At 36.0% G+C, this 72,089-nt stretch overlaps 1 protein-coding gene and 1 pseudogene across 1 annotated transcript; one reads left to right on the top strand and one right to left on the bottom strand.

Moving 5' to 3' along the window:
• Positions 1 to 1,208: 1,208 nt before the first annotated feature.
• On the bottom strand, positions 1,209 to 1,988 carry LOC122054881 (annotated as a pseudogene).
• A 43,350-nt stretch (positions 1,989 to 45,338) lies between these two features.
• On the top strand, positions 45,339 to 64,143 carry LOC122054879 (helicase-like transcription factor CHR28). The gene is made up of 9 exons (XM_042616303.1): positions 45,339 to 47,283; positions 47,365 to 47,863; positions 47,941 to 48,113; positions 54,509 to 54,580; positions 54,659 to 54,733; positions 54,837 to 55,737; positions 57,888 to 58,018; positions 58,164 to 58,251; positions 64,025 to 64,143. The coding sequence occupies exons 2-9, from the start codon at positions 47,452 to 47,454 to the stop codon at positions 64,141 to 64,143; spliced, it is 1,971 nt and encodes a 656-aa protein (XP_042472237.1). The 5' UTR covers positions 45,339 to 47,283; positions 47,365 to 47,451.
• Positions 64,144 to 72,089: the final 7,946 nt, after the last annotated feature.

Raw genomic sequence — 72,089 nt, 5'->3', positions numbered from 1 at the left:
GTTTCTGGAAACAAAATAAAACCATTAGTGTGTTTAAGAAAACAAAGATTTCTAATCTATTTATCTGTCAAGCACCCAAGAGGTATGAGCTTCATCAAGACTAATAATCTGTGAATAAAGTCAATAGGAGATGAAGGACTAAGATTAAGGGCACTTTCAAAGAGAAACAATTATAATGTCAAGCAAAGGGAAAAATATAGAATTAAGTATTCAAATTATACAGTAGCCCAGCACAAGTGACACAATTGACTTCTTCCGAGACAATTAAGATATTAACAGACTTATTTTTCACTCATTTCTATCTCAATAATGTTCCATTAAGAGGGAAAAAGCTAAACTAGATGCAAACTAACCTTTCCATTCGGCATTGCAAGTATTTCTTCAATCCGCTCGATCTCTACGACCAGAAAAATGAGAAGGCAATTAGAAATAATCATAAGAAATCTGATACATAAAGGAGTATAAAGGAATCTGACAATGTTTACTCGCATTGGAAGAATAAATTATATTATTGAATTATAGCACCAGAAAAACATGCTAATTACATCAATTTTCAATCTCTAAAGTCAACACAAGGATGTGCTTACCAACCTGGAACCACAAGTATCAATTCAAAATTAAATTATGAAAAATAAAATAAATGGGGAAAAATTGATATATGCCAAATATGATCCAATTGATTTAAATTATGTTCTCGGTATCAATTAACTGGATGAGTAAATTGATTATAATCCATTGATATATCATAAGTAGTGATATTTTTTTTATATGTGATGTTTTAATGACTGATATTAAATTCCTACTATCCAAATAAGTAAAACATAAGTTTTTAAACTAAAGTGTAGTAGGAAAAAAAACATATTGTAAAAGCTCTAGGAAAGTGTCTACTTTAGAACTTGTATATGAATAGAGAGGCATGCGATCACAAATGAAAGGACAGCAGTCAGTTCTATCTCATTTACTTGTGTAGTGCCTGGCCATAATTGAATTATCATGAAAACCTCCAGATCATTCAAAAAGCACACAAGATAAACAAGTCTTACCAACCACATCATTACAGAAAATGGAGCTTTTGCCATAAAATGGTGCATGCAAAGTCAATTTACATCATGAAGTGAGATAAACAACATTAATTAGCATCCTTTAAATCCACTACTAAAAGGAGATGTTTGATATTTTTCCCATGAGTGGGACAAGTGAAATAGGAGAACAACAAAGAAAGCACATAGCATATGGTAAGGAACAAAGAACCTGAACATCACTTCCTACCACCACCTCTTAACAAGACACTCAGCAAGTAAAACTACCACATCATGGGGATTGATCCACCAGCAGCCACAATCTGCTGCTCCAGCTACCATACAAAATTTTAGTATAAGATTCATGGCATTACCAAGAATACCTCCAACCAAAGCTACATGATCATTACCTTAAATAAAGTTTCCAACTTGTTCTTCACCAGAAAATACTCCTGCTTAAGTTGTTGGAGACATGTGAGGCATCTACACAAACAAATTTTTTGACAGCAAGTCACTAGATGATTCAAATTGAGTGACCATGAAGACAAACTAACCCTTCGTGGTCCATTTCCTCACAGTAATTGCGGAAGGCCATGCAGACATTTTTAACCCTTTAGGCAACAATGCTGCAAGGCGAAGGAAAAAAAGGGATTTTGAATCAGTTGCAAGTATCATCTTGTTACTAGCTAGTTTCTATGAGCAAAAGCCAAATCTTGAGGATCTAAAGAATATCTGCTTTAAAAATGAACAAGGAGGAAGAAAACAAAGAACAAAAACCTGGCACTGCTGCCTTTGAACTGGTGAACAAGGGCATCCACTTTCTTAAAGTCCACAACCTGCTAATCTCTTGAAAAAGTATGCAAAATCCAGAAGGGTAAATCCAAAGATCAAGCCATATGTAATGAATGGAACAGGAGTAGGGTTTCGAAGGAGAGCACTCACAGGGTCTTGGTCTTCTTCATACCTCATGGAAGAGCGGAGATGTGAAGTCAAGATATCACCTTTGCAGGTTAGTCTGCCTGTTATTTAGCCGTCCTGGGGGGGGTCGTCTGCTTGCGTCCTGGCCTCCGTCGCGCACGCTCCCATGATCCAGATCCTCGCTGTCACCCTGCGATCACTCTTCCTGGCTGCTGCTGCTTCTGCGCGGCTCCGGTGAGCGAGAGATTGTGAGAAAAGAGGGACGGAAATGCTTAGGGATAGAGAAGGTAAAGGGGGGAATGCGGCGGCAAAAAACTTTCGGGGAGAGGGAAAGAAAAAAAGCGGCGGCAAAAATTGGTGAAGGGGAAAAAATGGCGAAGGAAAAAAACACCGGTATTTAATATCACTTAATAGACAACGGTTTTCAAAAACCGTTGTCGTAATTCTAAAAAAGCGCACAAAGACAACAATTTTCAAAAACTGTTGTCGTAGCCTTTAAAAACCATTACCGTAGCTCCAAAAAAATATAAATAGACAACGATTTTTAGAAACCGTTGTCGTAGGTCAAAAAAAACTGCTAAAAGACAACGGTTTTTGTTAAAACCATTGTTAAAAGGCAAAACAACAACGATTTGGCATAAAATCGTTGTCGTTTCAGTGTTGTTAAATGAGGATTTTGTTGTAGTGAGAATGTTCTTACCTATATCAATCGGTTAGTTGAATCGATAGTGAGATGATATAGGGAACACTACTCTTAATCATTCTTAGTCAAGTATTATCATTCAGGGACAATGTTAATGCGACGAGACTAGCATGTAGGTCAACTCGATGACTTGATCTCACAAGTCATGGATATAGAGATATCAAGTTGACACATGGGTATGCATTGGAGAATGTATACTGAATGACCCGCCATGAGAAAGTATCATGGATCGTTATATGAGTGTCATATACTTTCTTATGTGGCTATTAGTATGACTATTAGTCCTTAGACCTGAAGTCACCATGGTTCCCTACATAAGGAGTTACATACTTTGGCTTCGTCAAACATCACCCGTAGCTGGGTGGACTATAAAGGTGATTACTGGGTATGTAACAAATTATGCGGAGGGATGTGAGTGATGTAGATGGGATCTATCCCTCCATATGACGGGAGAGACATCGATATTATTGATAGAGTGAGACCACTAAGTGCATGGTCATGCCCAAATGAGTCAATATGAGATGTTGAGCTCATTTGATTGAGTGAGTCTACTTGGGATTCAAGATTTAGATTGATTAGAGGATGACACGGTTTATGCCTCACATTGATCAATCTAGATGTCAAGGATAGAAGGACACTTGTCATATATTGTGAAGAGTCACAATTAGTAGTCACAAGGTGATGTTGGATCTCAACATTCTTATAACTTGGGTAGTAATGATGTGTTGCTAGATATCGCTCATTACTTATGCTTCTAAATGGGTTTAGGAGCATTGCCAATGTTATAAGAACCTATAGGGTCACACACAAAGGGCAATTAGATGGAGATTAGGTTCATTTGATGAACCAAGAGGGTTAGGTTCATATGATGAATCGAATTGGATTAAGAGTAATCCAAATTAAACTAATTGAGTTGGACTCGATTTGATTCATGTGTTCAATGGATCTAATTTAGATTATGTTTCATTGAATCAATTTAATCAATGCATAGAGATTCATTATATTAAATTGTCTTGAATCAATGGTTAGATTTGATCAACTAATGGGAGAATTTAAGTCAAGTTTGACTTGACTTGAGAGGAAGATGAAGGGTCAAGTTTGACTTGACCATGTGCCACCTCATGAAGGAGATCAAGAGTTGTGACTCTTGATATCCCATGGAGGTTTAAAATGTAACACCCACGAAATTATAAGATAGTTATATGAGTATTATTTTTCCTTAGAACATGGAAATGAAAAGAATAAGAGAAAAGGGAAAATAAGAACAAAAATATAGAATAAGAAGAGGTGAGGTCAAGGATTGAACCTTGAACCTCCCACATATGATGGAGATAAATTGATGCATGATAACCACTAGGATAAGGAAATAATTGGATAGAAAGGAATGAAAAATTTAGTTAAAGAAGAAAAGAAAACAAAGAAAAAAAAGAGCAAGAGAAAACCAAGTTGCTTACCTTCCTTTCCCTCTTGGTTAAGAAAAGGAGCAAGCAAAAGAGGGATTGTCTACTTCCCTCCCTCTCTCTATTTTCATGGGAATTAAAGGAGTGGGGGAAAAGAGGAGTTGAGGGAATGAACGAAAACATGTTTCATTTGGCAAAGGGATAAATAGGTTAGAGAAGAAAAACAAGGGATTAAATTCTTTTTCTTCCTTCTCCTTCTCCCTTCTTCATTCTTCACCGAACCAAGAAAACTTCCCTCTCCTCATTCCAATAGCTAAGTTAAGTTCTTATCCAAGAAAGCTAATTCCCGAGAAGAAACCTTCAAGTTCTAGCCTTACAAGCAAAGGAAACAAAAGGAGGTACAAGAAGAAGAAGCTTCCTCCTTCCTTGACACCTAGAACACTTTTCTCTCTAAGGAAAAACCACAAGAGAAAGGATGTAAGTTCCCCTCACCTGTGGTACAATAGCTCTTGTTGTTCTATGAAGATTCGGTTACATAAAAATTTAAGAAAACATCATGAAGAATTCCAACCAAGATAAAACCAAAGGAAGGACCTAAGGAATGAAAAGATCTAAATTTGATATGCTCGATATTTTTCTTGTAACATGTATTTTATGATAAGGATTTATATCATGTCTCTATGTTAAAATGTTTGGTAGAACTTAGATTCATGAGTATTCGGCCATGGTAGAACTAAGGGCCTAGGAGAGCTTTAATTTAAAACTAAGCATGCCATGATCTCCCTAAGATAAGATATGAAACTATTATGATATGCCCATGATTGTATGTTAAGTTGAACTCTATTTCATGTCCATGAAGGTTCGGCCATGTTTAGTTTTGAAGCCTAGGAGAATTTAAAACAAGTCTAAGATGCTCATGACCTCCTTGATGAAATGTTATGAAACTAACTTAATGTTCTTATGTTTGTTGTTGCATGGAAATTAAATTATATGCTTTATAACATTCGGCCACTTCATGATTTAGGGTTTAGAAAACTTAGAACCTAACTCAACTATGCTCATGTTATTCCTTGATATGTTTGCTGTGAAAGTCGTTTAAGGTTCTCATGCTTTTAGGATACTTGAACCCTAGTTTTAAGCCCTACAAGTTTCGGCCACTTCATGATTTAGGGCTTAGAAAACTTAGAACTTAACTCAACTATGCTCATGTTATTCCTTGATATGTTTGCTATGAAAGTTGTTTAAGGTTCTCATGCTTTTAGGATACTTGAACCCTAGTTTTAAGCCCTACTAGTTTCGACCACTTCATGATTTAGGGCTTAGAAAACTTAGAACCTAACTCAACTATGCTCATGTTATTCCTTGATATATTTGCTATGAAAGTTATTTAAGGTTCTCATGCTTTTAGGATACTTGAACCCTAGTTTTAAGTCCTACAAGTTTCGGCCACTTCATGATTAAGGGCTTAGAAAACTTAGAACCTAACTCAACTATGCTCATGTTATTCCTTGATATGTTTGCTATGAAAGTTGTTTAAGGTTCTCATGCTTTTAGGATACTTGAACCCTAGTTTTAAGCCCTACAAGTTTCGGCCACTTCATGATTAAGGGCTTAGGAAACTTAGAACCTAACTCAACTATGCTCATGTTATTCCTTGAAATATTTGCTATGAAAGTTGTTTAAGGTTCTCATGCTTTTAGGACACTTGAACCTTAGTTTTAAGTCCTATAACATTCGGCCACATCATGTTTAAGGGCCTAGGAAACTTAGAACCTAACTCAATTATGCTTATGTTATTCCTTGATATGTTTTCTATGGAAGTTGTTTTGGGTTCACAAGCTTGAATGATAGTTTTTAACCCAATGTATGCTTGACAAGTTTCGGCCATGATAAGTTGTAAGCTTAAGAATCCTAGAACTCTACCTAAACTTGCTCATGGTGTTTCTTATGGTGTAAGAAATGATGCTTACTTAGGGTTCACATGTTGGTATGGAGTTTTTACCAAAAACTCAATCTATATGGTTCGGCCACTATAAGACATTAGGGTTAGAAACCTAATTATGTTTTCCATGTATATTATATGCCATGATTATAAGATTTCTATGCTTCTATGTTTAATTATGCACACTTATGATCTATACATGATGAAAACCCTTATGCTATGGTGTATATTATTTATGATGAGTTATGTGCCAATTTATGCATGATATATGTGATGAGCTGTGTGCCCAAATTTATGCATAAAATATATGATGTGTTGTGTGCCCAAATCTTTACATACCATTATGATGAGTTGTGTGCCCAAAATTCTATATAGTATGATATGATAAGAGATACGATGTGCAAGAAATGATAAGAACCATGATATGTAAGACATGCTATTTTACTTTATGTATGGCTTGTACCAAGGGTGGGCTCCATAAGCGCCCCGTGGTCGATGGACTAAGAAACGAGCCTCGTTAGGGATGGGCTCCTAAGTGCCCCTAGGTCGATGGACTAAGAAACGGGCCTAGTATGTATGCCTTGTAGGGTTCAAGACTTGCTACCTTGGATCTACATAAGACGTGCACATTTATGTAAGTGGTACAAGCCGGGGCCCTAACCATGTTATGATTATGTTTAAGTACGTATGAAATAAGTTTTCAAAGGACATGTTGCATAGATATATTATTGCATGAATCATGTTTTTAAAAGTCATCTTGCATAACACATTATGATTATGTTACGATATACCATGATGTCTATGATTATGTTATGTTATGATAGGATGAACCTTATGATTATGTCTTGATATGTTATGATCATGATCATGTTATGTTAGAATGTACTTTATGACTTTATGAGGATATGCCATGATACTATATGATTGTTGTTATGATATGATGCTTCTATACATGATATGATGAGTTGTCTTTATGCTCTGTGCATTGAAGTTTTATTTATGCTATACGGATTTTTGTGAATAGGAAAGGATCTTACTGAGCCTTGAGTGCTCACAGCTTACTTTCCTTGTACCACAGATAAGGGCAAAGAATGGATGTACTAAGGGAGCAGCAGGAGGGGGCAAGAAGGACGTGTGTAGTAGTGACTTGGCTAAAGACCTGCTTTTGTTTAATAAGAACTATGCCTAGTTTATGTTACTATTTTATGACTCCATGACATTTAATTATGTGTTTGGGTATTATGATTTAAAAATCATGTTAAGTATGCTATGTGGTTTTATATGTCCAGGTGATTAGTCATGGTGATTTTAAAGGAAAGAAAAGTTTTTAACTTCTATAAATAAGACTTCCGCTATAGGTATGTATGTTAAAGTAACCCCCGTCGCCTTAGTAGGAGGGGCGGGGCGTTACATAAAAGCCTTTCTTGGAAGTGGCTGACCACTTAAGTGCTTGTGTGAGTTTCATTTTATTTTGATAACTCCCATCTTCTTCCTCCTCTCATCTTCTTCTCCCTCTCTTCCTCCTTGCCGAGACCTTCAAAGGTGCTAGCACACCTTTTGTTTGGTTTCTCCATCTCTTGCTTGTGTGGATACACATAGAGGAGTATCTACTTTGATACTCTCGAGATCCGGCGAACCTTGGACGAGCGGGATTAGCGAAGGGCATCGCATCAAGGATAAAGCTCTTCTCCTTTGTAGATCTAGTTTAGATCTAGGCTAGAAACTCGTACTCGAAGTTTTACGTAAATTCTATTTCTTTGCACGGATCTGGTGGCTGGGTTTCGGGGTTTTCGCAACGCAAAAAGCGGTTTTTGCGGCCCGAAAAACCCAACACAACAATCTCCCCCTTTTTGATGTTTGACAATACTTCTAAGTTAGGCTAAATCCCAAAGCCTTAACCTCTTCTTTATACCAAGGCTAAATTCCACAGCCTTAACTTCTTCTTTATCACAAGACTAAATCTCATAGCCTTAACATCTTCTTTATACCAAGGCTAAATCCCATAGTCTTAACCTCTTCTTTAACATAAGGCTAAATCTCATAGCCTTAACCTCTTCTTTAACATAAGGCTAAATCTCATAGCCTTAACCTCTTCATGACAAGGTATGAATGAAGGTTTCCTTCATTCTCTCCATTTCCTAGAGGGCAAACTCCCCCTTCTTGGGATGAAGACCTAACTTAACCTTCCATTCTCTCCCTTTGTCACACATCAAACCAATAAGATAAATTCTTCTCCGTAAGAGTAAACTCTCCGTTGTTTACAACTCATATGTTGTTAACAACCCCACAATGAAGATCTCATATTCTTCATTGTCTCCAAAACTCCCCCTTGAGCTCTACTTCACAATGCTCATCCTAGAGCATTCATCAACTTCTCAATGAAACTCTCATCCATTGTATTCAATGCTCCCCCTTGAGCAATAATCTTCTTCTCAATGCTCATCCGAGAGCATTTTCCACTTTACCAATGAAGGTCTGATCCCCTTCATTAATCCAATGCTCCCCCTTGAGCAGTAATCTACTCCACAATGCCCATCTGAGAGCATTTATCATCCTAGCAATGAAGATAACCAATCTTCCATTGCTCCCCAATACTCGACCCTGAGTATTAATTCATCACGAAGGTTTAACCCCCTTCCAAGGTCTTTGAAAAGAGTTTTATATTTTTCAAAGAGTAACTCCCCCTAAAAATATGGTCAAATTTCTATCATTGCATCAACAATGACTTGGAGTTCCTAAACATTTAGGAAAATCAAAACTTGAAGTTTTGAGGTTCAAAATTCAATAATGAAACTAAACCCCAACCTAAACTTCACATAAATCTACCTTAACCAATCCATACTTGCTTTCAACATGAAAACTTCCCCTAAATGGATACAAGTGTATGTCAAAGGGTTAGGAATGGTTAATGACCCTTGAAAACCAAAAGTTGAAGTTTTAAGGTTTCAAAATTCAGAATTGAAACTGAACCTTATCCTAAACTTCAATTTAGTTTCTCTTAACCAGTCCATACTTGTTTTCATCATGAAAAACTCCCCCCAAACATATACAAATGTATTCCAAGGGGTTTGGAGTGGTTAACAGGACTCGAAGTGACTTGACGTGCTGAAATCAGGCTTTTCAGGCCAAAATCAGACTTCCCAATCGATTGAAGTTGAGACTCAATCAATAGAAATCACTTCAATCGATCCATTGATCGATTCCGCAAGCTACTGCTCGCAGAAAGTCCCTCTGAATCAATCGACTGATTGATCCAACTTGGGTCAATCGATCGGCTGATCGATTCACTACCCTTCTGTTCATGGGAATTGGCTTCCCAATCGATCGACTGATCGATCGAACCCATCCCAATCGATCAGCTGATCAATTGGGTTCTTGATTTCCTGAAATTCAATTTCAGCGAAATTCAGAAACTCTCCAAAAATTCTACAAAATTCTAAAAATCATGAAAAATCATGTAGATATTATTTAGGGTATACTTTATCAAGAAAAAATAGTTTTCTATAAAAATACTTCATATTTTCAAATATTGACATAAATTTGAAAACTCGTAAAAACTTTAGTGTTTTCTTTAAGTTTGTGTCTAACTATTCAATGATGAGCACTATCAAAAGATAGTCTTCATCAAGATTTTCCAAAAGCATTTTAAAATCATTTTCAATACCAATATCCAACCATGTTCTTTGGGCTCAATGCACATGACTTGTACATTAGCTTTCCTAATAATTAGAAGTCACATGACTATGTGCTTTGATGAACCTAAAACTCAACAAGATGTACTAAATCAACATCTTGAGTTTTGTTCACCATCCTAACATCTCACTTGTATCTAATGTGTGTTAAAACACATACAAGTCACCTTATGATTCTTTATGAGATGTATATTTGGTTTTGCCCTAAACTAAGGGATCATGCATATCTATCTAGGCATTAAGAGACTTATGATCATCCACCTAGGATGTCATTTGATATAATCCCACTTGTTGGGATATTTACCATTCTTAATAAATGTCTTTTGTCCTTAATTACAAGGAAATTAACATAGTACATGATGATTAATGGCATACATCAAAATAAGTAATTTTTAAAAGAAAAGCATGCTATAGCTACATGATGTATGTATGACATGACATGGTATTTTTGTATTTTTCATAATAAAAATGAATGTAACACATGATGTCATGACATATGATAGACAATCAATCATGACAATTTACCATAGATAAAATATAGCTAGATAGACTATCTAAGTATCCTTACTCCCTTAGCTAAGCCCTTTAAAAATTAAGTCTAGATTGCTTATCTCTTGAAGGAATGCCAAAACTCAACTTGGCATTTCCTTTTACCCCTTTTCTATTTGTTCCAATTGAAATTAAGAATTTAATCCTCAAATATTTGTTTGACACATATTACTCTCTTTAAGGATCAAACATTTAGATTGAGACTTGATTTTACTCTTAATCCCTTAAGAACATACTAATATCTCAACTAGATATTTCTTATCCTTTCTCCAAGTGAGCCAACTTACCTTTGATGTGATTCCTCAAGATTTGGCACAACTTACTCTTCCAAAGAGTAATTAATTTGATTAAGGTTTAAATTTTTCCTTAACCCCTCAATAGAATACCAAATTTCTAGCTTGGTATTTCCTTTTACATTTGTGCCAATTTAAATTTAAGTCCAATTTCTCAAGACTTGGCACATTTTACTCCTCTAAATAGCAACACTTTAGATTGACACTTAGATTTCCCTTAAATCACTAAGAAGATACCAAAATCCCAACTTGGTATTTCTTATGATTCTCCAAATTGTGCCAATTTAATTCAAACATAATTCCTTAAGATTTGGCACATGCTACTCTTTCCAAGAGTGACAATTTGGATTAAGGTTTACTTTTCCCTTAATTCCATAAGAAAATGTCGAATTCAAAATTTGGCATTACTTTTGCTTCTCTCAAGTGTGTCAATTTAACTTAGTTCAACTTTTCAAATTTTGACACATTTTTTGCTCTTCAAGGTTTAATCACATTTGATTAAAGCATGAGTTTTCTCTTAATTCCTTAAGAAAGTATCAAAATTTTAACTTGATTTTTCTTATACTTTTCTTAAGTGTGCCAATTTAGATTAAATTTAACTCTTCAAATTTTGGCACATATATTACTCTTTCAAAGAGTAACCCTTTTCATTTTCAAAGGTTAACAATAACCTTGAAAATGCTCTCAAGTGTCAATTTTAACAAGGTTGGGTTAACTACCCTTCCAATTGGAGTTGACACTCTCTAAACCCATCTAGGGTGTAGAGAATATGTTCCTAGGAACCCAATACCTATTGGTGCTCCTTGGATACTCTAGGAACTCACTAGGGATGACTTCCCTAGATACCTTCCTAAGGACCTTTCTTAGCTTCTTAGAAGCCTTGGTCACTTCTACTAGGTAACTCCTAGGGATAACTTCCCTTGTAACCTTCTTTGTGACTTTGTTAGACTTCTTAGAAGTCTTAGTCACATTGGTCTTACCAAAAGAACCTTTAGGGATTCCTTTCCTAGCATCTTTGACTTGATCTCTAAACTTAGGGTTGGTCCCATAGTTATATGGAACTCTATGAAAGGAAGTCACATTCTTCTTGACTTTAGGTTTGTATCCCAAACCTCAATAGTCATTGGATGACTCTTGTCTAGACTTTCCTAGGTTAAGCTCATTTTGACCCTTAAGCATATTTTCCATTTTTGCTAGGGTTCTTTCTAAGTTATCAAGTCTTAATCTCAAGACTTGGTTCTCCGTCATTAAATCCATAGATTTGGATTTTCCTTGACCCCCATGAGCATTTCTATATTTAGACATATATCTATAATCCTTAGAGTTATTGCCTAAATTATTGTCTACCTTCCTAACCTTAGGTGTGGTAGTTCTAGCATGAGGAGGAATATATTTTCCCTTAACACTATCATGCTTCCTACTTTCATGATAATTTGCATTAAAATGATAAGTGTTATTTCTAACATGCATTTTATCATGACTAAAAGGAATTGCACTCTTAAAGGTTACCTTGGGGTTGCTCTTAGAAGCTCCCCTAGATTTGTTCTTCCTCTAATCCACCTTGGTTGGCTTCTTCCCTTTAGGACATTGACTTCGGTAATATCCTCTCTGATTGCAAGAGAAGCACACAATGTGCTCCTTGCTTCTCTTTATTGTAGGGTTGGTCTCTTTGAGCTTTTCTTTGCCCTTTGTTGCTACTTGGCCCTTCTTCTTGGCCAATTTGGGGCATTTGCTCTTGTAGTGCCCATGCTCCCTACACTCAAAATAAATGATATGATTTTTATCTTTAATAATTGAAATCTTTATACCTTTGCTTATAGGATTGATGCTTAATCCTCCATTTGATTTGTCTTGAAATGTAGAGATGACATCATCTTCTATTTCTTCCTCTTCACTTGAGGATGTGGACTCTTCCACTTCTTCATCTCTTGAGGATGTGGAAGATCTCTCCTCTTCCACCTCTTCCTTTTCCTCCTCGAATGTTGACCTCTCATCAGCATCGGATTGCATCTTTTCTTCCTCCTCTTCTTCGGATGTTGACCTCGTGTCAACATCGGATTGGTCCTTCTCTTCTTGGACCAATGAGCCCTTCTCCTTGGGCTTTTCCACTCCTTGGGCTCGTGTAGGGTCTTCATGATAGGCAATGATCTTTTTCCAAAGATCACTTGCATTTGTGGTTTCACCTACACTCAACAAAATATTAGAAGGTAGCAAAATTCTCGTTACCTCCTTGTCCGCCTCCGATTGCTCTTGTTGCTCTTCGATCCAATGTCGAGGTCGAAGGCGTTTACCCTTCTTGTCTGTAGGAGCTTCGAATGGGTCACTCAAGACAACCCATTGGTTCCACTCCATTTGGAACCATGTCTCCAGCCGATTCCTCCAAAAGGCGAAGTCTTCCTTGTCGTATGGTGGAGGAATCCGGATGTCCCATCCAAGTGGACCTCTCAAGTCCATCTTCTTCTTCCTCTAGCTTCTTACTATTTTGGCGGTTAGTCCGTAGAAGAGCAACCTCACTCTGATACCAATTGTTGGGACCTTTGTGTCCGCTAGAGAGGGGGTGAATAGCGGTTCGTCGCGCGCTTGCGTCGTTTGCTTAGTCTTGATGGTTAGCAGTGGAATATAACTCGAAGACAAACTATACAATGCTAACAAGTAGATTTACTTGGTATCCACCTCAAGATGAGATGACTAATCTAAGGATCCACACACGACACGCTATCTCCACTATGAAAACCTCCTTCTCGGTCGCAGCCGGAGGCGGAGAAGCCTCGTACAAACTCACACTACAACACAACACTCACACAAGAATGAGAAATACAAATACAGATGAATACACTCTCTTCTTGCTTACTTATGCTTGTAGTTGCCTCTTGAACCTTGAGAGAATACTCTCAAGAGCCTTCAAGAACTGGCGGTGAAGATCGAAGAAAGTCGTTGAAGATCGCAACAAAATCGCAGGAATAAAGCTCGCAAAGAACTGCGGAGAAAACGCTCCGCCAAGGCTTTAAACAGTGCTCCCAATCGATCCAATCCATCCCCAATCGATTGTCATGTCAGCACCGCTCCATCGCAGCCATCCGTCGCTCGTTTCCTGCCCAATGGTCACTTCCTAATCAATCGACCGATTGATTGGGACTGCCTGAATCGATTGCCCGATCGATTCAGAGCCTTTCTGTGCTCTCGCGATAGCGCGAGAGCTTCTGCTGCCTAATCAATCGACTGATCGATTGGCAGCTCCCAATCGATTGCCCGATCGATTGGGAAAGCTTCTGTGCTCATGATTTCACATTCCAATCGATCGACTGATCGATTGGGACTTCCCACAATCACAGCACACTCCAATCGATCCACTGATCGATTGGATCCTAGTTCAATCGATTGACCAACCTGGACTTGACTCAAACTCAATCCAAAGCTTCTAACCCAACTCCTGGTCAACCGTGACCTGTTGGGTCTTCGTGCCTAGTATTTGGCCACACCTGACCAACCTCGAACTAGCCTTCTAGCCTCCTCCATCAGCCTTGCGTCCCTCGGATATCTCCCATCCTTCATGTCTTGCCTTCAGGAGCTTCCTTCGGCCTCATCCTAGTTGTCGGATTATACCACCACACTCGACTAACCTCGAACTAGCCTTCTAGCCTCCTCCATCAGCCTTGCGTCCCTCAGATATCTCCCCATTCTTCACGCCTTGCCTTCAAGAGCTTCCTTCAGCCTCATCCTAGTTATCGAGTTCTCCTTGCCAAGTCACACTAGGACTTACCTCGCCAAGACCACATGCTTGGATTTATAACCTGTGCCAAGATCACACTTGGACTTTCCAATTGCCTGGCTCCTCACCAGGTCTTTCTCACTTGCCAAGATCACACTTGAACTTTCCACCCTTTGCCAAGATCACACTTAGACTTTCCAATTGTCTGGCTTCTCACCAGGTCTTTCCCTTGCCTAGCTCCTCACTAGGGTTTTCCCGTTACCTAGCTTCTCAGCAGGACTTTCTCCTGCCTAGCTCCTCACTAGGACTTTCCCATTACTTGGCTCCTCACCAGGACTTTCTCCTGCCTAGCTCCTCACTAGGACTTTCTCGTTGTCTGGCTCCTTACTAGGACTTTCTCTTGCCTAGCTCCTCACTAGGACTTTTCCAATGCCTAACATCTAGTTAGGACTTTCCCAGTCAAGTCTCCTGTCAACCTTGACCTACTTGACTTGTATTCTCATCAACCTGGTCAACCCTTTGACCATCTCCATAATCGGACGATTGCTCCAGCAATCTCCTTATATTGTCAAACTCCTTCTATTGTCAAACATCAAAACTCAAATCCTGACTCGACTCAAACTTGACTCAACTCAAGCTTAGTCAAACTGGTCAAACTTGACCAAAAGAAATTGCCCCAACAGTTACTGTTTTGATTCATGTTGAATTGCTTAGTTGTTAGTTTACCTTCATGTTAATTGTTTAAGGTTAATGTAGTTTACTTTCTTGCTTAATTAGGTCGTTATGTTTTTATTGCTTATTAGATTGATAGATTGCACTGTGTTTAGTTTATTAATGCATGTTAGTTTCATTTATGTGTGATTGTTGATCTTGTATCATAGGGTGATAATGTGGTACAAGTTCAGCTTTTATGCATAATTAGATTTTGTTTAATTACTGTTAAGTTTGTTTAGTCAATTGCTTTTGTTTAGTTGTTACTTTCTTTATGCATGTTTCTTCTGTGGAAAGGATCCTCACAGCATAGAGTGACACTGCATTTTGAGTTTATATTTGATGGTTAGTTAGGATTTCCTTATTTGCATTAGGTGTAGAAATTCCAAAACAAAACCCCCCTGATTTGATTTCGTCTGAAAGCAAATGTCCTATCACTGGTTCCACGTGAGAGACGACCCGGTCCTCTACTATACTACCTTAGTGTAAGTTAAGGGGTTCGGTAGATTAGAAATGAATTAATTTGATCCTGCGCAAGTGATAGTTGCGACCACAATCAAATTTTGGCGCCATTGCCGGGGAAACTAGTGATGTTCATTTGTTTTTAGACTGTACATAGTTTTATCTTTATTTTATTCTTGCTTTTCTGCTTTGTTATTTTATTTTTCTTTCGATGTCACTGTTAGTATCTCTATTTTGCCCTAGAACTTTGCAGGTTGAAGGAAAGGGGTGAGGGGAGAATACTAACAGCTACACTGTGAATAAAGACCCATTTTGGTCAATTTCATCATTTAGACAACCGTTTCAGTTTTTCTATATTTTGCATTTCATTCTTTTCGATTTTATTCTCTTTTATTTTTATATCTTTGGTGGTGGCAAAAATTTAAAAAAAAACATTGTTAGGGCTTAATTATTTTATCTCTTGTATGCACGCATTCTGTCTTGTATATTCTCTTGTATCTTTTAATGATATTTACATGAGTGTTTCAGGTTAGACCAGGGAATCTCTTTTGTGTCATAAGTTCCAGAGTTTCAGTGTGATCAAGACCTCACCTTTGATAAGCAAAATCAAGAACAACACTGAAAAGGCTCTTAAAGAACTTTGGGCACCAAACTTGTCAGATGATTCCTTTTGCATCAAATATTCTGATTTAGTTGCAAACTTCGAGTTATGGACTATTGTACATCTTTTACCAAAGTTTCATGGACTATATGGTGAAGATCCCAACAAATATCTGTATGATTTGAAGATGGTTTGTTCTTCATGAAATCCACATGGCGTATCAGATGAAGATGTCAGACTTAGAGCATTTCCATTTTCATTGGCGGATTCAACAAAAGATTGGTTATACTGTCTCCCACCCAATTCAATTTCTAGTTGGATTGAGATGAAGAAATTATTTCTGGTGAGGTTCTTTCCTGCTTCTAGGATCGTAGCTATTTGGAGGAGTATTTGTGGAATCCAACAATTCACAGGAGAACTATTGCAAAATTATTGGGATAGATTTAAAAGACTTGTTGCTAGTTGCCCTCAACTCTAGATAAGTGATCAACTTCTGATTATATACTTCTATGAGAGATTGTGTCCCATGGACATGAGTATGGTTGATGCAGCTAGTGGAGGGGCTCTACTTAACAAGACATCTGCTCAAGCTAAAGAACTTATCGAGATTATGACTATAAATTATCAGCAATATGTGACTAGACTGACGATTATCGAGGATGTTCATTCCTTTGCCAGTGTACTCTCTACCAAAATCCAGTATTTTCAGCCTGATCCTCAATCTTATCAGATCTATCAGTAGGATAGGTATAATTTCATTGCAGAATTCGGGTATGGGAACACTCAACAAGGGAATTTTGATTGGTCCCAACATTATCAGTCATATCTTCAGCATCAGCCTGAGCAGCATTTTTGGGAGCAGTCACAACAACTTGTACAACATCAAGAAACACAATTTCAGCCAAGGACATATTCATTGACACAGTTACAATTGCTATCAGATCAACCTACTGCATCAATTTTCGAGAAGATGGATTATAGAGTTTGTGATATTCCTGATCTTGTTTCAGCTACTCTACTTGACTCTTCTAGTTTTTTACATCGTAATTTTATTGTTGATCCTGATAATATTTTTGTTGATGATATTATTGTTCTAGATAGTCTTGATGTTGTAGGTGTTGTTTTTTATGATGAAAGTGTAGGGGAGACCCAAGAATCACTTCCTTTGATTATACGACTAGCTAAGCCAGTTGAGCCTTTTATTGTACATATTGATGAAGGAAGTGTAGGGGAGACTCATGAATCACTTCCTTTGAGTGCACGACTTCTTGATCCAGAGCTAGTTCTTTTATCGGTCCAAGAAAATGCCACATTTACTATTTTAGAGCCTCCATGTACCTTTGAATATGGTAAGGATAATATTTCTCTAGAATCTTTAGCAAATTCCATGGAGGTAATTCAATTTGATTATAGTGGATGTGATACATGTTGGAGCAATCCCAATGGTCCGCGGGACCATGTGTTTTGGTGTTTGGGCAAAGGGTTTAAGTTAGGTTTACCCTTGTTATTTGATATGTGTATTTGAGTTGTGCAGGACTGCAGGTGACACATGTGACTCAGGTTGACGGCTTCGGGTCCGGTGAAGGATGGAGCATCCGAGGGACCATGGACAAGGCAGCGAGGACAAGGACCGAGGGAAGCGACTTCGAGGCATACGCGAAGGATGACATTGGGGACGAGCCGCGGGCTTGGATGCATCCGAGGGACGAGAGCCAAAGGAAGTAGGTTTGAAGGCAAGAGGTCAAGGCTGCAAAGAAGAGTCAAATGAGTCGTGAGGGTGCGAGTGCATGAGAGATTGTACTCGGAGTAAAATCCTAGTTTTAGGGTTTCACTGTAGCGTACTGTAGCAGTTACTGTAGCGCACTGTAGCAGTCGACTGGTGTATGGACTAGTCGACTGATGCACTGTAGCAGATAGCCGTTGAGAGAGCCGTTGGGCTGGCATCAGTCGACTGGTGCAAGGACCAGTCGACTGGTAACGGGCAAATTAGGTTCTGATTTGTTCCAAGCTCTATAAGAAGAAGCTTGGTATGGCCGGCCAAGGTGACAAAATTAGACTTGGTTAAAGCCTAATTAGTAGTCACCAAAGTGCTCAAAGGTTCCCTTGTGTCCAAGTATTTTTGGTGAGTGTTGTGGTGAGGTTTCTCCACCCACAAGGAGTTGCTTGAGTAGCCGGAGTTTGCCGGGGGCTAATCCACCGAAGGATCGGGATCGTCCACCTTACGGACAGCCGTGGAGTAGGAGCATCATCTCCAAACCACGTTAAACGAACGTGTTAGCGATTTGCTTTCTCTTTCTTGTAGTGTTTAGCTTTCTATTTGTGTTCGTTTGTATTCCGCTGCGCTAACATCGTAGGAAGCAAGAATTTGGGGGTGCCGTCTATCCAACCCCCCTTCAAGCCGGCCACCGATCCTCCAACAAGTGGTATTAGAGCCAGGTTGCACTTCACCGGACTAATCGCCGAGAAGAGCAAATACAAGAAGATGACCGGCTTGATTGAACCTCCAAAGTTTGAAGGAGGAAGCCTTGGGGACATCACCTATTGGATGATGAAGATGGAGATCTTCTTCGACACGGATTGGGACACCATGATGATTGTAAATGAACCGTTTGAAGTCCCGAAGGATAAGAAAGGGAAGAAACTCCGACCACGACATTGGACGGAAGAGCAAACCACACGATCGAAGACAAATGATAAGGTAATATCAATGTTAATAGATATGTTGCCTTCTAATGTGATGAGTTGTGTAGGCGAATATAAGAACGCCCACGATTTGTGGAGCAAGGTGAAGATGGTTCTACGGGAAGAACCTAAACCTACACAAGAAGAAGAAGAACCCAAGGAGTTGGGCTTAGTAGCTCAAGTAGAGGAGGAGCAACCGGAAGTTGAGCAATGCTCAACAACCGAGGAGGAGAAGGAAGATGAAGCATCATCTACATTCTCAAGGGTTGAAGAAGAGTCCAAGACAAATGAAGAAGAAATCTTGGAAGTGGTCAATCTAGCAAGCACCTCCACCGAAGCAAAGTCAAAGGACCACATCATTTGCTTCAGTTGCAATGAGAAGGGACACTACAAGAGTAGGTGTCCTTTGGGTAAGAAAGAGGTAAATCCTAAACCCAATCAAGTTATTTTAAATACTAACATGGGTTGTAGGAAGGAAGAAGTCCAAAAGAAGAAGATGTGCATTGTGTGCTTCACGTGTGGGGAGAAGGGTCATTACCACACCAAATGCCCAAAGAAGAAAGAAATCAAGAAGTTGGCGCATTTAAAGAAATGGGAGAAGAAGAAGAGGAGCTCAAGTCAAGGGGGAGCTTCAAGGGTAAGGGAGGTATACCCTAATTTGAAGTGTAATTCAAATTCAAATTCTTATGTTCCCATGCATGCTAGGAGAAATAATGATTATCATTATGTAGCAATGAAAAATATTGAATTTATATATCATGATAGGAGTAGGGTAAATGTGGATCATAACCCTAGGAAATCTATGCATGATAAATTTAGAAATGGTAGACCTAAGGAGACCCAAGGCATTAATCCCAAGAAGGGGAGACATATGCCTAGAAAGGGTAGGTCTAGGAATGTCCAAGGTGGACATGTTGACTCTAGGGTTAGGAACCTAGAAAGGGAGAATCAAGCTTTGAAGGCAAAGCTTGATGGTTTAGAGAAATTCCTTAAGAGATTCACTATTGGATCTAAGGGATTAAGTATGGTGTTGGGGAGTCAAAAACCCAACAATGATAGATCGGGTTTGGGATACCAATCTAGTCCCTCCAAGACCAAAAGGAGACCATGTGCTAGGGTGGCACATGATAAGGGAAAGGGAGACTCATCTAAAGCCAATGAGAAGAAATATGCTAGGGTTGCATATGATTATGGCAAGGATGATGTGTCCAAGGTGCACCACTGCGGTTTAGCCATAATGGAGAAAGCATCTAAGAAGATGGCTAAGGTTAAGAACTCTAGGGGGAACTCAAAGAGTCAAATTGGGACCCATGGCCAATGGATCTCAGGTGAGTACTACTTGGGAGTCTAGAGGAGCCATGGAGTGCGCCAAATGGTTTGGAGACGGACTTGAGTCTTAAACCTAGGGATTTGGCACACATGGTTTGTGTTTCATGCAAGAAATATGACATTTTGGGTCATATAGCATGATAATTGATTTTGGATGTATAGATGTCATATAAACCAATGCTAGGGATGCATTATGGGTTGGTATGGGCAAATACATCAAGAGGAAGTCAAAACTAGGACTTTAGGTCAAGGTTCAATTGAACCATTTAGCTAGTTTTGGATTTTGTGTCAATCTTGGGATTGGTGATAGATACATTTTGTAATGTATTTTTCCCAAGTAGACAAGGGTACAATAGACCTCTCCACAAAATTTGAGGATTTTTGGAGGTCTAGGGAATTTCTGGTGCATTTCTGAAGTTGGCACGAAAAGACCGATTTTGCGAATTAAGTACCAATGATGCGTATATCACCGACCGGTAATAATGTTTTGAGCACGTAATGGTTCGTAAGCTCATTTTGATGAGGGCGATCGGTACCGACACCACCGACCGGTAATGATATTTCGACTACGAATGTTTCGTAAGGTTCTCGAAGGGGCGATCGGCACTTAGGCGATCGATACCAGTCTGAAAGTGTTTTTCAGCGCTGATCTTGATCATGTCAACTTGTTTAGATGTATGAGATCCATGAGGGATAAATACATGAGTTTAGGGTCAGTTTGGATGATAAGTTTTCAACAATTGGGATATTGTTGGAGAACTTTTTGGATGTTAGGCAAAGGGGGAGAAGTAAGGTTTAGTTGGGAAAACCTTAGTCCTTTTGCGTAGGGGGAGCCTTGTGATAGGTTCTTAAATATCCCTGTGGTAAAATCCTAGCTCATTGGGGAGCTTAGGTGTAGGGGGAGCCTTGTGATAGGTTCCAATGCTTGGTGCATTGTTACGCCGGTTGCCAAGTGTGTAGCCTTGGCAATGTAAGTCCATTCGGCGTTGTAAGTCCAAGTGTGTAGCCTTGGCATCGTAAGTCCATTCGGCGGAATAAGTCCAAGTGTGTAGCCTTGACATCGTAAGTCCATTGTTTTTAGCATGTTTATTTGCTATATGTTTTCCCTAACTTAAACGTATTGTCAAACACCAAAAAGGGGGAGATTGTTGGAGCAATCCCAATGGTCCGCGGGACCATGTGTTTTGGTGTTTGGGCAAAGGGTTTAAGTTAGGTTTACCCTTGTTATTTGATATGTGTACTTGAGTTGTGCAGGACTGCAGGTGACACATGTGACTCAGGTTGACGGCTTCGGGTCCGGTGAAGGATGGAGCATCCGAGGGACCGTGGACAAGGCAGCGAGGACAAGGGACGAGGGAAGCGACTTCGAAGCATACGCGAAGGATGGCATTGGGGGCGAGCCGCGGGCTTGGATGCATCCGAGGGACGAGAGCCAAAGGAAGTAGGCTTGAAGGCAAGAGGTCAAGGCTGCAAAGAAGAGTCAAATGAGTCGTGAGGGTACGAGTGCATGAGAGATTGTATTCGGAGTAAAATCCTAGTTTTAGGGTTTTACTGTAGCGCACTGTAGCAGTTACTGTAGCGTACTGTAGCAGTCGACTGGTGTATGGACCTGGCATCAGTCGACTGGTGCAAGGACCAGTCGACTGGTAACGGGCAAATCAGGTTCTGATTTGTTCCAAGCTCTATAAGAAGGAGCTTGGTATGGTCGGCCAAGGTGACGAAATTAGACTTGGTTAAAGCCTAATTAGTAGTCACCAAAGTGCTCAAAGGTTCCCTTGTGTCCAAGTATTTTTGGTGAGTGTTGTGGTGAGGTTTCTCCACCCACAAGGAGTTGCTTGAGTAGCCGGAGTTTGCCGGGGGCTAATCCACCGAAGGATCGGGATCGTCCACCTTACGGACAGCTGTGGAGTAGGAGCATCATCTCCGAACCACGTTAAACGAACGTGTTAGCGGTTTGCTTGCTCTTTCTTGTAGTGTTTAGCTTTCTATTTGTGTTCGTTTGTATTCTGCTGCGCTAACATCGTAGGAAGCAAGAATTTGGGTGTGCCGTCTATCCAACCCCCCTTCAAGCCGGCCACCGGTCCTCCAACAATACATCTTGTGATTCATGCTCTGTTGATTTTGTTATTATTTCTAGTCCATTTTACTCAGCATGTGTGCAGGAAATGCATCCTTTTCTTTTTAGTGCGCAGGATTTCTACAGATATTTCATTTATAGTCAATCATGTAAGGATGCATTCTACCACTTGAAGAAGACCCTAACTTTATATGCAATAAGCAAGCTTCTGGAGTGGCCACTCCAACTGAACCGTCTTCAGCCACCAGAGAAAATTTTTTAGTCGATGGTGAAGGGAGAGAGCCTCACTTCACCTACATTCATTCCATTTCCAGATTGGCTTCTGGAACTGAATCGACTCCGACCACCAGAATTTCAGGGGAGTATATTCCATCTCATTTTTTTCTTTTTTCTTTCAGCTTGTATATATTGCTTTGCTTGATTTGCTTTTGTTTAGAAGTTCATTTTTAGTTTGTCTTGTCGGTTTTCATAATAAATTCCCTATGCATTCTTTTTATCATCTTGGAAACTGTGAAAGTTAGTTAAATTTGATTGTCGAATTTGATGATTTATTGTCATGATTGGATTCTTAGATTGCATGTGATTATAACTTGATGATAGATTTCATGTTGATAGATTGAGATGATAATGTTGATATACTTAGTGAGGATTTTTAAGCCTATTATTTCTATTGATGTGTGATGCACTTGTGGTTAATGCTACTCTAGAACTTGCTTAATTCTTTTGAGACCACATTATTATAGGTTTGCATGATTTTTATAAAAACTATCTCACTTTCTTTTATTCATTTCTTTTGTTATCATACGTTTCTTGAATAAAATACATATCATTCATCATATCATTCTTTTCTCTCTTCCATTCATTTTCATTTATTTCACTCTCTTATTCTCTTGGGATGTGAATATTTTTGGATGTTGCATGATGAGTACTTTGCCTGAGACGGACAAAAGCTTAAGTGTGGGGGAGAGGAATAGTTTAGTGTAATTTAAGAGAAGTATAGGTGAACCATGTTTGATCACCATAGGTGAGTCATGCTGGTTACCTTTTTATTTGAGCTATTGCCTATTGATGATATTGTATAGTGATGCATAACATGTTTGGAAAAAAAAATCAAAACAGAAAAGAAAAAAGAGAAAAAAAATCAGAAATGGAAAAAATAAAAAGAAGAAGAAAAGAAAATATTTTGACATGTTGTGCCATTTTTATTCATTTGTGGTAGAATTTTTTTGAGTGACAATTTTTACTCTAGAGATATTGAAGTATTATCGTATATCATGTGTAGACTTTTAGTGTGAAATGCTAGAGTTGGAGTTGTTCACATTTTTATTGTATTGGTAAAATGTGGTAGAACTTTTTGTTAGTGACAATCTTTATTGAAGCAAAATTTAGATTTCATTATATATCATGAGTGTATTTTTATTGAAAAGCTATAATAGCGATTGTTCACCTTTTTATTGAGTTTAGAGCTAGCGTGGAAGTTGGATGAGATATCTTTTTGGGCATTGTTTTCTTGTAATTATCTATGTAGCATTTCAATATATCCATATCTTCCACCAACACTTTGCTTTATCTTTTTTCTTAGACAATCATTTGCTTGATTCGTATTTCCCTTACATTTCAATAATACCTTCATTATTTATTGTGTACCCTTATGTATATAGTGGTGGAGATTAGAAGAAAAGCAAGCATATGGTAGTGCATAATTCATGAGTAGCTTTAGTGAGCTCCACTATTACATGTATATGAGAGGAAAGCCACTATCACTTTCCTTGTGAGGTTTATTTTAATATCATTCTCAATTTATTGATGATGGATTGAAGTTATCGTATTTGTTAATTAATGTATTAATTGAATCCATGATTGCTTTGATTATTTGAATTGGACAATCATAGATAACCCTCTTTCACTATTTTCTAGTCTTGATTGAGAGTTGCTAGGGGAATGTATTTTAGTTATTTTCTTCTTTTGTTTACTTGCTCGAGACGAGCAAGAATAAGTGTGGGGGAGTTGATAATTAGCATTTTGATGCACTATTTTGGCTCTTATACTTATCATTTTTATCATCTCGCATGCTTAATCCTGTATTTATATTGTGTTTTACGAGTTGATATTTACTTAGAGTCTTGATATAATTTTTCCTGTATTTTCTAGGATTTTATCTAAAAGGTGCATCTTGTTTTGTAGGGAAGTAATCTGGGTCGTTGATCGGGATCAAATAATCCAAGGGCTCATGTTATTCTAAGTTGAATCAAGAAGAGCCAAATCCAAACACAGCACATTCTTCAAACCCAATTCTAAAAGTCCAACTCCACTTCTCTTATTGGATCCGGATATTTTCATTAACCCAAACTTGAAACCCGAAATCCATTAAGAAAGTTACGGATGGACATCGCCGAATCTTCTCCTCTCTGTTCGCGTCTTCTTCCTCGCGCGGTTAGGGTAAGCGATTTTCCCCATCACCTCTGGCCAGCGACATTTTCCTTCACCGCCGCTGGTCGGCTCTCACAGTCCCCTCTTCTCTGCTTCTTTCTACCAGGGCTAGGGCTCGGTATTTTTCTACTGCTCGTGTTTTCTTCTCCTGACGCCCGACGCCCCCAAGCTTCCTCTTCTCCGATCTGCTCAAGACGGCGACGAATGACAACTCCGGCGGCTCCTGTGAGCGGCGACGACTTCTACTAGCGTTCTTCTTCTCCGGCGGAGCATTCTACGTCAGTGCAGTGAGTCTCTTTGCTACAGATTCATGACAAAAGAGCGGCATCACCTAATCAGGGCTTCTTGACGGTGGGGTATTCTTCTCCGACAAGCACTCCTCTCATCCCTTCCTCAGTGGAGATTTACCTGCGGACGACGTTCCAAAAGCATAGGGTTCCACAGAGGAAGCCGGTTGTTCCTTCTTCTCCGGCGAGTTTCATCTCTTTAAATTCATCACTGTGCTGTGGTGGAGCATTCACCTGTAGACGACATTCCAGAAGCAGTGACCATCCATCTCAGAGCAATGACCATTCAATTCCGGCAGAAGCAAATTTGTGTGTCAATTTCTAGCCAATCAGAGGTCAATCGTTGAGTTGTTTCCACCAGTGAAGGCGTTCTAGATCCAAGCCCTTCGTGTGACAGCGAAGGGTAGTTGACTTGGTGTATGATCGAGAAAAGTGGTTTGGATAGTGTAGTTTCCTTTATATTTGATTTGTTTTGTCTTTGTTCCTATGCATTTTGGATATTGTAGTTACTGTTTTGATTCATTTTGAATTGCTTAGTTGTTAGTTTACCTTCATGTTAATTGTTTAAGGTTAATGCAGTTTACTTTCTTGCTTAATTAGGTTGTTATGTTTTTATTGCTTCTTAGATTGATAGATTGCACTGTGTTTAGTATATTAATGCATGTTAGTTTCATTTATGTGTGATTGTTGATCTTATATCATAGGGTGACAATGTGGTACAAGTTCAGCTTTTATGCATAATTAGGTTTTGTTTAATTACTGTTAAGTTTGTTTAGTCAATTGCTTTTGTTTAGTTGTTACTTTCTTTATGCATGTTTCTTCTGTGGAAAGGATCTTCACAGCGTAGAGTGACACTGCATTGTGAGTTTATATTTGCTGGTTAGTTAGGATTTCCTTATTTGCATTAGGTGTAGAAATTCCAAAACAAAACCCCCCTAATTTGATTTCGTCCGAAAGCAAACGTCCTATCACTGATTCCATGTGAGAGACGACCCGGTCCTCGACTATACTGCCTTAGTGTAGGTTAAGGGGTTCAGTAGATTAGAAATAAATTAATTTGATCCTGCGCAAGTGACAGTTGCGCGCACATCAAATTTTGCGATCACTGACACCACGCCCGCTCCTCGCACTCTAGGCGATCGAGTTGCCGGACTTGAGCTACTATGACGAGTCTCCGTCAGGAGGTTTCCGATTTTCATCGAGGTATGCGGCAGGAGGTCACCGATCTACGACGGGAGATGTGGTAGGAGGTCTCCGACTTGTGATGGGGCGTGCGACAGGAGATCTCTGGCCTTCGACATGACCTATCGAGCTCTCAAAAGGATGACCGAACCCGATATACTGAGCTGATAGAGTTATTACGCTCCTTGGGGACCGCACCACCCTCCTCATCCCCATAGACTAGATTACTACTATATGTACTTGATTGTGACTTGACTTAGTTATATTTTGTCTCAGATAGTAACTTATCGTGTTCTGATTTACCTCGACTTAGTTATATCTCGACTCAGATTTTGACTTATCTTGATCTGATTAATAGACTAAGATTCTCAAAATTGTTTTCAAAAATAGTTATTTTTAACTTCTAGGATAAATTTTTTTATATTTTCAAAATTTCCTATTTTTAGAATTTCAAAATCAATTTTAGCCTTAGAATTAGGTCAATCCCTTAAAAAGCATGTTCCTATAGGGCTAGAATTTGAGCATCTCACCAACACACTATGACTACTTTGTTTGTGATTGTTAAACATAGAAAGGGGTGAGATGCATAGACAGATTACCTGAACTTCAGATGCTTATTTCAGTGCATCGATATAAGTCTAGGCGTTAAATACAAAACAAACATCAATCATGTTAAGTAATTCAGCTTAGTCAAACATTAACTAATTACAATTGACTTAACCTGACTAACCAAGTGAAAGTTGTTATTCTCTAGCAGTTAGTAAGTAACTAATTGATTAGATAATTTTTGTTATGTCAGGTTCAAGAAGGGGATTACCTGTTTTCATACTTATTTTGAAAAATATTTCGTTAAAAATATTTTAAATCTGAAAATTAGGATTTACGAACTTAGTTTTGAAAAATAAATTTTTACTTAGTTTTGAAATCTAAATTTTATAAACTTAATTTTGGAAATTAACTTTATTCACTAAGTAGAAATTTGGATTGTACAACCTCAGTTTTGAAAAATAGATCTTACTTAGTTTTGAAAATTAAATTTTATAAACTTAATTTTGGAAATTAACTTTATTCACTAAGTAGAAATTTGGATTGTACAACCTCAGTTTTGAAAAATAGATTTTACTTAGTTTTGAAAATTAAATTCTATAAAATTAATTTTGAAAATTAATTTATTCACTAATTGAAATTTGGATGGTACAACCTCAGTTTTGAAAAATAAATTTTACTTAGTTTTGAAAATTAAATTCTATAAAATTAATTTTGGAAATTAACTTTATTCACTAAGTTGAAATTTGGATTGTACAACTTTAGTTTTTAAAAATAAATTTTACTTAGTTTTGAAAATTAAATTCTATAAAATTAATTTTGGGAATTAACTTTATTCACTAAGTTGAAATTTGGATTGTACAACTTTAGTTTTTAAAAATAAATTTTACTTAGTTTTGAAATTGAATGTTACAAAATTAGTTTTAAAAAATTTTACTTAGTTTTGAAAATTTGTTCTGAAAATTTGACCCACTTTTGTAAAAATAGTGTTTAAAAGATGCAAAGTTTACTTTGAAAATTAGGTTAATTTTATAAAGTTTATCTTTCTAAACTTAGCTATTTTGAAAGAGAAATTTTGTTTAAAACAAAAGTTTCAAAATCTCTCTATGATAAGACTCCTCCAAGTTAATCTGACCTTTAGTCAAATCTTCTATTGCACTTTTTTTTATGTTCAGTGTTACTTTTTGATGAATGTTAAAGGGGAAAGGTTAGGTGGTTTAAGTTAGTTAAAACAAAACAATGAAATACCAAATAGAAAACAACTAACTTAAAAACCTTGTTTTAACTTACATATTTTTCACTAACTTAACCCAAGTTGAAAGGTGGAGATTGTTGGTGCGGTTAGCACTAATGGTCTAACTCAAGTTTTGACGAATGACAAAGTAGGCTAAGTTAGTTTCATATTGATCTAACACTTTGACCAAGTATGCAGGAGATGTCCACGGGCTGACCTAACGTCTGACACGAAGTCCAAACGGGTCGATGGGCTGACCTGACGTCTGACATAAAGTCCAGCTAGGCCGATGGGCTGACCTGATAGCTGGCACGAAGCCCAGACGGGCTGACCTGACGTCTGGCACGGAGTCCAGCTAGTTCGATGGGCTGACTTGATAGCTGGCACGAAGTCCAGATGGGTCGAAGGGCTGACTGAACGTCTGGCATGTAAGTTAAGGTAAGTCACTGAAGGGGAGTGACTATGAGAACGCATTCCCGAGAAAGGAACTTAGGCACCGATCCAATTTAGAACCATTTTGGAACTCTAAGTTGAAATCTTGACTAGATTCCGGTCTCGGTGAGACGGAATCTAATTACTATTCTGTTTAATTATAAAATGTGCTAACACTCTGTTTTGCAGAATATACAATTTACATTTTTCTCTAGACTAACGTTTTCTTACAAGAAGGAGATTGCTGGAAAACAAGGGTACGGGGCCCAGAAGAGATTCGGGCGCCCGGAGGTCCGGGCGCCGGGAGGCAAGTTTTATCCTCCAATGCACGTCGACATGTGGAGCTTCGTGATTGACTGGGTTACGTCACATTCCAGGCGCCTAGAGCCTCCTATATAAGGAGAGTGATGGCTAGAGCAAATATAACTGACAACACAAGATCTTCCATTGTTTGCTCTGCTGTGCTCCTGCAACGCTGCGATCGACAAAGTACTATTTTTCTTTTTACTCTTTATTGTCGGTATTTCTTTTTCCTAAAAGCAATTCTGTACTCTACTTTTGTAATATTTCAAATTGTTAGTAGATTGCCCAACGAAAGCACTCAACGAGTGCGGGCCTTGGAGTAGGAGTTGACATAGGCTCCGAACCAAGTAAAAAATTACTTGTGTTAGCATTGTTCTATTTTCGTGTTTTCCGCTACTTACTCGCTTAAATTTTAAATCGATATTCACCCCCTCTATCGAATTTCACGATCCAACACAATCGATCTATTGATCGATTCAGAGAGGTTCTGTTCGAAGAAACTGCCTCTGAATTGATTGCCCGATCGATCCAGGCGTGAATGGATCGATCGGTTGATCGGTTTCGTGAGCTACTACTCACGGGGAACATGAAAATTCAATTTCACCAATAGTTTTAAAATTATTAAGACTAATAATCCATTCTAATCATGCTAGGCACTTAAGTTTCATGAAGCTCTTAATATATGATCGGTCAAATAAAGGTCGATCGAACATAAGACTCTCTATGTATGCCAGTAGATCAAAAACTAGTCGGGCCCAAGGACACAACCTCACAAAGACCTTAATATACGATCAGCCGAATAAAGGTCAGTCGAACGTAAGACTTTTTTCGTACACCTAGCCAGGAAAAGGCCATCCGGGCTTAACACCCTTATCCTCATAAAGTCCTCAATACACACGCGGGCGGAGAAAGGTCGACAGGACAAAGGCTAACCGGACCTAGCACCCTTAGCCTCATAAAGTCCTCAACACACACGTGGGTGGAAAAAGGTCGGCTGGGCAAAGGTCGACCGGGCTTAGTGCCCTTAGTCTCATAAAGTCCTCGATACACACGCGGGTGGAAAAAGGCCAGCTAGGCAAAGATCGGTCGAGCTTAGTGCCCTTAGCATCATAAAGTCCTCAATACACATGCGAGCGGGGAAAGGCCAGTCGGACAAAGGCCGGTCGGGTTTAGCACCCTTAGCCTCATAAAGTCCTCAATACACATGCGAGCGGGAAAAGGTTGGCCGGACAAAGGCTGGCCAGACAAGGGTCGACCGGGCTTAACACCCTTAGACTCATAAAGTCCACAATACACACACGAAAAAAGGTCACCCGGGCAAAGGTCGCCCGGGCTTAACGGCCTTAGTCTCATAAAGTCCTCAATATACACTCGAGTGGGCAAAGCCCGATCAGGCTTAGAAGCATCTTCCCACTGGAGGATTCACATGAATGTTCGACCAGGTAAAGACTAGGTGGGCTTAAAGATACTTAGCCTCATAAACCTCTTTATACTAAATTGGTCGAATAAAGGTCGGTCGAATATAAGGATCTCTGTGTACGCTCGACCGGGCAAAGACTGGATGGGCTTAAAGACACCTAGCTTCACTCACTAGGATCCTGCATCACTATCGGGACTTCCACCACCTATCTTCATTCACTAGGGCCTGGCTTCACTCACTGGGACTTTCACCACCTACCTTCACTCACTAGGGTCCGACTTCACTCACCGGGACTTCCACTTTGCCTACCTTTTGATTAGAACTTACCTTTGCTAGTCATCTAGTCCTGATTAGACTTCTCTCTCCCAAACATCAAGTCATGTTTGGGTCTACCCTTGGTCATATTGTCAAATATCGAAACCCTAGAGGTTGATTGCACCAACAATTAATACTTAACTTGACTAACCAAGTGAACATTGTTATCTTCTGATAGTTAGTTAGTAACTAAAAATTAGACATTTAAGGATAATTTTTAGATGAATATTATTTTTAAATAATCTCAGGTTCAAATGGAGGATATTTGAAAACTCTTTTAAAAGAGTTTTATTTCAAAATTTATTTTCTTCTTCTTATTTTTTTTTTTTGCAAAGTGTTGGTTTAAAAACTCTTTTGAAATTTTACTAAAACTTACTTTGCAAATGGTTAAAAATAATATCTATTTTGAAAAATGAAGTGAAAGTATTTTGAATATTACATTGAAAACTGCTTAAAAATACTTTGGAAATATTTACAAAATTTAATTTTTAAAATTTTGAAAATCTTTTGTAAATTTTGAAAAGCTCCTTTTAAATTACTCTAATTTTTTTTTATTTACTCCTCCCTACGATAAACCTATAAGTTTTTCTGGAAAAACCTATACCTTTGTAAAATTTATTTACTTAAAATAGTTGTTTTCAAAAACTCATTTTCAAAATTACTACTTAAAAATTTAAATTCATTATTTGAAAGTTTGTTTGAAAAACTAAGTTTGCAAAATCTAGTTATTTTGCTAAAAATTTAATTAAATTGTTTGAAAACTGGCTATAGTTGGGTAAATGGACCAACTCCTTGGTTGAATTGTTGATATTTCTGCTTAATGCATTGCATTATTTTTTGATGTATGTCAAAGGGGGAAGATAGTGGACCTTTTTACCAAATGTGCAGAACTTGATGAATCTAGAGGTCTGAAACACTAGGCTGAAGACCAGCTAGGTTGATAACTGCCACAAAGTCTAGATTGGTTGAGATCTAGTAGAAGGAAGTCCAGTTGGGTTGACAACTGCTAAAGTCTAGATTGGTTGAAATCTGATAGGAAGTTCTGGTGGATTAAGGGACCTAACATCAAGGAAGTCTGTGATTGGTAAGTAGAGGTAAGCAACTGAAGAGAGATCCAGTGAAGATGTATTCCTGGTTGAGGGAACAGTAGATGTCGATTTGACAAAGAGTTTCAACAATACTTAAAGTTAGGATCGGATAGTCCGAAGGCTGTCAAAACTCTTACTTTCTATATTATATTTGCCTAAACTAACTCCTTTTTACTGGGAAGATAAAAGTGAAAAAGAGTGGTTTGGGTGCTCGGAAGGGATTTGAGCGCCAGAACTCTAGGCACCCGGAGTTGATTCGGGTGCCTAGACCAGTCTCGATAAGGTCGGGCGAGTGCCTGGCTAAGTACCCTGGCAGTCCAAGTGCCCGGAGCTGGTCTAGGTGCTAGGACTAGAAAAACTCGTCTAAAAACTGAGTTGGAGCCCCATGACTGGTCGAACCCACGTCAACGGTCCATATACCCAGAGGGGGTCCGAGCACCCGGAGGTGGATAAACCTCAAGGATGAAGTTTTGACAAGAGCTCACTACGTTAGCACAGTCCAGGCACTAAGGAGGGGATCCAGGCGCTCGGATAGGGCTATAAAAGGAGCCTTCGACCAACAGCTTAAAATCAACAATTACTCTGACTTTCGCTCATGTGTGCTACTCCAAAGAGGCTTATACGATTCTGTAATGCTCATCGGACAATCGATAATTAAGTTTTGCTTATTTTTCTATTATCGGTAACTTTTTATTATAGTTCTTGTACTTCAAATTTTATAACATTCAAACTATTAATGGATTGCCTAACGAAAGCACTCAACGAGTGTAAGCCTTGGAGTATGAGTCATCAAGACTCCGAACCAAGTAAAAAATTACTTGTGTTAGCTTTTGTCTTTCTCTTTCTTCCTTCTTGCACCTTAACTATATTTCCACTGCGAACTTGGTGTTTTTAAAAGAAAAAAAATATTTTTAAAATCATGTGATTCACCCCCTCTCATGTGTTTATGATCTAACACAAAATATTGGTGCAATCAACTTCTAGGGTTTCAATATTTAACAATATTCCAATATTGGGTCAAGTTGACTAAGGGTTAATCCTAATAGAACTTAATGTTTGGAAGAGTGAAGTCTAGTTAGAACTAGATGACTAGCAAGGATAAGTCCTAATCAAAGGTTAGGCAAGTGAGAAGTCTACTAAGTGACTAGTCTTAACTGAAGGTTAGGTAAAGGAAAGTCCTAGTAAGTGAAGCTAGCCCCTAGTGAGTAAAGCTAGGTGGTGGAAGTCCTTGTGAGTAAAGCCAGACAATGGAAGTCTTAGTGAGTGAAGCTAGGTAGTTGAAGTCCTGGTGAGTGAAGCCAAGTAATGGAAGTCCTAGTAAGTGAAGCTATGCCATAGTGAGTGAAGCTAGGTGGTGAAAGTCTTGGTGAGTGAAGTCAGATAATGGAAGTCCTAGTAAGTGAAGCTAGACAACTCTAAGGAGAGGTAACCATAGGTAATGCGAAGTCTTGAAAAAGTAAACTCAAAGCATGTATGACTAACACATAGTCAGCCAGACCAGTAAATTTTTAATATTACTAACACTATTTTAATTTATTGTTTTATATCTATTATCCTAACTCAGTGTTGTAGGTAAGTCTTTCTAGATCAGATTGATTAGATACTAAGTAAGACCAGAGAAAGTCTAAATAGGTTTGAAAGACCAGATGTTTGGTAAGTAAGTGAAGGTAAGTCACTCAAGGATAATGATCAGTGAGGGTGAGTCCCAATGGGATTGTAAGTGTTGGTCCAACTTAGATCTATTTTAAAAATCTAAGATGAGATCATGACTAGATCATGATCTTGGTAAAATAGGATCTAATTAATAATTTTATCTTGTTGTGCTAACTCTGTTTTGTAAGTTATTTGTTGTTATTTAGACTAATGTGTCTTCTAGGAGTTAGTTGGCAAAAGTTCACCTCAAATAAACAATGTCTGAGGCACCTCAGAGCTACATGGAAGCACCTTAGAGCTCAATGGAGGTGCCTTGGACATGGTGGAGGCTCCTTCACACTGATAAACTTTAGGGATAGAAGTTCACTAAGGGAAGATGCCTCAGAGGCACCTCAGAGCACATTGGAGGAACCTCAAAGCGCTTGGAGATCCCTTACATGAATATAAATCACATGCATCAGAGCTGTAAGAGGCCAATGTTTACAAGATCAAATTTGAAGTTGGAGGCACCTCAAATGAGGTTGTAGGCACCCTCAATAGTCTTTAAAAGTCCTGTTCAACCAGCGAAATGTATAAACTAAAATAAAACTTGTTGACGTACTTCCTCGACCATCTGTTTGCTCTGATTGTACACTACTACTTTACTGCATTCAAGCCTCAATGACACAAGTGTTAGAGTGTATACTAAAAACCTAGCTTTTTGTAAATATTTATTTGAAATAAAGAATCAAATTGGTCAAATGTCTACATTTATATGCTAAGTGTAGTTGTTCAATTAATTTATATGGTAGATAACATGGTGTGTGGTGTCACATACAGAAGATCATGTTATCAGTTTCTTATAAGTTATAAAAAGTAGCTCACGACTAAGATGGAAAAGAACAAACCATTGGAATAGTCGCAGTGTAATTTGGTATTAGTTTATCTTGACTGTAAAATTACACTAGTACACTCTGAGTGTATTGAGCAGGACCATTTTAGGTAGTTTCTTTTTATACTGACTGTATAAAAGAACAATACCTCTGTTATTATGGAAGTATGCACTCTTAATCATGATATAATAACAAGCACATATACTTAATACTTATTTATTTAATTTATCAAAGGGTGTGATTTAGCTCATTAAATCAATAGGTCCGATAAGTTGGGAAATGATATCATTTATATGGTGTGTTGTTGATTATAGAATGAAACTGTGTCCTAGTAATCTAGGTTGATGATGTCTCCTTGAGGAGCTCATAAGGATTGTCATGTAAACCCTACAGGTGGACTTAGTCCGATATGACGATAAGGTTGAGTGGTACTACTCTTGGAGCTAGATATTAATTAAGTGAGTTGTCAGTAACTCATTTAATTAGTGGGCATTCAATATCTTAAACACAGGGAGATTAACATACTCATGATAAAAAGGAGCCCATATAGTAATATAGGATTGGTGCGGTGGTGCAATAATAACTCTTTAGTGGATAAGATATTATTGATGAACTCGAGTTGAGTGTTCGGGGCGAACACGGGAAGCTCAAGTTCATCGGGAGACCAAAACCAATTCCTCCTCTCAGTCCCTGTCGTAGCCTCTTATTTATAAAGTCTTATACCCACCTATACCCAACTTCTTACCCACCTTAAGGTGGCCGACCAAGCCTAGCTTGGAGCCCAAGCTAGGGTCAGCCAAACCAAGGCATAATGGGTCAAGTTGTGGTCGGCCCTAGCTTGAACCCAAGCTTAGGTGGCCGGCCAAAATAAAATAAAAGGGGAGTTTAAATTTAAATCTTTCCTAATGTGGAAGACATGATTTTAAAAGAGAGTTTTAAAATTAAATCTTTCCTTTTATAGCTTTCTACAGAGGATTAAGGAAAAAGTTTAATATATTTCTTTATTTATAGTTTAAAGAAATATTTTAATTTTTGATAAAACTTTTCTTTTTGTAATCATCCACATGTTTTAAAAGAGAGATTTTAATTTATAAAACTTTCCTTTTATAACCAACCATGAAATGAATTTTAAAAGAGAAATTTTTATTTTAAAAATTTTCAAAAATAAATTAGAAAGTTTTCATTTTGTGTTTAAAACTTTCCTTGTTTGGAGGAGATGGTGGTGGCCGGCCATTAAGGGTTTATAAAGAAATTTTTAATTAAAATTTTCTTCTTAAACTTTGGCAAGGAATATAAGGAAGTTTTATTTATAAACCTTTCCTTATTTGCCAAGACCAAGGAATATAAAAGAGAGGGTAGAGGTGTCTCACCTCACAACAACATATCTTCTATTATTCCTTTCTTCTCTTCCTTGGTGGTGGCCGACCCTCATCCCTTCTCCTTCTCCTATTCTTCTTCCTTGTGTGGCCAATGGCATCTTCATCTCAAGGAGCTTGGTTGGTGGCCGGATATTGTTAGAGGAAGAAGGAGAGATAGGAGGCTTTGTTTCTTAGCATCCCTTGGAGCTTGGTTGGTGGCCGAAAGTTCTTCATCTCTTGAAGATTGTTGGTGGCCGAAACTTGCTTGGAGAAGAAGGAAGCTTGGGTGGATTCTCATCTCGGTAGATCGTCACCCACACGACGTTCGAGATAAGATGAGGAATACGACAGAAGATTGAGAGGTCTATAAGCTACAAAAGGTATAACTAGTTATTAGTTTCCGCATCGTAACTAGTTCATCTTTTTGTTTAGATCTTGAAATACCAAACGCAAGAGGTTAACATTTCTAGGTTTCGAATTTATGATTCGAGTTTGTGTTTCTTTTGTTTTTTCGATCTTGTGATTCGATTGTTCTTAATGGTTAAACCTAGGGTTACTATAAGGAGATTAAATATTGAATTTCGTTGAAAGGCTTTGTCTAGGAAGTGGTAAATATTCCCATAACCAAGAAGGCCTAGTGTCTTGCCATGTTTAACCTGGAAGTCGATCTTTGAAATAAAATATTTAATCAAATTTATAACATAGGTGGATTTGGATTAAGAATGTGAAGCATCATTTGCGATCCAAGTCTAAACCTTTAAGAACAGATAAATTAAATTTAGAATCAATAATGTTAAGTTCTGTTTGGGATTCCTAATTTAATTTCTAAAAAACACAATAGGTTGCTAGGAAAGGTTCAAGACTTGTGCAAAATTTTTATACAGGGGAACAGTACGATATTCCGAGTAGCAACCAATAACAAGAATGACAAGATGCCGCTACATGCTCAAACGAGTATAGACTTGGGTAACATATAATTGTTGTTTTTTTTTCTTGCTTTCTTTCTGCATATCATATTCAAAAGTTGGTAGTCTTGTTACCAACCTATTTTTTTTTTGTAAAGAAACGTTGATTAGTGGATTACCCATCGGAAATGTTTGAAGGACCTGGGTCTTGGAGTAGGAGTCACCGAAGGCTCCAACCCAAGTAAAACCGACCGTATTGATTTTGTTTTTCCAGTTTTAGTTGTTTTGCTTCCATCGCTAACTTAGTTTTTAAAATGTACCTCAACAAGTTGATCATCTTGTACTTTACAACATTGACATTCAACTTGTTCCTGAACATCCTCTGCTACATGCTCCTCCTGAACATCCTCTGCTATATGCTCTTCTTGAACATCCTCTGCCTGCTCAAGAAAAGAAACATTGATAAAGTTTTATGCAATTTGATCATTAATTTACTCTTCAACATCTTCTAAGAAATAAATTGATAGCAAATTTTCCTATAAATCTAATGGAACCAAAATTTCTATTATTTTTGATGAAGACAATTGACAAATCATGGTTTTTATTGTAGATACACGTGAGATTATCAAGTTTCGTCGACATTTTCTTAGAAGGGCAAAATTCTTGTGTGGCTTTATCATTCTAACATGTTCACACATCTAAATCTGCAATATAATAAGTATGGTTATAAATTTTGAATCAATGAAGTTACAATAAAATTAACAACTTACAGCAAGTAGGTGTGCAAATCCTTTTAGCGTTGGAGTTTGATTTCCCTTAAACCCCTGTGGCTTGGGCATTTGAGAGAGCATCACACCTATGCCCTCCGTCTGTGGGGTCGTGTAGTTATATACAGTGTCACTATTCTAAGGCTAGTAGCCGCCCGTGATTTACCTCCTCCATGTTGGCCCTGGGATGGGTTGGCGGGGGCGTTGGGGGCGAGCGTATTCACCTTTTGCCACCATGTAGTTATATACAGCTTTACATGAATTATATTTATCTAAATCTTTAAATTCATCTACACAATCAAATAATGACTTTACTCATAGTCAAGATATACTATTAGTAGTACTAAATAGCATGCATATAAAAAATATAAAATAACAAGTTGTCAAAATAAAATATTAAATTTAGGAAATGGTTTTGGTTGTTTGTTGATGTTGATCAGCTTGTTCTCTATGTCATTCTTTGAATAATCCCGATCTATGAAATATTGAAGGTAGAGTGGGGGTGGAGGAGACATCCAAATGTAAAAGGACTTCATCGCCATGATCTAGAAGTCTGACAATCAATGCAAAATCTTTTCTTGTGAATCTAATCTTCTGATTTTGAAGATGAAACACTTAGCATGATAGCCCCACTTAGCATGATAGTCTCAATTATCAAATATATTTTGTACAAGACCTTTGATGTTTGTATTTTATGGTATGTCTAGGGCTCAAACAAATGAGCTTCTACTTATCAACTCTATCTGTCGCTCATTTGGTTGTAGTTATAATATAAATGACTTAAACTGAGGGGACATCATTTTTCATTATAATTTTTTACGATATACACAAGAAATAGAGCTTCTGAAGGAGGTTGAAGCACTAGACTGTAGGGATCTTATGCATAAAACAACACATAACACAATGAAAAAATGATTCCTCCAGAGAGCCTCGTGAATACTATATATTACGTTTTCCTATTCTATTAGATAGAATAGTTACCTTTGTTGCGTGAACTAGTACTCCTGACAGTAACTTTGATTCAGATGCAGATCTCAACTCAATCAGCATGTCCGTGCCTCTACGGAATCCATACGAACATGTTTTTTTGTCAGTCTCATGAACTCATGACTTGGAGAAGAAACAACATTTGTTATGCTAGCAACTACACAAGGTTATTTTTGGCTAAGAGAAGAAGTGGAGGAAGAGCAAAAACTAAAAAAGTCACTATCACCCAAAAGGTTACTTCACTTAGCATGATAGTCTCAATTATCAAATATATTTTGTACAAGACCTTTGATGTTTGTATTTTATGGTATGTCTAGGGCTCAAACAAATGAGCTTCTACTTATCAACTCTATCTGTCGCTCATTTGGTTGTAGTTATAATATAAATGACTTAAACTGAGGGGACATCATTTTTCATTATAATTTTTTATGATATACACAAGAAATAGAGCTTCTGAAGGAGGTTGAAGCACTAGACTGTAGGGATCTTATGCATAAAACAACACATAACACAATGAAAAAATGATTCCTCCAGAGATCCTCGTGAATACTATATATTACGTTTTCCTATTCTATTAGATAGAATAGTTACCTTTGTTGCGTGAACTAATACTCCTAACAGTAACTTTGATTCAGATGCAGATCTCAACTCAATCAGCATGTCCGTGCCTCTACAGAATCCATACGAACATGTTTTTTGTCAGTCTCATGAACTCATGACTTGGAGAAGAAACAACATTTGTTATGCTAGCAACTACACAAGGTTATTTTTGGCAAAGAGAAGAAGTGGAAGAAGAGCAAAAACTAAAAAAGTCACTATCACCCAAAAGGTTACTTCACTTATATAAGGTTATTTCATAAAAGGGTTACTTTACCAAAAGGGTTACTTCACTAAAAGGTTACTTTGCCAAAAACATTACTTCACCTAAAGGTTACTTTTACAAATGACTTTTGTACTCATCCAATGAATATACAAAGTTGTTATCTCTTGATCTTCCTTTTGATTAATGATATATTAATTTCTATTAATATTCATTAATCTTAATGGGTTAGATGTTAATATATTAGATTAACCATTAACCCAGTAAACCATTAACCCAATAAGTCAATTAGTCTAGTCTAAATTTATTTGAGTCTAGCTCAATAAGTCAAATTTGGATTAGACTTAATCCTATAATCCATCTTCAAATCAACGTGTTCTTTGTGTGTGTCCCAATAGACTCTCATAACATTGATAATGCATCTAAAACCATTTTAGATATACAATGAGTGACATTTAGCAATGTATCATTACTACCCAAATGACGAGAATGTCAAAATTTGACTTAATCTTTTTGTGACTATTATCTTGTATGACTCAGCCTTTCTATCTTTAATATTTAGATTGATCAATAATGCATAGATCGTGTCATCATCTTATCAATCTTTATATTTCTTGATCCTTAGGTAAACACATTCAATCAAATATGCTCAATATCTCATACTGACTAATTTGAGCATAATCATGTATTATTGTGTCCTACTTAATCAAGGGGTCTAAAGATATCACTTCCGTCATAGGGAAGATATAAATCACATCTACATCACTCACATTCCTCTGCATAACTTATTGCATATCAGTAATTGACTTTATAATCTATCTTGTTACAAGTGACGCTTGTCGATACCAAAGTACATAACTCTTAATATTGGAAATCGTAGTGACTTCAGGCCTAAGGACTATTCATACCAATAGTCACTATGAAAATATTTAATAAAGATCCACGCAACATTCTCATGATGGGTCAATTCAGTACATATTCTCTAATATATACCCATGTGTCAACGTGATATCTCATATTCATGACTTGTAGGATTAAGTCGTCAATTGCCTTACATGCCAATCTCAATGCATTAATATTATCCTTGCATATTAATGCTTGACTAGGAATAATTAAGAACAGTGTCTATATATATCTACAGACTCTTACTATCAATTTAACCAGTTGACTAGGAATAGTTAAGAATAGTGACTTTAACATACTATCCTAGGACATTATTATATTTATTCATCTGGCACATATCTGAAATAAATATAATAACCATTAATTTTTATTAATGAAATGTGACACAATATGTCCTAAGTCAATCCACTCTTGATTGACTCTTAAGACTTACACTAACATAGACGCTATTTAATTATGTAAACAAATACTTAATATCAAGCACTAGACCCTATTATAATGTTAGTTTTGAATAATAAAATGAGTGCAACATTTATTAGTGCGGTCTAAGCATATTGTAGCAGCTACGGTTCCGTATCTGCTATAACATTCTTGCCTAAGCATGTTGTAGTAATTTTTTTCATAGCTGTTACAACATGCTGGTCTAAAGTGTTATAGTAGCTATGTAACCATAGCTGTTACAACGTGGTTAGACTAGAACATCATAGTAGCCACAGAATCGTAGCTGCTTCAACGTGGTTAGACCAGAACGTTGTAGTAGCTATAGAACTATAACTCCTACAATGTGGTTAGACTAGAATATTGTAGTAGCTACAACTACTACAACGTGATTAGACTGCAATGTTTTGGCTTAAGCACATTGTAGCAGCAATAGTATGGTAGCTGCTACAACATTCTAGTCTAAGAGAGTTGTAGTAGCTACAGAACCATAGCTGCTACAATGTGGTTAGACTAAAATATTAAATTGTAGTTGCTATAACGTTCTTGTAGGATCACAAACAAAAACGCTGTAGTAACTACAGTTTGATTGCTGCTATGACATTGTATCTGCTATCAACTGTAGCATTTGGATGGAGTGACAAGATGTTTAAGATACATACATGGGGGCACACATTGTAGATAAACAACGACATGCAGGCTCAGCGAGGCGATGCAGCACCGAGGAAGTTGAGCGATGAAGACGGTGATCATTAGCTCTGCATAGTCGCGGCACCGAAGGAAATGAGGGAGTTTGAATGGTTGTTTGAAATATTTAGGTTTTAAGAGAGAAAGAAGCTTAGAGTTTTTTTTAAAACTTTGATAGGTGCTGCTACATTAGAAAAATAATTAAATTTAATGACGGATCATTATTATCGTGAAAATTAGGCACAGTCACAAAGTGAGAGTCGGGGAGCATGCATTTATACGGGATCCTCTGGTCCTGCCCGCTCCTAAACCAAGGGCAATGATAAGCAGGATTCAATGATTCCCATCTGGTTAGATCATTGAATCTATCTATCATTATATAGGATCAAAATCCTGATCAACTGAATATAGACTTGAAGATCTCTGCTCATATTTTGAGCATCGGACATGATATAAGTAAAATTTTATCATATCAACGTTATACCTATATTTAAAAATACTCATATCTAATTATTTAATCGGATTAAAAATTATTTTATATCCTTCACCATTTGAATTGGATATTGAATTTGCCATGCTCATGGTTGCCGACGGACGGCTCAGATTGTTCGGGATCACGTCGTCTCGCGCCGTTTCGGTCACGCCGTAGAAAACGACACGTGTTTTCTGATCAAGGGACTAAAATTCACGTCGTTTACCGCAGACACCTCATGTGGTGTTCTTCGGATCTGCTCCACGTTTTGAAATTTCACAACTTCCCTTCTTCCAATCAGCGACCGCCAACTGCACCCTAACTCAATCTTTCATCAACGGCGACGTGGAGCGAATCTGATTGCTCGATCAACTTTGGATCCTATCACGGCCCTACTTTGCTCGATTTCAATATGTTGGATGGACTTCTAAACCTACGGCTCCGATAGTTCCAGTCAGACAGAATCTCTCTCTCGCCTCTCAACTTCAATCTCGATATCTTTCCTCGTCAACCCACTGTTTGAACCTCGATTTTCTCGAGGTTTTAGGGTTTGCTTGGTCGTGCGATTCTCGTCGAAATCGGATTCGATCAGGTGAGTTTTGATTGAGGGGATCCTTGGGTTCCGATTAGTGTGTCGTCGAGAGAACTCGGGGGAGTCTTGGTGTACGGAAGGTTTGCTCTAATCTTGGTTTTTTTTTTTCCTTCTCTCTTCATGCCGTTTGAAAAATGCAGTTTTAATTTTGTTGGATTGAACTAGCATCACTGCTCTGTAATGAATTTGATCTGAAACTTGTTTATCGTTGCTCCATTTGTAGTTTTGGACAAGTACCGAAATTTCTCTTTTTTCTTTGTTTAATTAGTTTCTTCGCTTTGGTGTTGGGTAATATGCCGATACATGTTCATGTGGTCGGCGGGTTATCTTGCAAAATGGTGTTGTTAAGAGAGTAGGTTTTCAGAGTTCAAAAACGCATTTGTTTGTAGCAAATCTAACATTGGATTTATAATTATTCAAAAGTTTAGAATGTTACCATGATACAGCGAATACTTATGTTTTGGATGTGAAAAGAGAATAATGATGCACTCGGTGTGAACAGGACGTATGACTGTAGGAGCAATTGGAGTTCGAGAAACATAGATCTGCTCATTTAGACTTTGAAAAATTGGCTAATCATTGATAACAAATACTAAGTTGTTTGAATATTGTGGTTAACTTCTTGCTTAAGTACAACCTTTTATGACAATGATAAGAAGAAGCTGCCTGTCCCAAGTAGGTGAAAATCATAACTACCTTTCATTGAAATGCATATGATAGGTAATTCAAAAGGACTTCTATTCTTCCATATTTCACATAGGCAAATCATGATAATTCTAGTTTCTTTTATTTGAGACGAGTTTAATAACTGGAAATTATTGTTTTAAAGTTTTGAATGGGATGGCAAAGGGTAAAGTACTCTTGAAATTTTCTTTAGCTCACAAATGCCCATTTAACACACTTGATAATTGTACCCAGCCTTCTCTACCTGTAACTTTCCCATAATGTTTAGATGGATACTCATACTTGATCAAATGGATAGGGTGCCTATGAGTACCCACCAAAACACAACTTGACTCTAAAATGCATTAAAAGAAATAAAGTCTAGAAATTTAAAGAATATACACATATCTATTATAAAATAATTAAATTTATTGGGGTATCTATTACTCCAGCCATTAAGTCCAAAACTATCCAATACTCATCATTAAAGAATGACCATCTAGTGTCTACTAAGTTACTCATACCTATACTACTTTAAGCATACCCATACCTAAACCCATTTAAATGGGTCAGGTTGTGACAGTCACTCGAAAAAATTCATCCCATTGCTGTCCATGTTTTAGAGTTGTTAGACTCATACAATCCACTATTCTGTTTCATACTATACATTACAACTCACATGTATTCACCATACATACGAATTGAAATTTAGAAGGACGATGACAATCCAATTCAATGCGATTCGTTACAAATTTATACAATTTTGAAAAAAGAAATAAAACCCATTTTAACTTGGATCCAATCCATTAAAAGTAAATTCCAACCCATTAAAAGTAAATCTAATATATTAAGGCATTAAATTAAACCTATTAGATTGGAAATAAACTAAAATGATTATAAAAAAGAAGGAAACAATGAGTCTTCTGTTGTATGATAAAACTAGAGGGGTTGAAGAGAGTAAAATCTGACTTACCAAAAGAAAATTCTTGTAGAAAGAGTTAAGGACAACCAAGGTGGACTTGAATACACGACAATAATGTAGAAAAATAGTCTTGTCACATGAGACTCTGAGATGTCAATAAGTGTCAAGTCAATGGTCATAGTCTTGGCACATCAAATTTGTCTTTCATTCCTCTTATATAGTATGGTTGCCACCTTCTTTCTCTCTTTAAGTATGTCAATGCTTTCAAGACTTGGGAATTGACAGTGAGGCTAGTTAGAAACATTTGATAATAAATGCCCTTTTATTCTCTCCACTTGATGCATTTGGGTTTCTGTTCTTCCAAACTCTCACCCCACAAAATTATTTTTGCCCAAAACACGGATTTACTATCATGGACTCCTTAGATTGCCCTCGATGCAATCAAAGCAGCTTCGACCAACTTGTAAATTGGTCCAATGAAACTTAGGGAATCCGTTTATCCCACTAAAAGAATGTACCACTGTTTCATCTGTAAGAAGGCTTTTTTTTTACCTGAAAGATCCTTCTGTCCCTATCAATTCCTGTTTTCTTCCTCCAATCTCATGTTCTCTTTTATCTCCAGCTATGGTTTTCGTTTACTTTTGCTGGGTTGCAATCTTCAATGGGGTGAGCGTGTTTGCTTTCTTCATTTATTGTCTCTGGGTTAAGAAAATTTTAAGATGAGTTGATGTTTATTCTTTTATTTGCATCTTGTTATGGCCTTTTCTTTCAATAAACCCATCTCTCCTTTTCTTTCTCCTCCTCCTCCACCACCACCACCACCACCACCACCACCTCCTCTTTGTTGACCCTTTTCCTCCTTTGAAGAAGGAACTGCAACCTTTATTTTTTAGCCAATTTGTGCCACTTTTATACCTGATCTTTTGAGATGGATTCAGATTTCCTAATAACCTTCACTTATAAAGGAGTGGCATCCTTCCCATGGTTGCCAAGATTGTGATCTAAACCTTAAAATTTTTTGATCTTACAATCCAAGCTGACCTAAATGATCTAGACCCAAAGCGGGATCTAAATTGGGTTGGAATCTCGAGAATCTCTCTAGTTCTATGTTCCCTCACTATTCTACGTAAGATCTTGATAATCTTGTCTGTTGAAAAATATTTATGTTTATATAAACAATTTTAAGCTTGACATTCACCAAAAGTACACCATTTTTTGTATACCATATCATCTTTGATTATGCGAGAACATCTTTAACTTGAAAAAAAGAAGAAATCATTTCAACTTTTATCATTGTCATCTATCTAACTCTGTTTCTATCCATCTTATTATTTACAAGAACAAATCATGAGTCTGACTATTTGTTGCTCAAATGTTTGAGGACAACTACAATTCTGCGATATGATCCTATGAATCTACCGTCACTCTTAATCTTGACAACCTTGATCTTGCCTTTACTTCAGTCCATATGGGCTATTCTTCCTTGTTGCTCTATTGGTTGTTGGGACAACCATAACAGACTCATATCAACATCTCGTTCATTTGTAATCATTGCATGTAATCAAGGTCAGCTAGATGAATCTTATCCCATCACATCTTATGTTGAAGATCTTATTAAATACAAATACAATTTCAATTCTATGGCCTCTAACATTCCTAGATCCTCTACATTTTGTCCATATGACTACTCTACCTTCTTTCTCTATTGACCTATTGAGTAGCTATAGCAGGCTCAATCCTGATGCCTTTTTTTTTCTCTTTCTTTTTGATCATTACAATAACTGTTTTATCTTTTGAACTTTCTGTACAGTGATCAGCTAATTTTTGGATAGAGTAATATCCTACTCACATGATTTTCAAATGCTTTAGATTCAGATGGAAGGGCTTTTGTGATTCCTCCACTCGAGGAGTCTCCACCTTGGGAAGCGGATTATAAAAAGGTTAGATCATGTGACATTGGATCCAAAGCCCCAATGATCTGAAAGTTTAAACAATTAAACTGTTACTCCTTGAAAGGGAAATTTACTTGGTTTTGTGGATGCTAGTACATCGTTTTTTGCACTTTTTCAGATGGGAAATTTTCAAATAATTTCTCAATAAAGTTTTGATCGCTAGCAAACTTCCTACTGCCACTGCATTTGTCTTGCATTACTATAGGGTTGGTTCCTTAATGGTTACATGCTACATGAACCAAGCCAGATTGTAGGAAACAATCACAGACTAATAAAATCATTAACTTCTTCTAAAATACACTAGTAAAGTAATGCAATTAACTCCATGGACTTATATATCTCAATGTTGCCTCCCCAACTATAATAAATTAAGGAGATATAAAGTTAAAAATTGCCTTCTCTCAATTGCACTTTTCTAGGTTACTAAAATCATTTGCATCATCTTCAAGCCTCAGATTAAGTTTGTATGCACTATTGGAAAATAAAATAGTTCCAATTTATATATATTCTATTTACTAAAAACTAAAAAAATTTGCGTCTGCACTCTGCAACACTTCTATAAAGAAACAATACCGTGCCTTCCAAATTATTTTGGGGCATTTCAGGATCATAGGCAATTTGACAGTTTGGGGTGTGCCTATTTTGGGCATAGGTAAAGTGTGGGGTGTGTGTTTGGAATAAACCAAAATGCAGGTACGCTTGTTGGGAAATTTGCCATTTTATATCCATCACCAAACTATTCTCATATGACTTCCTTATTTCTTTCTACTTCTTCCTACCTATTCGTAGATCAATGCTACTAGAATAATACTGAATCAACTGATTTAGCCAGGTTCATTGAAAATTAGACAATAAAATGAAAAACTAGTTAAACCTAGTCAGTTAAGAATTGGCTAAACCCATAAAAATCAATTATACTTGGGTCAACCAAATAGGTTGAACTTTTTTTTTTCTTTGGTTGATATTTTAGTCAGTTCTCCTTTGACTCCACCCCTTGACTGCTACAATTAATGCTTTGACTTTCAAAACATTGATTAAGATGGCTAGAAGAAGGCAGCCATGTCATTGTCAAATGTCAATTGTTAAAAGCACTATTTATTGTCTTTGTTTTGGGTGACCCACCATGTTAGACCACTAAATGGATTGAAAGTTCAAACTATGGGAATGCAGATTAGTTCCTGTAAAGCAATTGAATTACATGTTCAGAGCAAATACTCTTTGCAGTCTTTGTGAACAAGCTTACTCTTTTATTATTATTATTTTTAATTTTTTAAAATGCCTATAGAAAGAATATAAACTTAGGTTCCAAAAAAGGACTAGTGGAGTCCTGTGACTTTGGATCATTCTAACTTCATGGTTTGAACCAGGCAGTAGATTTGGGTCATGTTGGTTGGGGTTATCCATAACCTAAACTCATTGTGAAAAATTGAATCCAAAACAAAATTTTGAGTTTTGATTTTCTGTTAAATATACCGTCGTTGGCATCATCATTAAATTGTGTTTGTCCCAACTATTTGAAATTGACTATATAAATTTTATTGGTCTGTTGAGCTCTATGCAAGGCTAAATCATATGTAATGTTTAAATTAATTAAATTGTTTTTGTTATATTGGCTATTTTTTTTCTTGTAAATATCATGCTATTGTAAATGTAAGAGTTGTATGGAAGATAATGTTATATGCTTCTATTGCATTAGAGATAGCTTCTAGCATGTTTCCTTGAAGCTTCATGGAATTGATTCATCGTTGGGCACTAAGTTTTCTAAAGCAAAGATTCTTTTATTTTTCAATAGGCTGCTTTTTTGACTTTCTATTGGTCCTTCCAACTTTGACTCTTCATGGAATTTTATGAAGTCCAACTGTCCCTTTAGATGCTTCATTCTGAAATAATTGTTCCACATTAACTGGAGTTGATGCAGCACTGTTTAACTGTGGATCTAAGGGAGACATTTGTACTTCATTTCTATGAGTAAGTCTTAAATGCTTTTGTTCTGTCAATTTTCCATAACACCGGAAGGTTATACTAGGTCTAACAAATCATTTTTGTTAGGTTTGGAGTCTTTAAAAAATTAGAACAACAGAGAGCCAATCTTTAAGTTCTGTTGTGGGAACTGTAAATTGAACACTTTCTTTGTCTATGGATGTCATTGAGATCGAGTCATCTACTAGTGAAGATGGTTCCTTTGATTTTGGATTATCAGACACATCCTTAATTGACGAAGCTGAGGATCAACAGGTAAATAGTGCACAAAGTTTCACCACAGGGAATAACCATTCTATAGACAGAACTGAACTACAAGGTGTATCAGGCATGCTAGATACAAGTCAGTCTTATAAAAAAGAGCCAGTGCATTCTTTTACAAGACCAAATTTTGATAGTAGGATGGAAACTAAGAGAAATGGTGAGACTACAAAAGGTGAAAATAGTGTAATTGGGCCTTCATCTTTTGCTGGAGGAAATTCAATCAATGCTTTGACTAGGTTTAAACCATCACAGTCTGTGGATGAGAAGTTCCGCAAATTGCCAAACACTTTAATGGAGAGTAGAGGTAGTAATGCTTGGGTTTTAATCACAATGTATCTCATGTATCATATGCATGCTGATATGCATTATTTCAATATGTAGACATTATACATGGAGCTACCACGAATTGGATGCAGCCCTCATCCCTGGTTCATGGAAAATCTATCAGCAGTTTGTATTCAGCTAGCACCAGTGAAGTACAAAAGCACTTGGGCATAGGAGGTGATAGGCACATAGAGCGTGATGAAAGGCATATATATCAGGAAGCTTTGCAGGTACTATGTAGTTTCATTTTATTTCTGCTTTCTATATTCTGTTGATGGGGTTCTTTTCCTCACACTAATCATCAGGTAAAAACATATTAGGAAATAAGAAGGATATTGTTCTCGTACAATTTTTGGAAGCTATGAATGGTTTCACATCCAATTTCTTTTAATCTTACCTCACTTCAAAGTTAATATAAAACCATTAAGATGGTTAATGCCTCTCTGGCTGATGCAACATTATAATATGAAAATCTTGTAAGATTCTGTATGATGAGAGCTACCAAAATTCTGAATCTGTGTCTTTCATGTGCTAGAGTGCATTGCTAGGGCAGTTAGTTGTGTGGTTAAGAGGCCATCAAGGTTTAAAAATCATATATAGGTCATATTACTGCAGAAAATCTTTTTTGTTAAAATAAAATAACATCAACTATAATGACAAGAATGTGTAATATCATGCCAAAAAGAGTTTATATCTATTATAAAATATATTAACCTGATCAACCCCATCAATCAACAAATGTTCCACCTACTACTTAACAATTAAATTAATCATTCTAAGAACCTGTAAATTCCTATAGATATTTTGCATATGAATCTGATCAATACATAAAACACTAAACGTATCATCTAATCTATGCATTCAGAAGATTTTTTTTGTTGTTCCAATACATATTATACATTTGTTTGTCTGTTTGGCAAGATTGGTTTAGTCAAATCCATATTAACATGGGATGAGATCGGGATTCAATAAGTTTGGGATTGGTTTAATCTGCATAATCGTTGTGCAGTCATAAGCTTGTGGTTGCTCATTGCATATGCATATGAGGTCACAAAATCAACTTATGTTGTGGTTTTAAAGCAATTGGTGCTTTATGGTCTATTTGGGAGGAGGTGAGGGAAGGGTAACTAAAGGGAAGGTAACTTTTAACCTTGTTTGGGAAGGGGGTGAGGAGAGATAAAGGGAACTTTTACCCTCCCTTACCCCTCCAATGACCTATTTTCTTACCCTCTGATTTGGGGTGTAAGGAAGTTACCCTCCCTTCCCTTCCCTTTCCATTAATGAACCTCCCCTCACCCCATCCAAACATAGGGTTAGTAAATTAGAGTTTGTGGATTGATTTTAACTGTCATCAATCAAGCAACACTTTTCTAGAAAACACTTCATCATTGTGCCAATTGTATTTTTAAATTTAAACTATTGTAGTGACAATTAAATTCTAATTTCATTTAATCAGTTTCCACTTGTCCAATGACGGCAATTAAATATTGTGTCTGCAAACTGGCTTTACCTATGGTTTAGTCATGCATTGGACTAGTCCATGAGCATTGGGTGTCAAAACTACAAAGAATAGGATGATTCCCATTTGCAAATACTGGCTATTAATTCTTAAGAGTTATTAGATATTATTATAGTTATATGATTGGTTCAGTCCTACTTATGGTGTTAGTTATTGACTATTATATTAGCGTCCTATATATATCTATATATATGGTGTAATGGTTTATTTTATTGAAGAATAATAGAATATTTTTTCTCTATAATATTAGAATGAGACTATTCCTAGGGTTATTGGAGTGGGATGTGTTTGTGTGACCTTTCATCATTCATCTATCTTGACATAAGATTCTACTTTCCTCCCCCTTTTACTCCTGCAAAACCATAATTCTTTTGGTCAGTGAACTACTCATCGAGAACATTGTTGGCTCAACATAGTGCTTCGTTGGTACTCTGTGTTGGCATCAATCCCTTTACCTTTTGTAATTGTAATCTCATCTTCAATCCTATTACAACAACTACCCTCTCACTAACTGCATCTTAGGTAATTGCCACCCTCCATATTTACCACATTGTTGATTGAGTTGCTTTCCCTCTCAAATCTTTGATCCATTCTCTATCACAAACATATCCTTTGACACCGTCATGGTTTGCTCCTCCAGAGTAGTCAATGATCATATTCAACCTTTACAAAATGTCGACTTGTAATCCACAACCATAAATCATTGCTCCAATCCCTTCACTGAATCTCGATCATCCTAGGAACTCAAAAGATCTTCACCTTTGCTACTTGTCTTGTGGTTTCTTGACAGCTGTTGGTTCTTCTTACTAGTTCTCATCAAATGTTTAATTCCTGGCCTTTAACGACCTCATTCCTATCACAAAATCTTGGGCAGCAAGACCAAAGAAATAGATACCCACTATCGGCTTCTCCCGACTTTGGCATCAATCTGACAACGAAGGGTGGCTCATTTAGATCTTGGATGGAGTCATTTTTTTGAGTTAGATGGTGGAGGCTCTCATCACAACCTCAACGGACTGCATCATAATCATGTGCCCACCCTAGCCCCCACAACTCTCCCTGAGCAATACTGGTCCAATAAGGACCAATCCAATAAGCTCAATTGCAATTCTATCTGAAAAAAAAAAAGATAAAAGGGTAAAAATAACAATTTTTTAAAGAAAAAGGAATGGGATGTGAAATCTTGAGAAAGATAGGGTTGATTAAAAAATGGGATAGTAAAAATTTAAAGAAAGTTGGTACAACAAAAAATGGATTTAGATAAAGAATTTTAAATCGAAAAGTATGAGAATAGTTAACAAAAGGTAAGATTGGAATTTGGAAGCATTTATTTAGTACAAAATTTTCTTTTCTTTTCCCTTATGTTCCTCTATATTTTATCTCATAGTCTATTATTTTTCTTGTGTGCATGAGTCATAATAAAACTAGTTACTTTTCATCTCTTCTAGCCTCTCTCCTTTTAGAGGAATAAAATGATCAACAACTTAGTTTTGTGCTTACATTTCCTCTCTTAGAGTAGACACTTGGTATCATAATTTATCTCCTTAGGTTGCATTTTCAAAAAGATGTATCAATTTTTGTTCCATCTTAATATCCTCTTTCTCATAGATTTAGATCTCAATACCATATCGGGTGAGACTTGTTCCATGCAAGAGCCTAGACATGACACCTTGGTGAAGCTTTGACGGCAGCGTGGAAAATCCAGTGAACTTCCCAATAAATTTCTCTTCCTCATTTTTTTACTGGTTCATTGGAGATCCTTCTCTCTTTTTTTCTTTCCTTTCTTCTTCTTCTTCTTCTTCTTCTTCTTCTTCTTCTTCTTCTTATGATTATTATTATTTTGTTGTTAGGTTCAACATAGGGCTGAACATTGCTTGATACTGCAGGGACACATTTCATTTCAGGACAAGAGACTAAGAGAGACTTCAAATCTCACTCTCTTTGGTAGCTATGGGATTTTTACTCAATCTCTCTCTGACATTTTCTCCCTTTCGTTTGGGAGTAATATTAAACTTTATGTTGTCTCTATTTCCTATTAACTCCTTGTCACAAGAGTACTTATCATAATTTTTCAATTTTTACTCTGGAAGCTTTCACAAGTTGTTATTTCATCCTCGTAGAATCATACAATATCTTCGATTTCAGCAGAGTTGAAGAATAAGAATATATTAAAGTTTTTTGAAGATTTTTATCAACTTCATTTTTTTTTATTTAATAAGTCTACCATTAGGGAATTGCCATCAATATCATTGAAGTTTCGTAACCATTCTTTCAGTGTTTTGTCATCGTCATCATCACTAAACATCAATCAATTTTTTCTTTGTTCCATAAGCTGGCACAATGGTAAGGTGTTATGGGTTGTCTAGTTGTGTTTTATTGTGTTAGAATTATATAAGACAGAAAATATGAGGAAAATAATTATTTCCACTTAACTAGAATAGGTACAAGTCTCTCCTTTTATAGAGAGAATTTACGATAGAAAAGGAAACTAATGAAAAGAAACTAAATAAAGTTAATATTTGACCGATTATACTTTCCTATTTTTTTCTAATTTATATATCTTTTATAATCTATATTTATATAAGAAACGATCCTGGAATATTCCTGAAATTATGACTAAATCAAGGACTTTAATGACAGAATTTCCACCCCAAAAAACTGGTTTGAAGATATCTTCCATAGCCGGCTTGTTAGTTAGCTTAACGAATTGTTTCTTGTGTAGTCCCTTCGTTAGTACATTAGCTAATTGTTCATTTGTTGGAAGATATGCATATTATTCTAGTTGAGTTTCTCCTTGATGAAATGTTTATCCACTTCTATATGCTTTGTATGATCATGAAGAACCGGATTATGAGCTATGGAAATAGCAGCTTTATTGTCACAATAAACCTTCATAGGAGTTGAGTTAGAAAGCTTCAATTCCTCAAGAATTCTTTTGATCCTCCTCACTTTACAGATTCTAGGGCAACAACTCTGAATTATGCTTCAACACTACTTCGACTACCACATTTGTTTTTTACTTATGTAACTAGATTCCCACCAACAAAGGAACAACAGCTTGATGTTGATCTCATGTCCGTAACACATCGGTGTAGACTTCAACTTGACGATGCCCATGTTTCTTAATAATAAACCTCTCCTTAGAGTTTTTTTCAAATATCTCAATATCTTATAGACGGTCTCGAAATGTTTTGCTCATGGTGAGTGTATGAATTGACTTACCATGCTAATTGCGAAAGCGATATCAAGCCGTGCATGAGACAAGTAAATCAAATTTCCTACGAGTCTCTAATATAGTTCCCTGATCTTCACTTCTTCAACTTAGCAGCTTGTAACTTCAAGTTAGGTTCAATCAGAGTCTCAACCGTTTTACACCTAAGCAAACCTGTTTCTCTAAGGAGATTAAGAATATATTTTCTTTGATTAACAAATGTACTTCCCTTGGATCTTGCAAATTCCATTATGAGGAAATACTTGAGGACTCCCAAATCCTTAATTTGAAACTCTTTTAAGAGTCTCTTCTTTAGGACCGCTAATTCTGTCTCATTATCGCCAGTTAAGATAATATCAATATAAACAATCAAAATAGCAACTTTACCTTTTTTTGAATGTTTATAAAATATTATGTGATTTGCTTGACTGTGTAAGAAGTCATAACTAATAATAGCCTTTTAAAAGCATTCAAACCATGCTCTTGGTGAATGTTTGAGTCCATATAATGCCTTGTTTGATTTGCTCGCGTTTTCACCACCCAGTCTCTTCTTAAAATCCGGCAGTCTAGATCACCATTGAGAAATGCGTTTAATGTCAAGTTGATGTAGATGCTAATCTGAATTTACTACAAGAGATAACAAGACTTTGATAGAGTTTATCTTAGCAACTGGAGCAGAAGTCTTTCGATAGTCAATCCCATAAGTCTGAGTGAAACCTTTAGCTACTAGTCTAGTCTTGTACCTTTCAATGCTTTCATCAGCTTTATATTTTATCATAAACACCCATGCACACTCAACTAGTTTCTTGCCTTTGGGTAGATCAACTTATCTCCCAAGTGCCACTTCTCCTTAAAGCATTCATCTCTTCCATGACTGCTAATTTTCAACTCGGATCATCTAAAGCTTCTTGTATATTCCTTGGAACAAACAAGTGTGAAATCCTATAAGTGAAAGCTTTATGGGTTTTTTTTTTTGACTGTTTTTGATAGGAAATATAATTTGCAATAGGATGATTAGTGCAATTTCGGACACCTTTTTTAATTGCTATAGGAACATCAAGATAAAAAATAGTAGGTGAACAATTAGACACAATGGGAGGAATCAATCCTGGACTTGGGATAGAGTTACTTGAAATTTCGGTGCTAGAGCTCGGATTTTCAAACTAGTGTTGTGCAAGCTTGACATTCGAGTCTTTACTTCTCAGATGAAATCTCTTCTTAGTATGAACCTGAAGCTCAGAACTCAGATCACGGTGATTAATTTATAGTATTTCTCCCCCTAATTGAGAGTCTCCGATACTAGGTATTAGAGGTAAGTGACTATTTTCAAGATTGTCTGAAAAATGATATTGGGAAGTGACTATATTCTCTGATACTAGGTAATACATTTTGGGGTCATCAAATCTGGTTGCTCCAATGTTGCAAAATTCAAAAGGAAAACATGCTTCAGTTATAAAGGACCAAAGAATGTCTCATTTTATTGGTTGCTTATTTCAGTGTTTTACTAGATTATAAATATAAATCATTATCTAAAGAAAGAAGTAGAATTATATGACTTACAAGTGACAAATGCTAAAGCTTAATTGATTGCCAGAATTTTTAAAGTATAAAGATTGATATGAATAATTATGCATTGGCAATTTAATTATTTATTAAGTAAATAACTAATTATAATAAAATAATTTATTAAAAATTACAACAAGTAAAGTTAGTCATGTGACAATGAATTTTGAGACCACTCTTGCACAATGGTGTGACACCAAAATGGAAACGGTCCGTTTGTATCATTCTGGTCAGTGACCAAAATTTCAGCATGGCTAGAAAATTTTAAACTTTGCTTTTGGTTGTCAATTTTAAGAAAAATGACTGCCATTTTCCCCCTTTATACTCTACAGAATCTTGGTCAACCACGGCTAGAGGATGACCTGCCTCAGGGTCTTTTGGCTGTACCTCTTTTTAAGCATCAGGTAGCTACTGGATGTGCAACCTTATTAATTACTTTCCTTGTGTTTCAACAATTGGATACTGACCATCATGTTGATTAGAAAATAGCCTTAGCTTGGATGGTTCAGAAGGAGAAAAGTACACATTGTGCAGGTGGAATTCTTGCAGATGATCAGGTCATTTTTGTGGATTTAGTTTCTCATTCACATTTAATTAATACGAGAATAGTATTTTATTAAGCACGACTGTCTAAAGGATGGCATGTTATCTTAAAAACAGGGCCTTGGTAAGACTATATCCATGATAGCTCTGATACAAAAGCAAATGGCTCAACAGTCAAAATTTACATCAGATGTTTCAGATTGTGTAAAACCAGAAGCCTTAAATCTAGATGAGGATGATGATGGGGTTACTGAAGCGGATAAGACAAAATTACAATCCAGAGAAAGTGATCTTAAATGTGAGAAAGTGACTTCTTCAATGATCAACACATCAAGCAACACCAGGCCAGCTGGAGGTACATTGATTGTGTGCCCTGCTAGTGTTCTTCGGCAATGGGGTAGAGAGTTGGATGAAAGAGTTCCAGAAAGTGCAAAGTTATCTGTTCTCCTATATCATGGAGGTACACGGACAAAGCATCCCAATGAACTAACAAGATACCATGTTGTTCTGACCACCTATTCAATTGTGACTAATGAAGTTCCAAAACAGCCTATAGCTGATGATGATGAAGGAGAGCAAAAGAACCATGATAAGTATGGGCTATGTCCAGACTTTTCATCCAACAAAAAGAGGAGGCAGTCCTCCAATGAACAGAATAATAAGAAGAAAGGGAAAAAATCAAAAGAGTCTCTTCTTGACTTTGGCAGTGGTCCTCTTGCTAGAGTTCGGTGGTTTAGGATTATCTTAGATGAAGCTCAAACTATAAAAAATCATAGAACTCAGGTTGCTAGAGCCTGTTGTGGTCTTCGGGCCAAAAGAAGATGGTGCTTATCAGGGACACCGATGCAGAATACAATTGATGATCTCTACAGCTACTTCCGTTTTCTGAAGTATGATCCTTATTCTGTATATAGCTCCTTCTGCGCTTCTATAAAACATCCAATATCTAGAAATGCGAGTAGTGGATACAAAAAACTTCAGGCTGTCTTAAAAACAGTCCTGCTTCGACGCACCAAAGGTAATTTCTTCACATAAATTTATCTGGAACTATGTAAGCTTCATATATTGGTCATTACTCATTAGTTGATTAGATCTTTTCTTGTTATTCCTTTTCTGGAAAGATGATACATAAAACACAATAATGGTTTCTTTATTGTAATTTCTACACAAGGTTTCTTGTTTGGTCACTAAATCATGGACTATACTTACATCTTCATGTGAAAGACCTAGCAATGGCTAACAGTTATAGTATTTTATCTGTATGCATTACATAAATAATACCTTGCATTTTCTCATCATCTAATAGTTGGACTTTTATCTACCTCTTCCGTACCCATATTGGATGATAACATTGGGACACCAACACTTTGAACATGGAAAGAGGTGAGGTACAAGAAGTGAAGTATTTAAAGTTTGAGTCACTTTCACTCATTGAGATTGAGGAGCAAGTCTCAAGGAATTTTTTGAATATGGATACCTACAATGGGAGCATGGACTTGTTAGAACGTGATTGTTTTTTTCATTCCCATATATATTTGCATGGAATAGTAAATTCTTGATGTGCTGAATTTTTTTAATACAACCGTGAGGAGTCACACATTTGTTCTCCTTGTTGCCATTGGGGAAATATATAGCTTTAAGGAATTTTCTCAAGGCATTGACTTTGTTGGCAATAATAGGATAGCCTGCAAAATCAATAGCTTGATGATGTTGAAATGAAAGGGTGAGGAGGCACTTTCAAAATTTTTAAAGGGGTTTATCAAAGTGACGAGCTAAGTGGATGACTATATTATACTTCCTAATGGCTGCCTTTAAGTTTGCTTTGAGGCCATCAAGGGTTTCATTCTCCGCACGAGAACCCACCTAAGTACTATGTTGAAATGTTGAAGGGGACAAGTGGATATGTTGTCATGTTGAAGTGATGCCTATGAATGTCCCACAATCTTAAAGTGCTCACAGAAGTTAAAGATGGAAAATTGCAGTTACCATAACCACAACTATACTGCTCTGCTTTCCATTAGAAAGACAAACCAAAGTGTTGCTGCTATCATTGGGAGCATGTGTGCAATACAGATGAGTGTATGCATTTGAAGATTTGCTTAGAAAGGGATAAACTGCACAAATTTGTGGGTCCATGGAGGGAAGTCAAAGGAGGAGCCAACCTGCGATCCAATTCAAAAACATATAAAATTGATTATTAGGTGATTAGCATCCAGTGGAGAAAGAAGCAACAAGTTCAAATTTTCTGCCTGAAGGAAACCATCATGTTTGCCTTACATGTGGGGCATAAGTATAGCCAAGATTTGATAGACCAAAAAAGTAGGGAAAATTGGTTCACATATTCAAGATGCATTACTGCTTCATGAAAAAGTGGTGGCTTGAGAGCTTTGATTCTATATTATCTATAACGGATATGCATTACTGCTTTAGGTTTAGATTGTGATTGTTTAGTAAGAAGGGTGCTAGTGGATATTGGCAATTTAACCTTGTATTACAACATATTTTTGTAAACCTATATGCAATGTGAATTGAGGGAGAATACAACCTTGATGGATTTCACGAGAAATAAAATTAGAATGCTCGAAACAATTGATTTGACTGTAGTGACTTGGTGTAACAATGATGGGTTTCTCAAAAAAAAAAAAAAACAGAATTAGAAGGTTTAGAACAATTGCTTTGACTGTAACAGTGGGTCTAGCTGCTTTCTTCTTTCAATGTAATCCTAGGAGCTTAATCTTCAATACAAGGGGTAGGAGTGATTAGGTTTGATCCAATAGAGTCATGGACTGGGTTTAGGGTTGTTACTTGCCAATTTGTTACGATGCACACTCTCCAGTCTTGTTATCTAGCATTTGTTTTGGCAAACATCTTTTTTTTCCCTCCCTGTAGTCAAAGCATCTCTTTTCTTCTCTAGCTATATTTTATTGTTGTAGTTGTGTTTGGCATGTAAGGTATGGTTCTCTCTTATACCAATGTCTCTCCTCACCTTCCCATTTTTGAGTCCCTTATTTTTTTAAAAAATTATTTCCCTTGTTCATTTCTTATTTAAATGATTTTATAGTTATGTTTTGCCTATATCTAATTCCATAGAATTTTCATTATGTTCATTCTTTTGTTTCATTAGTTTATGGCTTATTGTTCGCTTCCTCCTGCTAAATTGCCTTGTAGGTACAATTATTGATGGGGAGCCAATTCTTAAACTACCGCCGAAGTCAATTTGCTTGAAAAAAGTAGAATTTTCTCACGAAGAGCGAGAGTTCTATTTAAAGTTGGAGGCTGATTCATGGCAACAATTCAAGGTACATCCCATTTGAGTTGAGTTGAGTGTGCAATTCAATGTAATTGAAGAACAGATCGTACTAGGTTGTATTTTCACCAGATTTCTGATAAAGAAATTTGACCTTTATCTTTATTTAGATTGTAATGCTAACTCATAACTTGTAGAATAATGCTAGCTGTTACTTTCTTCTCCATAAGTTCGGGAAACAACTTTATGCATGGGAATATGGGATATGGCTAGAAAGAAAGAAAGGTGATTGCTTTTTTGGTTCTATTTTCACATGTGAGCTGGAGATATAGTCACCTCTTATAAAGTTTGTATAGCTCATATATAGTGAATATATCACAATAGTTGAGATATGCAATTGACTTAGATGTGCAACCTAATGCTTAACTGGTTGATCTCCATTTAAGACGTAATGTATGCATGTATGAGAAAAAAATGATAGGAAAACTGAAAATCTAGGCGCTCACATTTATTTCAAAGAAGTTATTGCTATAGATTCATTTATATCAAATTTAATGGTTCAACAAGAGGTTTGGGCAGCCACATAAGCAGTGTGGAAGGGTCCATGGCTGCCTAAACCACGTATGCTTGCAAATGTTTGCATCATTCCAAATAAAGGTAAATTGCTTAGGTGGATTATGCAATTAATATTATACATATATTATCTTTTTAGCAAGAAAATATTATTTTTAGGCCGTAGGCACTTGGTCCTTAGGTGGTTGGTATTAAAATATTATTAAAATAGGTAGTGCCATCATGCAAAAAATAATGTCATCATGCTAAAATATTAAAACATGAAAAAGCTAACTAGTGTCATACACAAGTTTACAATAAACTAAGTTCATAAGTTATAAGTAACAAAGCACTCTATAGAGAAAAAAAAACTATCCAGAAAATCCCATTAAATTCCTCATTAGCCACCTTACTTTTTTATCCTCAGAATTAACCTCTTCTTCATAGTCTTCACTTGTAGAGGGATCAACTAGCTTATAGCTTCTCCTCGCTTGAGAAAGCTGATTAGCTCTTGAAGCTTTTGGAACTATATCCTTATATCCTATGTCAAGCCTGATAAAAAAACTACTTCCTCTTATATCCTCGTTCATTCATTCTCTGGCACTACTGACATCTTTTAACTCTTAAGGGGGTTCTTCTTAATATATATACATTTTAAATTCATCAATCTTTCATCAAATTGGATATACACTATATCATTCATTTTCATTACAAGTAATTCCTTTGTTCACTTTGTATGAATCGACAAAAAAGAAATCCATTTATTTATTGATAAATTATGTACAATCACAATTTCAAGTGTCGAGCTATGCCTATTGGCACAAGCAGAGTTTATATTTTGCTCATTGACAAACAAACAAACAAGCAGAATGGTTTGGCATGAAGAGCTTTGGCTTGGGAATGAGAGAAATTGAAAAGAAAGATAAAGAGGAGAGAATAAGAAGAGGAAGCATGGATTAAAATATTGTGTCAAGCTGTCGCCGTGGAAGGCTTGCGTGACCCCACAGTCGTGCCAGAGGGGTTGCACTGGGCGGAGCAAGTGCGGGTTTTTAAATTAAAATTGATAACTTAGCATTGATTATCTCAATCAACTCTTAGCTACGACTGAGATAATCTCAAGTGGCTTAATTAAACCCTAATAAAATTATCTAATTAATTATATATTTTGTTTATTTTAATTCTAAAAATATACAGTAATTTATTTATTTATCTCCATTTTTTTTAAATATTTTTTTTTATTTTTTAAATATATTTTTTAATTATTATATTTTATATTTAAAAAATATCGTGGAGGTGTCGTGCAATTCCCTCGGAGGAGTCGCGTGAGCGGGCTAGGGGTTTTTTAATTAACTCTTAACTATGATAGGAATTATCTAAAAAGACTTAATTAAACTCTAATGAAATTATCTAATTAACTAAATATTTTATTATTTTAATTATAAAATATATAATAAAATTTTTATTTATTTATTTGCCGACCTCACTTAGTGAAATAAGGTTTGGTTGTCGTTGTTGTATTTATTTATTTATCTCTCTCTATATATATTTTAAATATTAATTTTTATATATTTTTTCTTTTTAAAATATTTACGTTAAATATTTTATTTTTAGTTAATATATTTTATATTTAAAAAATGCCTAAATCATCAGCACGGTATGATACAATATTGAAATCGTATGTCATACACCAAATCTCCGATACAGCTTGAAATTTTAAACCACAAGAGAAAGTCCGGTACTGAAAAGATAGAGATGTTGGAGGGGCGGTAGAGGTTGGTGTAATAGTAGTCTCTACGAGTGGTCGACTAAGTGCATGTTGTTGGAGGTAGGGGTAACGATTGCTGTCGTAACTCGTAGGCAGGGTGACGCCCTCTTCTGACAAAGGGATCAACAAACAATATAGGAGGCGGATGACATACGACTTTGAGTATTGGCGACTTAGCCGCTAGTGTGAAAACTAGTGGAGAAGGGGGAGGGAGTAAGGGGATCAAGAGAAAAATATAAACATAATTAAATAGTTATATAATTTTCTAACTTTCTAAAAATGCAATTAACCTAATTAAATACAAGTGAATTGAACTTTCCTATATATAAACTTTATTTAGTTTTAAATAAATTCAAATCGAGTTTGGTTTGAACCCGCTTGATTATAATCATATCATTTCTACTTGATGAGCTCTCTTTAACCCTAAAAAAATGACCATAAAACTTAACATATTAGTTTAATCTAACTTAATTAGTATTTAAAATTAAAAAAAATAATTAAAAACATAAAAATTTAAATAGGATAAAATTTGGTATTCAACATTGATGGATATTTTTTCATAGTCAAACTTTTATAAAGAAGAGACTGAAAGAAGTAACATAAGATAAGAAATAATTAATGACATATACTAAATGCCTATGTTTTCAAAAGATTAATTCGAAAAATAACTAGAGTTCCACATGCTACTTTGATTAAATAAAAAATATTTAATTAAATTTAAAAATCATTTATTTTTTCCATAATTTTTAGTTAGATAATTTTTTTTTTTTCAAATTTAAATGTGATTTTGTTGAAAAAAAATTAAACCTAAATTTTTCAATGTTAATTTTGTTAAGTTCAAATCGAGTTTTATATATTTAATTTAAAAAAATTTAAATATAATATTATACTCCTAATTTTTGTTTTGTTTTATTATTCTTAATAATAAAATTTGAAAATTTTTAGCAGCGTTTAAGAGTTTTTTATTTAGGTTTTTACCAAACAAAATATGAAAGTAATATTTAATCCTCTATTAAATGCTTGCAAATAAATTTTGAACGCAAATATATAAATTAATTAAAATATAGTTCATTTCAAATAAAATTACATCATTAACTTCTTGGATTTCTGCTTTCAAATATGAAAATACATTAATTTATTTTGCTGAATTTGAAAGTAAAGCATGCTAGTTTATAGAGTAGTTATGTAAGTTATTATAAAATGAAAGAAATATAATTTAAGCTAGAAATTAAAATTAAAGATTATAAACATTTTAATCATAAAAACTGAGATAATCAAATTAATCATAAAGAAAAAACAAATATATATTAACAATATCATTAATTATCAAATAAAGAATTTATTATAATACAAATTTAATCATAATAAAAATTAATAATTTAGTTAAGTAAGTATTGAAACCCTATAGACATGGTTTGATACAGTGTCAAAATTATATATTGTTTTGGTCAAAGACCACAACTTCGGCTCAACTCAAAATTTGAAACCTTGTGTTTAAAAAATTTGAAAGTAAACAATGATCATAATTCTCATATACCCTTTTAAATGCACTTTAACTCCCCTCACACCCAGAGGGGTTGCATAGTAGCTTTAGAATGTTGATTGGCATTACTTATAAATGGAGAATACCTAATTCAAATTGACCTCCATGTGCTATTAGATTAAATTAATAAATAATATTAGTAAAATTTTAGAATTTACTCAAAATGACTAACAAATTTAACTAAATAGTAAGAATTACTTTGGCTAAATTTTTATCATTCTTTGACCTCTACCTCAGTAGTGGTATTCTAAAGAGTCCAAATGCATTCTATATGCCTTCAATTCTATACTTATCACATCACATTATCCTGGATGGTAGGATCAAGAAGGATGGAAAGGCATACACGTGTGAGAATATCATCCATGATAGCGCTATCAGACACTATTTCCTAATAGTCCCTAAAATAATAAGGATTAAGGCAATAAGAAAATTTAGAGCACTATCAAATTTCCTCTATATATATTCCTCAATAAGATTCATATGACTTCTAAGAAATTTTCACATTCTTAAAAAAAGGCTATTATTTTCTTTTTAGCATCCTTTATATCATTATATGTAAATCTCATTATCGGCCTTTTATTTGCATAAAAATCCTATAACTTTACTAATACAAAAATACCAAAAGTGTAAAATTCACACCTGACAAACTTGCTCATCACAATAAGCCTTTAACACTTCTAGATCATTTATATTGCAGTTACTCTTCTGAAGAAATATCATCCTTATCTTTTTCCTTGCATCCAGAACACTTTGCAGTAAAAGAAAAGTTGTAAACCTTACGATTCTAGCTCGCACAAGGTCCTTATTTTTTTTGAGTGAAGTAAGGTGTTATGCTCAAAAGTCCTATGGTGACTGAAGTGACTCATTATGCTAAAAGTCTTACGGTGATTGTATTTAAAAACAATGATAGTTCTTAGCTTGTCAATTATATGGTTTATTTTTTCCTTACCAACCTCCTCAAGCATCAAATCAATTGTATGAACTACAAAAAGACAAAAATATATATAGTCGGTCCTTTTTTATCAGCCTTTTCAATAGCTAAATTTTCCACAGCATTGTGTTACTATCCGAAACACTCTGTTCCCTAACCTCCATATATTTATCAACAATCGTAAAAAATGTGTGGCACTCCTCAAATGCATCAATAGATTTCAAGAAATTCGTGCCTAATTCATAATATACAAACAAGTTTGTAATGCTCCTGCTCTTTTTATCTGTCCATGAAAACACAAGCCGGTCATAATAGTACAACCGGCTCTCTTCCAAGTATCCATATGGACTTATAAATATTCTTTGATCTTTACCACTTCTTTCTTAAGTAAAGGTTCACCGAGATCATAAAGAGTTCAACTTTTATAGATAAGATCATTTCATTGATTGCCTCTATCACAGTATGGAAAGACTTCAAGGAAGCTGCATAAAATGAAATACCTGCTTCATAGAACCATTTAGCAATATACTGGTTGACACTATTCCTTTCTTCCTTGGCAAATTTATCTTTGTTGTGGCTTTTCTTTGTTGAATATTGTGATGCCACAACTATTTCTGGATCATTATCTGTGAATCGATCCAGTGGTCCTTTAATTCTTAGCCTTTTATCACCCATTCCTTGGATTTTTTTCCATGAAATATTAACCTACAGGCTTTCTTCCTGAAACAAGTTTACCTTGTCATTCTTCTTTTTGATTGACTCCAATGCAAGGATCACTTTGTTAGCTTTTAGCTATTAATAACCCACAACATTACTTTAAATACAAGCAAGGTGATGCTTAAATCTGGAGACTCCTTTGGTTTCTTTGCCACAAAATTTGCACTTAACAATATTAAGGTCTATAGAAATCAGAACTTACTATCTTGTGTTGAGTTGAGGTTGTTTTCATACTTTAAATTCACTAAACAATAAACAAAACATGACCAGCAGATAAAATTATAAAATCGGAGATCTAAAATGAGAAGTAAAATAAGAAAAAAGGGCTGCTGTGAAGGGAATCAAAAAGGGCAAAATTAACTGAAGGTTGTTCAGTTACTGCTGTTAGTGAACGGGTGAAACAGTACTGGATGTGTCTGATTACTGTCGTGGGTGGGGTTACGACTGTTGCAAAGCACCCAAGTTACTGATTACTGTTATGTGAATGTGGTTGGTTGTTATGGGTGGACTGTGACTAATTACTGGTTTAGATGGATGCTGTGCACTATAGGGATGCTGTGCACTAATAGGGATGCTGTGAAGGAGTCTCAACGCTGTGGATTTGAAAGTGTTGCAGATGTAGTCACAGTGGTGATAACATTGGGTTTGATGCGTGTAGAGGCATCATGAGCAGAGTTTCAATGAACGGTGACACTGTTTTTGTGTAGAGGTATCGTGTGTGGAATAATTGAGAAAACCGACGATGTTGAGTGTAGAAGTGTCAGGGAGAAGAACTGAATAAGGGGTTTCAGTGTAAAAGTGTTTCAGCATGAGAAGGAGAAGAGAAGGGATTGACTTGTAAGTCACCACCAAATCATTCCTATTCTCCTACTGAATGAGCCTTTTCAATCACCGAACCCACCCTTTTCCCAATCAATGCATTGCTGGTCTACCTATCTCCATTTTTAAAATACCCACCTAACAATGACTGCTTACACAATAGGTGAAGCAGAGGCCTGTTGGAAATGCCTAAGTGGTCTAGACCACTTCTCAAAACCATGATCTTATCAAAAGTATCTTTGCTTATTATAAAATGGAAGAAAAATATATTGGAAAACTATTTTTTTACAAAGAGGTAAATAGTATAAGGTAATATGATGATCATCTTTCTTGAATTGCATCTTGGGAAGTGGACATATATTAGCTAAGATAACTTTATTCTTGACACTTGGACAGTGCTACATCTCTATGACTAATAAAGTGAAATCTATGATAGACAAACCTCATTTTTGAAAAATGATACTAAGTCTAAAATTATTTAAAAATTTAATATTTTTTGTGTTGTAATTTAGCATCAAATATATGCTTGTGAAATTTACCTTTCCAGCAAAACTAAGAGAATATTAGATGTAAATGCTTTCAAGCATAATTTTTGCAATAAGATACTAAAATTTAAACTTCTTAAATTTTTTAAATTATTTGAAAAATTAGTTTGATTATAAAATAAGGGGCATTTCTATGATCATTTGAACTATTCCTATTCTCATTATTTGTCATTTTCATGATTTATATATTTTAATGACATTAACCTAATAAATGCATCATAGCTAAGATCATGGTTGTTGAGATGTTTTTAATGAGATGAGATCAAGGTATCACCATAATTGTTCTACACGTCCTGTGATTATGCCATTTTAAAGTTCAAAGTATTATCAGGCATATGTATATAAACAAAAATGAACCCAACCTAGAAAGGGGTTTAGTGAATAAATGAGGATATTTAACTTGGATTCAATATAATTTGGTGTCATGTCATATAATGGTGCTTGATTTTAATATGCTTTGCCCTAGAATGATGAATACAATATGTATACATTTTTTTATTAGGTATTAAAATTTTCACATAGTAGCTGCACACTACTCTTTATGCTAATCTAAGATCTTCCTTCATACACCGTCTACAATAATTGTGTCATGCATTCTCCCATAGCTATGACTTGGCCTTGTTGGTTGATAGTGCAATCCAATGGTATTTGTGACTACTTTAACTTACTAGGGAGGATCTAAGGAGTTGACACCTTCCACTAGTGTTTTTCCTATCCAACTTGCAACTCACATAGTTCAATGGTATTAACAGGCATATGTATATAAACAAAAATGAACCCAACCTAGAAAGGGGTTTAGTGAATAAATGAGGATATTTAACTTGGATTCAATATAATTTGGTGTCATGTCATATAATGGTGCTTGATTTTAATATGCTTTGCCCTAGAATGATGAATACAATATACATACAATTTTTTGTTAGGTATTAAAATTTTCACATAGTAGTTGCACACTACTCTTTATGCTAATCTAAGATCTTCCTTTATACACCATCTACAATAATTGTGTCATGCATTCTCCCATAGCTATGACTTGGCCTTGGTGGTTGATAGTGCAATCCAATGGTATTTGTGACTACTTTAACTTACTAGGGAGGATCTAAGGAGTTGACACCTTTCACTAGTGTTTTTCCTATCCAACTTCCAACTCACATAGTCGAAGTTGAAGTAACCTATAAGGTCAAATGAATCACTCCTTGAATACTAATGACTGGGATTAAGAGTGCCCTTGAGATACCTTAAGATTCTCTTAATTACCACAAGTTTGGACTCTTTAGGAACCGATTGAAACATAATGAATAATCCTACCATCAAAATAAAGTTCGGTTAAATATAATATCCTTACAATTAAACTTCTAATTTTTCTATTTCAAAAACAACACTTTTACCATTCAGATCATTGTCCAATTTTTATTTTTGTTTCTATAGGTGTTGACAGCCTTTTACATTTTTCATTTCAAATCATTTGATGAACTCCTTTGCATACATGGTTTGATGAACATAGATCTCATGATGCTTTCTTTGCCTTATTTGAAGTCCCAATAATACATTTAATTTTCGCTTATCATGAAATCACTCTCCATGAGAGTGGTAGACATATTAAAAAATTCTTTATTAGTTGAACAGAAATGATATCATCTACATAAAGTCGTGCAATAAAAATACCATATTTTTTTTTGTATTTAATAAATAATTTTATTTTTGTCTTAAATAACTAATGTAAGGTGAACTGCACCTAGTTAAAAATATTTTGAGATAAGAAAACTTAAAAAATTTATATACCAAGCTTGAGGGACTTAGTTTCAAACCAAATAATGTCTTTTTAGTCTAAAACATGATTTAGATTTTGCAAATCTTCAAAAGTATGTGATTGTTTCACAAATTTTTTTTTATAAATCCATTAAAAAAATGCATAATTTATATCCATTTGAAAGAGTGTAAGACCTTTAATGTTGTAAAAGTCAAAAGCATATAAATTGATTCGAGTTGTGTTACTGGAGCATGAGTCTCATCATAATCTACTTGCTTGAAATGTTCGGCCACTACTCTAGCCTTATTTCAAATCACACGTCCAATTCATCATAAAGTTTATTCATAAAAATCTGACAAATTCGAATGGTTGAACAATTATAAGGTCTTAAGGCTAATTCATCTTGTATCTTGATCTAGATCAAGCAATGCTTCGTCTATGTTTTTTAGCTCAATTTGAGAGATGAATGCTACATTGCTATCTACACGTCTAAAATGAGATCTCATCCTTACCCTTGGGAGCTATCTCCTATTAACTTTTCAAGGGGATATTTGGGTTCTTCTTGTAGACTTTTAAGAGTGGTTGAATTATTTATTCTAATCATCTTCCTGGGCTCATCCTTCTTGGTTTATTCTCTTGCTCTCCTTTGTTGGTTTTTCCTATGCATATGTATGTTTGGTTCTTGTTGATATTCCAAGTTTTCAGAGGTAGTTGTAGATATTAAGAGGTGGTAGCTAAAAGGATGTAAACGATGAACATTAGGTGACTCTTCTACCAAATAACCTAAGTGCTTGATTATTGCCAAAGTGATCCTTAGTATTTAAAGATATATCTTACTACCAAATAACCTGAGATTCTTAATTGAGAGTACACTTCCATAGACAAAGTTTATATGAGGTTTTCACTAAGAAGGAATGGAAATATTTATGTTATTTTGAACATGACATGTAGTATGAAAATTCTCGGCACAAAAGTATCTCAGGAAAGAGTACTTGTTCAACATGGACCGAGATGCCCGAAGTGCACAATTCTTCCTTTTCACAATATCATTTTGTTGAGGTGTACTTGGAGTGAATTTTATGCAAATATCTGTGACCTTTATAATAATTTTGAAATTATGGTTCTTACATTCTCCATCTTAATCACTTTGGTTCTGATTGATTTTAATCCTTTTTCGTTTTTAACTCTTTTGCAAAAAGCGATGAACAGTCAATAGTGTCAAACTTATGTTTAAGGAGATATGTCTATGTATACCTACTAAAAATCATCTACTACTACTACTACTACTTGGAGATGTTATGTCATATGAATACTTAGTGTACTTGTCTTTAGAAGAAATCCGCTACCTTAGCGGCCCCCTAGTGCCGGCCCCATGGATATGGAGGGAGGTAAATGCAGGTACACAGGCCATAAGTGCACGATGGGGTAAACCCCAGGTCGTCAATTCACGAGAATCGGTCCCTAGCCATTTCTTGAGAGATGTCATGCGCCCACCGTCTGCGTTACGCCCTGGGGGCATGTGCTTGCCTTTACGTTAATACTTAGTGTGGTTGCCTTCTTGACATCCATTGTAGACGTTCTACTCACAAGGTTTTGTTTCAGCTTGAGTCGACTCACGAGATTTTGTTTCATCTTGAATCAACTCGAAGAGAATTAAATCTTTTGAAGTCTACTCGAGTAGATAATGGTGTGCTAGAAATAGGTTATTGAGTTGACTAAAGAGGTTCTGAGTCGACTCAAAAAGTATTCGTTGGAGGATAAGGTCTGCAACAAGAAGTAACCAATTGAGTTGAGTGACTTGGATTTGAGTCTATTGAACTGGGTTGGTGTCAATTGGAAATATTATCAGTTGGTAGATAAGGTTGCAAATTTATCCAGTTAACTAATCTAGATTTGAACATAGAATAAAGCTGATCAGCAAGTCTAATCTTATCTAACGTTTGAAGGTTAGCTTGCAACTATAAATAGGAAAGCAAGGGGACCTTGAAAGATACAACTTTCATAATGCAATCGTCTGTTCATAAGTTGTTTTTTTTTAATTTCTAGGCACTCTTGAGTCCTTGATGATCTAAAAAGAGCTTGATTTTTGTTTATGTTGAGTTAGTTTTATCATTTGTAAGAGAGCAGAAAGTTGTTTTAATACGAGGTTTCTTCTTCCTCTTAAAGCAGAACAAGTATGGTATTTTTTAGAAGTGACCCACTTAATGAGTTAATGGGCCATGACATAGGGTCCAAACCACGTTAAATACTTGTTAGCATTTCCTCTTCTTGTAAACAAATATGTTCATACAATTGTTTACAGGTTTTATTCATGTACCGAAATGACTTCAGCTCACAAGTGTTGAGATTTCTTCATTTTTATTGTCAAGCGCAGATATAATTTTCAGTTTGTTTGATTGTTTATTTGTTTTTCATGATAAATGAACATAAATAATATCTTATTGAGGGAAGTATTAAGTTTGCTTATGAACATTTGATCCCAATCCTAATCTTTCTCATGAGAAGGTAGAGATGTGCGAGATAATTACCCTGGGTATGAGAACCGAAAAGAATCTCAAGTTGACACCAAAGATGATAAACACGGAATGATTAATTTTGATACTGATTCTGATGGGACTATTGGTTGTGAGGTTGTATGATAACACAATGAGAGATGTGAATATGGCACAATAAAAAGCTTTATGGTTAGATGTGCATATAGAGATTGCACTAGAAAAAAATTTGTCTAAGATTCCCTGAAATTAGAGTTGTGAAATTTACATAACCATATCCTTAGAATAGGGAGGGAGAGATAACAAAAAAGAGAGGTGACGAAGAGATTGTTTGGGGCTCATGATGATCGAGGACCAATCTAGGAGAAGCTTAACTTGGGTTTCATGAAGAAAATGGATGATCACTAGAAGAGCAGGTTTAGAAGAAGCTTGTTAGTGCCTCATGCTGGTCCATGACATGAGGAGTTGATCATGAAAGTGCATGTGGAGTTAATCATGAAAGTGCATGCAGAGTTGGTTGGTTCACGAAAGTGCACGTAGAGTTAAGTTGTGTCATGAAAGTGCACATGGAGTTAGTTGGTTAACAAAAATGTGATCGTGGGTTTACTTGTGATGAAGAATGCAAGTGTGAGTGTTGGTACTAGTTATGACTTGTGTATGGCCCCTATGTGCAAATGTTCACAAGAAAGTAGAAAATCGAGTCATTGCACTGGTGTTGGTTTTGATTTTAAGTGTGATTCCTAAGTATGAATCAAGTCATTCCATGGGTTTTGGTTGTGGCACAATGGTTGAGCACAGGTTTACACAAGGGTTTTAGTTGTGGATATGAATGGCGAGGACAAGTTATTATGCTTGCATTGGTCACAACAAAAGGTTTGACACAAAAATGGCAGTGGATGGGGGATGGGGGATGGGAGATGGGAGATGAGGAAGGCAACAAGAAGGGGAGTGATGTTCTGATACCAGGTTAATAAGAAAAGTGATATAATAAAATTATTCTTCAGGAAGTAATTTTACCATACGTGTGAATATACAAAACTCAAGAATTTAGTGCATAAATAAATTAGCCATGTGGTACTAATGACTATTGTCTAATCTGACAGCAGTAATTTGTATGTCTTGGAAATAAAAAGACAGAAAAAAATTGTTTCTGAAGATCTTGGAGTCCTAAACATTTTCTTGGAATTGAATTAGCACATAATGTGAAAGGTGTCCTCTTTCTCTAGAGGAAGTAGAGGAAATGACTGCTAATCTAATTGAAGAAAGAGAATTGGGCTTTAACTCTTTTAATAGTCTAAGAGATTTCTGATACAGATTTTGAAGATTTTGGCAAGCTTATTTATTTTACTGCTATAACATCAAACATATCCTTTGCTTTTGGAGTAATTATTTTTCTCATCTCATATTACTGCTCCTCACATCCCATTCATAGCCTGATGGATGGATCTTTCTGATTGTGGTCTCTGTCATTGTTATTGAACATTATATTTAAGCTAAGTACTTTAATATGGCCAACAAATACTCTGTTGTTCGTTTTGACTAATAGTAATCGAGTAAATTCAGAAATTCTGCAGTGCAGTTTGCAGCATTTCAGAAATACTAAATCAGATTAAAATGTATCTCTTTTGCTATTTTTTTTATAAAACAAGAGAAAGTAAATTGAAATGGTGTAGGCATGTTCAGAGGTGACCAACAGATTCTGAGGGTTCAGCCAATTATAATGGAAGGTGTTGGGGGTAAAGGAAGGAATGTGAAAGGATATTTTAATTGATGTAATAAAAGTAATTTAATTTGTTTGATTATTAGTAGAGCTCATTGGAACAAATACAATCATATACCCACTCCAAATAGTTGGGAATTGACATTATGATGAAGGTGACAACAATGCTGAACAATCACTAAAGAGGGCTATATTTGCTTTGTGTTGTAAGTGTTTATAGCACATTTCGATTGAAAATTTTATTATTAAGTTGAAAAGGATTATCTTTATCAGGAGAGGGAAGTGCAACATCAAATCAAATCAAAATTCACATAGAATTTGGATGAAATTGAGGAAGTGTGAGGATAAATGCCTTACGCAAAGAAAGACTATCTCACAGAAATTCTGGGATTTTAAATTTTATTAATTTAAAATTAATACATTGAGATGATCATGTTTATTGATAACTCTAACTAGAATATATTACTAATTGGAAAATACAATGTTCTCCTTAAGCAACTACCAAACTATAAGGTACCCAACTCTTATTAAATTTAAAGATATCAAAATATACAATACCCAAAATGTAACAATTACCAAAATCAATTACAATCTCAAATTCAAACTAATGTCTTTCCTTCTTTAAATGGTAGGTGATGTAAAGAAGTAAATGACATTCATTTAAGTTTTGAATTGTCACTAATTTTGGCAGTTGTTCTGTTTTGGATATTGTGTGATTTGATATCTTTTAATTAAGTTTTGAGTTCTATAGGTATTTTTAATTTGGTAGTAGTTTAATGAGATTATTATGTTTCTTGATTAGTGCTATTTCTTTGCTATTTTAGTTAGGATGCTGTCTAGAAAAGTTGCTTTGTCAGTGCATTGGGTATCTTTCTGTTAATAAAATTTCAGTTTGATTAACCGTGGTGTGAGATAATTTCTATCTGTGCAAGATAGTTATTTCCATATTTCATTAATTTTTGCCCAAATCCTCTGTAGGAGTTTTAGTTCGAAATGGTGCTATCAGTTAGTTATCACAATTTCACTAGAATGAGCATGTTCATCCCTCTCCTAACTGATCACCTTGTTCCATTAACCTCTACTGGGGAAAACCTTTTTATTGGGAGCATTTACTATATATTCCTTATATAGAAGTTGTGAATGTCGGCAGGAATTTGCTGCCATGGGGACGTTGAAACAAAATTATGCAAGTATATTGATGCTTCTGCTGCGACTTCGGCAAGCCTGTGATCATCCCCTCCTAGTTAAAGGATTTCACACAGATACTATTGGAAAAGATTCACTTGATA

This window comes from Zingiber officinale, chromosome 3B (genome assembly GCF_018446385.1).
Source record: "Zingiber officinale cultivar Zhangliang chromosome 3B, Zo_v1.1, whole genome shotgun sequence".
Taxonomy (NCBI): Eukaryota; Viridiplantae; Streptophyta; class Magnoliopsida; order Zingiberales; family Zingiberaceae; genus Zingiber; species Zingiber officinale.
The sequence above is the reverse complement of the archived record's forward strand: the minus strand, read 5'-3'. Positions and strand labels throughout refer to the sequence as shown.

Bases quoted from the DNA above. Each gene is read 5' to 3' on its own strand.
- LOC122054879 (XM_042616303.1), top strand. From the start codon at position 47,452: ATGGATGTCATTGAGATCGAGTCATCTACTAGTGAAGATGGTTCCTTT. The intron at 54,734-54,836 runs GTCATTTTTGTG...TCTTAAAAACAG, and splicing joins GAATTCTTGCAGATGATCAG to GGCCTTGGTAAGACTATATC. The intron at 58,019-58,163 runs GTACATCCCATT...CATAACTTGTAG, and splicing joins ATTCATGGCAACAATTCAAG to AATAATGCTAGCTGTTACTT.